Source organism: Hylobates moloch, unplaced genomic scaffold, assembly GCF_009828535.3.
Source record: "Hylobates moloch isolate HMO894 unplaced genomic scaffold, HMol_V3 SCAFFOLD_22, whole genome shotgun sequence".
Taxonomy (NCBI): Eukaryota; Metazoa; Chordata; class Mammalia; order Primates; family Hylobatidae; genus Hylobates; species Hylobates moloch.
Window position 1 is genome coordinate 42,867,285 of NW_026652297.1, and position 64,064 is coordinate 42,931,348.

Below are 64,064 nucleotides of genomic sequence, written 5' to 3' on the forward strand. Positions count from 1 at the left end.
CTGCCCTTAAATCTTGTACAGGCTGGTAGTCACCAGAAGGTTTTAACACTGGCAATAGGGGAGTATTCCATGAGGAGACACATCTGTCTATTATTCCAAATTCAAGGAGCCATTTTAAGTGCTTTGCAATCCCTTGGTTAGCCTCTATGGGAATGGGATACTGACGGATCCACACCAGGCAGGTTCCTCATAGTAGCTCTACTATGACAGGTGCTTGATTTACAGGGGGATTGTCCTCTGCTCAGACTCCTGGTAACTTAAGGAGTAAGTCTGTGAACAGTTTTTCTTTCTCAGCTATGCTGTACTCCTTTCCACACTCCCGGCAACTACTTTCATAGTCTCCACTCCTCTGCATTGGGTACCGTAAGAGTTAGTACCATAGCCTTTTTTTGCCCTAGGCTCAAGGTCATATCTCTGCTCGGTGTGAAGGAGATTTGAGCCTGCATCTTCTGCAGCAAGTCTCTCCTCAACAAGGGCACCAGGCAGTTTGGCAAGTATAAGAACTTGTGTTGGACTTCTTGGTCTCCAATCATACATCTCTTTGATTGGAAAAAAGATGTTTTTTTCTGTGATACCTGTGGCCCCAATAATATTAGCAGTCTTTTGAGAAAGACCCAATTGTTTGAGTCACAACCGAGTGTTCAGCACCTGTGTCTACCATAAAGTCTATTTTTCGGCCCCCTGCTACCATTGAGACCATAGGCTCCTTGGGGCCTAATGAGATGGAGCCCGGTCTGTCTCAGTCTTCAAGGTAGCTGTTGGCTCCTGCCAGTCCAATTAGATCTATGTCAGATCCTACTACACCTTGCCCAGCAGGGGAAGGAGGCCTTGTCCAGCCATTCTGTCCCTGGTTGTTGCCTTTATCCTTTTCTTTCTCTGGACATTCATCTTTCCAATGCCCTCTTTGCTTGCATCTCACACATTGATCTCTCTCTAGTCTAGGCTGACCTTCCTGACCTGTCCTGGTCTCCTCACCTGGCCTAGCTTGTCCTCTACCACGACTGCATCCATGGCCACATCCACGTCCTCTTGCAAATCCAGCCTCTCTTTCAACCAGAGCTGCAGCTAAGAACTCTGCCTTTTCCTTCACTCTATGCTTGGCCTCCTGCTTTACTTCTTCATCTCGATTTACAAACACTTTGGTTGCCACCTAGATAAGCTGGGAAATGTTCATACCTTCAAACCCCTCCAGCTTCTACAACTTTCGCTTAATGTCATTTTGTGCCTGACTCACAAATGCCTCATTAACCATGCACCGATTCCCTGCCACTTCTGGGTCAAAAGGTGTGTAGAGCCAGTAAGCCTCACAAAGCCTCTCATAGAACTCACTGGGGCTTTCATCTGGTTTCTGACAGACCTCTGAAACCTTTCCAGTGTTTGTTGCCTTCTTCCCTTCAGCCTTTATTCCTTGTATTAGAGCCTCTTGGTATCTCAGCAAGTTCAGCAGACCTTGGGCATGATTTGGATCCCAGCCTGGGTCAGTTTCTATTGGCAAAGCCTGCCGAGCACACTGTCTGACATCTTCTGTACCTACTGGGGCATTGCTTTCTAGCCTCTGATGAGCTGCTTGTATTACTCTGCGGTGTTCTTCTGTATTGAACAGTGACAGAAGGAGCTGTTTGCAGTCAGCCCAGGTTGGGTTGTGAGTTAAGAAGATGGACTGCATCAGGTCGATAAGAGCCTGGGGTTTTTCCATATAGGAGAGAGTATGCTGTTCCAATTGAAAATGTCTGTAGTAGAGAAGGGCTGATAAACATAAAGCCATTCTCCTCCTTGAACCTCATTTTGTGCATCTAAATAGATCTGTCACCTAGTTTCTCTGAGGGGCATCTGCATGTCTTGGGCACGTCCTGACCGGAGACGGCCAACCTCATCCTGGAGTTCCTCCTTTGATTTATCAGGCAGTGGCCCTGGCTCTTCCCTACATAGTGAAGTTTGGGGGATACTCTTCTCCAAGTCTGACCCTCCGGAGACAGCTGCTGGAGTGTCTTCCTGCCTAAGTCTTGTCAGAGATGGGTAAATAGGAACATAAGCAGGTGGAGTCTCTAGCTCTTCTGGTGGGGCCTGTAGGACAGGTTTTTCCTGTTTTCCTTGCTGCTGTTTCTCCTGGGCCTGGTTTTTTGGGTTCTTTTCTATGGTTCTTTGTTTTGTACAAGCCACTAGAGTCTAAAATAATGTTCAAAAGAGGCCTGTAGCCATTTTGGATGGGTTTGAATCATGCTCAGCCAGGAGTCTGTGTATGGAAACTGATCAGGGTGCCCAGGCTGTTCTCCGACCCCAGTGACCACCCGAAACACTCAGCCAATTATTTCCCAATCTATGGTTCCCTCGGCCAGCCACCCTAAATTAAAGGAGAGCCAGTCAATTTCACAAAGAGTTCTTAGCCACTGCGGTGTTAACTTCATTCCATAATCACCATAAAAGCCTTTCTTGAAGTTCTTCAATACACATTCTAATTGAGTTGGCTTCGATGCTTTTCCTCCCATTTCTTCCCTCACGGTGCACTTTCACTCTCAGATTCACCAGACTGGGTCCTATTACGGAAGGTTCAGACACTGCTTGGCCAGGTCACAGCCAACTACTGCTGTGAAGCAATGAAGCTAATCCTGTCAGCCTTACACAGTGACCTAGGTCTGGCTCATCCCACGCTTGCCTCGGAGGACACAGTCTGTGCTAAGAGATCTGCACCTCCCAGCCGGGCACGGTGGCTCACGCCTGTAATACCAGCATTTTGGGAGGCCGAGGCAGGCAGATCACGAGGTCAGGAGATTGAGAGACCATCCTGGCTAACATGGAGAAACCCCGTCTCTAATAAAAATACAAAAACAAAATTAGCCAGGCATGGTGGCGGGCGCCTGTAGTCCCAGCTACTTGGGAGGCTGAGGTGGGAGAATGGCGTGAACCCAGGAGGCGGAGCTTGCAGTGAGCCGAGATCGCACCACTGCACTCCAGCCTGGGTGACACAGTGAGACTCCATCTCAAAAAAAAAAAAAGAGAGAGATCTGCACCTCCCCATGTCACTCCCCGCATTGGCCTCTCCCAAGACCGTCTCTTTCACATACTTTCACTCCTCAGCGGATAAAACAAGCTTTTCTCATGTCCCCGGTATGTTCACACGCACCCACACACTCCCAGTTTCTGTCTCCAGATCCAGTGAACCACTTTCACTTGTTAGTGGGGACACGGGGTTCATCCAAATTGGCAAGCCACTCCTGCCACCCCCAGCCACTCTGGGTTGAATAAGTGGTTGTTCCCTGCGAGGTGATCAAACTCCCCTTCCGTCCTTATGGGATGGGCTTTTCCAGGGCCCAGCGTTACCATGGTTCAGTAGTCTGCCTGCACGCTGCTCCTGTGACTGTCCTGCAACTCCTGAGTCGGTTCCGTTTGCGCTGTCAGGGAAAGGCTCCAAGACACGGGAGAGCTGTTCTCCTTCTGGGCTAAGTCTTACCCAGTGGCGCCAAGGGTCTCAAATCTCCTGCATCCTGGGGCTCTAGCCCACAGGCAAAGGATACAGAAATCTGCCATCTCTAATGCTGGACGAGCCCGCAGAAATATTGTGGGACAATCAGAGACAGGAGAGACCAGAGTTCAGGAAAGCCTTTATTAAGGTGATCACCTGGCTCAGTAGGACTAGCATCCAAAAAAGTCTGAGCCCCGGACAAAGAAAGCAGCCATCTTTTAAGCAGTCAGTGGCCGGGAGCTATGTGATGCAGGAAGCGTACTTACAGAAGTGAGAACAAAGGCAGTTGATCAGTCTTTTACATTTATCTATACTACATGTTCTACATTCTTGGGAAACTCTGTTTCTGTAACATATGCTTATCAACCTTGTAACTTTGCAGCTGTGCTAGGGAGGTGAAGCAGGAACTCACTGAGCCTCAAGGAATGTGAAACTGGTGAGTGCAGATAAGGCTTGCTGAACACAGAAGGAAAAACAATCAGTATTCTTCTCTAACTTAGACTACAACTACGTGGGGTGGGGGGGCTACACTACACTTAGCTTTTGAAGGAAAAAGTAAAAATGTCTTGGTGGTCTTTGATTATACTTGTAAAATTCATGAATTCCTTCTTCACTACTGCTGCAAAACCTTGGTGTGGATATCTACTTTTACTGCACCAGGTAATTGGACCCCATTCTGGTTCAATAACAGTTTCTTCGTTTCAGGTTGACAGTAGCCTTCCACCAGCTGCCCCATCTGGTTGGTGTTCAGTTATGGGCCCATATGGGGCTATGGGTCATTCCATTATGGTCACTGAAGCCCCGGCCCCTCAGGTCCAGCAACTCCCTTTGGTACTTCTGGGCCAAGTTTGAGGACATGGAAGTGATTCTGCCTCAGCTGTGCCACACTGGGGCTTGGAAATCCCTGCAAGGCTAAGTTCATATCTGGAGTTACTACTGAAGCAGCTACGTTGTCTCGGGTAAATACCCGGGGTTGGTCATCTCAGGCCAGGAAATTTAGGACATGGGCACACATGAGAAGTTTAGGAGCAGAGGTTTAATAGGCAAAAGAAAGAGAAAGGAAAACAGCTCTCTAGTGAGAGAGAGGGGACTTCTAAGAGGAAAAGACCAGCCGGCAGCAGATGCACCAGATTTTATACTCAGGTTTGAGGAGCTGATGTCTGATTTACGTAGTGCTCACAGATTGGTTTGATCAGGTATGATGTTTACAAAGTGTGGGGGAAGGCTGGCCGCCCCACCCTAACCTTGTTATGCAAATGAGCTTTCCCCTTGGCCAGCACCATCTTGTCTGCTCCTTATTGTACATGTGACTGGCAGAGAAGGGAAGATGGAGCCGCTATCTTGAACATGATTGGCTCAACGGCCAGCACCATCTTTTCTGCTCCTTATTGTACATGTGACTGGCAGAGAAGGGAAGATGGAGCCGCTATCTTGAACATGATTGGCTCAACTGCCAGCACCTATGTCTTCAACTCGATTTTACAGGCTACTGTTTGTTAGAAAGGAAAATAATTTGGGGCTGTTTTTCATTAAAAGAAAAACCTTACCAAGGACTTCCCTACCCTCACTATCTGCCTACGTAATTTCTTCTTGACTCCTATATAATTACAAGGTCATGGCCCATTCCCTTCTCATCTCCCAAGTAGGCTTTTGTGTGGAGGTAAAAGCCTTATCCCAAATATTTCAGTTATGTTCAGAGTTCTTTCTCTTTTTCTAAGGAACATATATAATAAACCATTTCTTTTTCTTTTCCTTTCTTTTCTTTTTAATATAGGATCTTGCTCTTGCTCTGTCACCCAGGCTGGAGTGCATAACCCCCACGTGTCATGGGAGGTGGGAGGTAATTGAATCATGGGGATGGTTACCTCCATGCTGTTCTTGTGATGTGAGTGAGTTCTCACAAGATCTGATGGTTTTATAAGGGGCTTTAACCCACTTTGTACTGCACTTCTTGCTGCTAACATGTGAAGGACATGTTTGCTTCCCCTTCCACCATGATTGTAAGTTTCTCGAGGTTTCCCCAGCCATGCTGAACTGTGAGTCAATTAAACCTCTTTCCTTTATAAATTACCCAGTCTTGGGTATGTCTTTATTAGAAGCATGAGAACAGACTAATACAGTAAATTGGTACTGCCAGTGGGGTGCTGCTATAAACATACTCAGAAATTTGCAAGCGACTTTGTAACGGGGTGACAGGCAAAGGTTGGAACAGTTTGAAGGGCTTAGAAGATTATACAAAAAGTGGGAAAGTCTGGAACTTCCTAGAGACTTGGAGGGCTCAGAAGACAGGAAGATGGGGAAAAGTTTAGAACTTCCTAGAGACTTGTTGAATGGCTTTGATCAAAATGCTGATAGTGATATGGACAATAAAATCCAGGCTGAGGTGGTCTCAGATGGAGATAAGAAACTCATTGGAAACTGGAGCAAAGGTCACTCTTGCTATGCAAAGGGACTGGCAGCATTTTGCCCTTGCCCTAGAGATCTATAGAACTTTGAACTTGAGAGAGATGATTTAGGGTATCTGACAGAGAAAATTTTTTTTTTTTTTTTTTTTTTTGAGACGGAGTCTTGCACTGTTGCCCAGGCTGGAGTACAGTAGCATGATCTCGGCTAACTGCAAGCTCCACCTCTTGGGTTCACGCCATTCTCCTGCCTCAGCCTCCTGAGTAGCTGGGATTACAGGCACCTGCCACCACGCCCAGCTAATTTTTTTGTACTTCTAGTAGAGACGGGGTTTCACCATGTTAGCCAGGATGGTCTCGATCTCCTGACCTCATGATCCACCTGCCTCGGCCTCCCAAAGTGCTGGGATTACAGGCGTGAGCCACCACACCCAGCCTCTGACAGAAGAAATTTCTAAGCAACAAAGCGTTCAAGAGGAAGCAGAGCAGAAAAGTTTGGAAAATTTGCAGCCTGATTATGCAATAGAAAAGAAACTCCGTTTTCTGGGGAGAAATTCAAGCCTGCTACAGAAATTTGCAAAAGTAATAAGAAGCTGAATGTTAATCTCCAAGACAATGTGGAAAATGTCTCCAGGGCATGTCAGAGACCTTCACAACAGCCCCCCCCATCACAGGTCAGGAGGCCTTGGAGGGAAAATGGTTTCCTTCACCAGGTCCAGGGCCCCCCTGCTGTGTGCAGCCTAGGGACTTGGTGCCCTATGTTCCAGCCACTCCAACCATGGCTAAAGGGGGCCAAGGTACAGCTCAGGCCATGGCGTCAGAAGGTGCAAGCCCCAAGCCTTGGCAGCTTCCTCATGGTGTTGAGCATACAGGTGCACAGAAGAATTGAGGTTTGGGAACTTCTGCCTAGATTTCAGAGGCCGTATGGAAATGCCTGGATGTCCAGGCATAAGTGTGCTGCAGGGCAGAGCCCTCATGGAGAAGTTTTGCTAGGGCAGAGCAGAAAGGAAATGTGGGGTTGGAGTTCCCACACAGAGTCCCCACTAGGGCACTGCCTAGTAGAGCTGTGAGAAGAGGGCCACCATCCTCCAGACCCCAGTATGGTAGATCCACTGACAGCTTGCACTGTGTGCCTGGAAAAGTCACAGACACTCAACATCAGCTCACGAAAGCAGCCAGGAGCGGGGCTGTACTCTGTAAAGCCATGGGGCAAAGCTGCCCATGACCTTGGAAACCCACCTCTTGTATCAGCGTTGCTGGGAACAGGTCCCAAGACTGGCCATAAACAAGATCTCTGCTGCACTGTGACATACCTGTGATGGCTATGACGCTCACGCTGGAGGTTGCTGGTTTACCAGAATGAGGGCAAGGAATACCTGGCCCACCCAGGGTGGAAAACCGCTCAAGGTGTTCCCAAACCACAAACAATGGCATGAGCGATCTATGCCTTAAGGACATGTTCCTGCTGCAGATAACGAGCCAGAGCCTGTCCCTTTGTTCCCCATAAAGAATACTTTTAGTTAATCTATAAACTGCAGAACCGATGTTTATCATGGGCTTACTGTCAATAAATAGGTGGGTCAAATTCTGTTCGAGGCACTCAGCTCTGAAGGCTGTTAGCCCCCTGATCCCACTTTGCACTCTATTTCTGTGTCTGTGTCTTTATTCCTTAGTGCCACTGGGTTGGGGTCTCCACAACCGAGCCGGTCTCAGCAAGTGTGACCTGGATGTGATACATGGAGTCAAAGGAGATCATTTTGGAGCTTTAAGATTTGACTGCAGTCTGGATTTGAAACTTGAGCAGGTCCTGTAGCCCCTTTGTTTAGCCAATTTCTCCCATTTGGAATGGGTGTTTTTACCCAATGCCTGTACCCTCCATTGTATCTAGGAAGTAACTATGTTGCTTTTAATTTTACAGGTTCAGAGGCAGAAGGGACTTGACTTGTCTCAGATGACACTTTGGACTTGGACTTAATGCTGGAATGAGCTAAGACTTTGGGGGACTGTTGGGAAGGCATGATTGTGTTTTGAAATGTGAGAACATGAGACTTGGGAGGGGCTGGGGCAAAATGATATGGTTTGGGTATGTCCCCACCCAAATCTCAACTTTCTTTTTTCCAAGATGGAGTCTCACTCTGTCGCCAGGCTGGAGGGCAGTGGCATGATCTCAGCTCACTGACTCCCAGGTTCAAGCGATTCTCCTGCCTCAGCCACACATGTAGCTGGGAATACAGGCATGCACCACCATGCCCAGCTAATTTTTGTATTTTTAGTAGAGACAGAGTTTCACCATGTTGGCCAGGATGGTCTCCATCTCTTGACCTCGTGATCTGCCCCCTTGGCCTCCCAAAGTGCTGGGATTACAGATGTGAGCCACTGTGCCTGGCCTCCAAATCTCATCTTGAACTGTAGTTCCTGTAATCCCCACGTTATGGGAGGGACATGGTGGAAAGTGATTGAATCGTGGGGGTGGTTACCTCCATGCTCTTCTTGCGAACTGAGTAAGTTCTCACGAGATCTGATGGTTTTATAAGGGCTTTCCCACCCTCCCCTTCACTCGGCACTTCTCCTTGCTGCCGCCAAGTGAAGAAGGATGTGTTTGCTTCCCCTTCTGCCATAATTGTAAGTTTCCTGAGGCCTCCCCAGCCATGCTGAACTGTGAATCAGTTAAACGTCTTTCCTTTGTAAACCACTCAGTCTCAGGTATATCTTTCTTAGCAGCATGAGAACACACTAAAACACTCCGTCTCTACAAAAAATAAGAAAAATGAGCCAGGCATGGTGGCACATGCTAGGAGTTCCAGCTACTCAGGAGGCTAAGGCGGGAGGATTGCTTGAGACAAGAAGGTTGAGGATGCAGTGAGCCATGATCTGCACTCCAGCCTGGGTGACAGGGTAAGACCCTGTCTCTTAAAAAACAAACAAACAAACAAAACCAACTGGAAAATACAGAGAAAAGAAAAAACACCATCTTTATCATTCCACTACTCAGGAATCATAATTATGAGCATTCTGAATACTATATTTGAGGATGTGAGAATGGCCTCCACATTTTCACCATGGTAGAATAATTTACCCTCCAGTTGGCAGCTGCATCAAATCAGCTTTCTGGTAAACTGAGTGAATTAAGCAGTTACTGGAGAGAGAGCTCCTAAAAATATGTTTTTCCTGTTTGGCCGTCCTAAACTTCCAACCTGGTGTTCTGGTAGTGATTTTCATTAACCTTATCATAAGAAGGTATCCAGTTTTTGTTTTTGTTTTTTTCCTTTTCTTTTTTTTAAAGCAGAGCTTCACTCTGTTGCACAGGCTGGACCGGAGTGGTGTGATCTCGGCTTACCGCAACCAACTCCACCTCTTGAGTTCAAGCCATTCTCCTGCCTCAGCCTCCTGAGTAGCTGGAACCACAGGCATGTGCCACCATGCCCAGCTATTTTTTGTATTTTTAGTAGAGATGGGGTTTCACCGTGTTGGCCAGGCTGGTCTCAAACTTCTGATCTCAGGTGATCTGCCCGCCTCAGCATCCCAAAGTGCTGGGATTACAGGCATGAGCCACCATGCCTGGCCAGGACCCAGTTTTGATGGATGCTTTTCTTTTTGTTTTTCTTTTTCTTAAGATGGAGTCTTAAGATGCTCTGTCACCAGGCTGGAGTGCAGCGGCGAGATCTCGGCTCACTGCAATCTCTGCCCCCCAGGTTCAAGCAATTGCCCTGCCTCAGCCTCCCAAGTAGCTGGGACAAGAGGCGTGTACCACCATGCCCGGCTAATTTTTTGTATTTTAGTAGAGACGGGGTTTCACCATGTTGCCCAGGATGGTCTCAATCTCCTGACCCCATGATCCACCCGCCTCGGCCTCCCAAAGTGCTGGGATTACAGGTATGAGCCACTGCCCCAGGCTGGATGCTTTGCTTTGAATTCCAGAAGTTAAGAGGTCTCATTCTATTGCAGCCTTGCCTACTTTTATCCACAGGTGAGCTACCTGTGGGGAAGAGGCAAGGAATTCTAAAACCTTGAAACTCAAATACTGCCTTCTGTCTCCTCAGCCTCTCAGCATCCGGCTCTCCCTCCTCATTTGGACTTCTGGGTCCTGAGTTCCTCCTGTCCCTCTGCTCTCTCTGATGCCACGGTTAATCATCTGAACTTTCTCACTCTTATCTTTGATTCCCTTTTATCCTGGCCCTGACTCTTATCTGCCTGGCAAAACCAAAAACTCAGATGCATGTTTCCGTTCATCTTCGCTGTGACTCTTAACGTAGCTTGGTGCAGATGGAGGAAAGTGTGAAGATAGAAATCCATGCCCCAGCAGGTGAGGACCATCCTCCAAGCTCAGCCAGGACTTCCAGTGTCCAGTATTTTCCCTTGGTCTCCTGTTCCCTATAATAACACCAAATGGGCCAGGTGCGGTGGCTCACACCTGTAATCCCAGCACTTTGGGAGGCCAAGACAGGTGGATCACCTGAGGTCAGGAGTTTAAGACCAGCCTGGCCAACATGATGAAACACTGTCTCTATTAAAAATGCAAAAAATTAGCTGGACGTGGTGGTGGCCGCCTGTAATCTCAGCTACTTGGGAGGCTGAGGCAGGAGAATCACTTGAACTTGGGAGGCGGAAATTGCAGTGAGCAGAGATTGCACCACTGCACTCGAGCCTGGGCAACAACAGCAAAACTCCGTCTCAAATAATAATAATAATAATAATAATACCAAATGATATCCTTCTTCTATTCTCCTTCTTTCCTCCAGTCTCAGGCAATGAATGGGATTGCCTCCTCCAGATCAAGACTAACTTTTCCAACTCTGCCAGCTGACTCAATTACTCCCTCACCTTCTTTAGAAAGCTGCTCCATCAACCATCTTCTCTCCTATATGTTCAACCTCTGGCTCCCTACGGATGAATAAAACTTTCATCAGCCTGTCCCCCAATCCTGCACTCCCTTCTCAATTATCATCCAATTGTTTTCTCTCCATCAGAGCCAAACATTTGTTTAGGGACTATTTCAAACATACTTAAAAAGTACAGAGAACCATGTAGTGAACAAAGATTTAACAGACATTGACATTTTGCCATATTTCACCAGGGTTTTCCCGTTTATGGAAAAAAAAACGCAGGCCGGGTACAGTGGCTCACGCCTGTAATCCCAGCACTTTGGGAGGTTAAGGCAGGTGGATCACTTGAGGCCGGGAGTTCAAGACCAGCCTAGCCAACATAGCAAAACCCTATCTCTACTAAAAATACAAAACTTAGCAGAGAGTGGTGGCATGCACCTATATTCCCAGCTACTCAAGAGGCTGAGGCACGCAAATCACTTGAACCCAGGAGGCAGAGGTTGCAGTGAGCCAAGATCACGCAGTGGCACTCCAGCCTGGGCAACAGAGCAAGATTCCGTCTTTTTTTTTGTGTGTGTGAGACGAAGTCTCACTCTGTTGCCCTGGCTGGAGTGCAGTGGCGCGATCTCGGCTCACTGCAAGCTCCGCCTCCCAGGTTCACACCATTCTCCTGCCTCAGCCTCTCCGAGGAGCTGGGACTACAGGCGCCCACCACTACGCCTCGCTATTTTTTTTTTTGTATTTTTAGTAGAGACAGGGTTTCACCTGGTCTCGATCTCCTGACCTCGTGATCCGCCCGCCTCGGCCTCCCAAAGTGCTGGGATTACAAGCGTGAGCCACTGCGCCCGGCCTAAGACTCCATCTTAAAAAAAAAATTAAAAGTAAAGAAAAAAAAAGCCTCAGGAACACAAAACTGGAAATTTGTCTACACAGCTTTTCTACTTCCATCCCTCCATTCATTTCTCAATCCATTATAATGTGGATTCTGCCCCTACCCTGAAACTTCTCTAGCTAAAATTGTTCATGACTTTTAAAATATAAGTGCCAAGCTAGCACAGTGGCATGAACTGGTAGTCCTAGCTACTTGAAAGGCTGAGGGTGGAGGATCCTTTGACCCCAGGAGTTCCAGTATGGCCTGGGTAACAGAGTGAAACCAGGTGACTTAAAAAAAAATGTAGGTGCCACTCAGGGGTTCAATCCCCAGACCACTGGCATTTGAAAGCATGTTACATAAGTGTTTCATATTGCTGGGGTCACCAAATCAATTTAGTATGTCACTAATGGCATGAAAAAAAGACATAATACAAAGTGCAGAATGCTTAATAAGTCTTTTGCTTCAAGTTATAAATCATGTGTATACTGGGTCATTGCAAAATGTATTTATGTGAGTTGTGGCTAAAACATTTGAAAGACATTGTTCTAAATTAATGGTCTTCAAAATTTTGTTTGCATGAATTTATCATTGTAAGTTTAGTTACAAAGGATTTCATGTGGATTGTAAACATTAGCATTGTTAAATAAAACTTTGAAAAATATTTCTATTGTAGTGATTTCTATGTCTGTCATCATCCATTCAAGAAATACATAAGTCAGGCACGGTGGCTCATGCCTGTTATCCCAGCACTTTGGGAGGCCAAGGTGGACATATCTCCCCATCCAGGAGTTTGAGAGTAGCCCGGGGAACATGGAAAAACCCCATCTCTACAAAAAATGGAAAAATTAGCCAGGCATGGTAGTGCACATCTGTAATCCTAACTACTTGGGAGGCTGAGGTGGGAGGGGCACCTGAGCCTGGGGGGGATGAGACTGCAGTGAGCTGTGATCGTGCCACTGCACTCTAGCCTGGCAAGAGCGCAAAACCCTGTCTCAAAAAAAATAAACAAAAAATATGAGCAAGTTTTTTTTTTTTTTCTTTTTTTTGAAGCAGGGTCTCACTCTGTCATTCAGGCTGCAGGGCAGTGGTGCAATTGTAGCTTGACCTCTCTGGGCTTAAGTGATCCTCCCAAATAGCTGGGACTAAAGCCACGACACCTGGCTAATATTTTGTTTTTTGTAGAGATGAGGGTCTTGCTATATTGCCCAGGCTGGTCTCAAATTCCTGGGCTCAAGCAATCTTCCTGCTTCAGCCTCCCAAAGTGCTGGGATTACAGACACGAGCCAGTGTTTGGCCGGGAATATAATTATTAGTATACAACTGATCAAATGTAGTCTATATATTGATAATTAAATATAAAAGTCAAAATTTTATTGAAGCTGTAATTCTTAATGGGACCGAGCATTTATTTTTTCAATTCATATGTTCATGAATAAGTATAATTATTGCTAGAATGAGAGGTTTAGCATCGATTACTTTTTTTTTTTTTTCGAGACTGAGTCTTGCTGTCACCTCGGCCGGAGTGCAGCAGTGCGATCTCGGCTCACTGCAACCTCCACCTCCCAGGTTGAAGCGATTCTCCTGCCTCAGCCTCCCGAGTAGCTGGGACTACAGGCACGTGCCACCACACCCAACTAATCTTTCTTTCTTTTTTTGTGTGTGTTTTTAGTAAAGACAGGGTTTCACCGTGTTAGCCAGATGGTCTCTATCTCCTGACCTTGTGATCCGCCCACCTCGGCCTCCTAAAGTGCTGGGATTACAGGAGTGAGACACCATGCCTGGCCTATTTTTCATTTTTTTTAAGAGACTTTTTCTCACCATGTTGCTTGCATTAATGTTGCCCAGGCTTGCCTCCAACTCTTGGACTCAAGATCCTCTCACTTTACCTGTCCCGAATAGCTGGGACAGGCATGCATCACCACACCCAGCATTTTTCATTTTTATAGATATAAGAGCTGACAACTTTTCTTTACATAAATTAGCATTTTCCCACCCAGGATTTATGAAGCAATGGAACTCAATTCTTTGAACTCCTTCAAAGTTCTATGTCAGGGCCAGGCACAGTGGCTCACGCCTGTAATCCCAACACTTTGGGAGGCCAAGGCGGGTGGATCACCTGAGGTCAGGAGTTCCAGACCAGCCTGGACAGCATGGTAAAACTCCATCTCTACTTAAAATACAAAAAATTAGCTGGGTGTGGTGCCACATGCCTGTAATCCCAGCTATTCAGGAGGCTGAGGCAGGAGAATCTCTTGAACGCTGGAGGTGGAGGTTGCAGTGAGCTGAGACCGTCACATTGCACTCCAGCCTGGGGAACAAGAGCAAAACTCAGTCTCAAAAAAAAAAAAAAAAAAAAAGTTCTATGTCAGATTATGGTGATCTACCACTAACACCTTTTTTTTTTAAGTTTTAATTTTCTGGCCAGGTATGGTGGCTCACGCCTGTAATCCCAGCACTTTAGGGGGCCGAGGTGGGTGGATCACATGAGGTCAGGAGTACGAGACCAGCCTAGCCAACACCGTAAACCCCGTCTCTACTAAAATAAAAAACTAGCCCGGTGTGGTGGCGGGTACCTGTAATCTCAGTACTTTGGGAAGCCGAGGCAGGTGGATCACCTGAGGTTGGGAGTTCCAGGCCAGCCCTGATCAACATGGAAAAACCCCATCTCTACTAAAAACACAAAATTAGCTGGGTATGGTGGCGCATGCCTGTAATCCCAGCTACTCGGGAGGCTGAGGCAGAAGAATCGCTTGAACCCTGGAGGTGGAGGTTGCAGTGAGCCGAGATCGCGCCACTGCACTCCAGCCTGGGCAACAAGAGCAAAACTCTGTCTCCAAAAACAAAAAATTAGCTGAGCGTGGTGGCATGTGCCTGTACTCCCAGCTACTCAGGAGGCTGAGGCAGGAGAATCACTTGAACCCGGAAGGCGGAGGCTTCAGTGAGATGAGATCGTGCCACTCTACTCCAGCCTGGATGACAGAGCAAGACTCTGTCTCAAAAAAAAAAAAAAAGAGAAAAAAATTAAGTATTAATTTTTAATTTTTTAAAGTTTTACTTTTCTAATAATTTTAGATTGACTGAAGAGTCACAGATAGTTCAGAATTCCTCCTATACCCTTAACCTGGCTTTTCCTAATGTTAGCATCTTATAGCCATAACACATTGATCAAAACAAAGGAATTAACATTGTTACGGTACTATTAATTTAACTTCAAATTTTATTTGGATCTACCAGTTTTTCCAGTAATCTCCTTTTCTGTCCCAGGATCCCACATTACGTTTAGTTTCATATCTCCTTGACCTCCTCCAATCTGTTTCTCAGCCCTTTCTTAGTCTTTCAGGGCCCTGATAGTTGTTTTTGTTTTAGAAATAGGGTCTACCTCGGCCGGGCACAGTGGCTCATGCCTGTAATCCCAGCACTTTGGGAGGCCAAGATGGGCAAATCACCTGAAGTCGGGAGTTTGAGACCAGCCTGACCAACATGGAGAAACCCCGTCTGTATTAAAACTATAAAATTAGCTGGGTGTGGTGGCACATGCCTGTAATCCCAGCTACTTGGGAGGCTGAGGCAGGAGAATCGCTTGAACCCAGAGGCGGAGGTTGCAGTCAGCCAAGATCACGCCATTGCACTCCAGCCTGGGCAACAAGAGCAAAACTCTGTCTCAAAAAAAAAAAAAAATGTATAGAGGCAGGGTCTTGCTTTGTTGCCTAGGCTGGTCTTGAACTCCTAGCTTCAAGCAATCTTCCTGCCTCCTGCCTTGGCCTCCCAAAGTGCTGGGATTACAGGCATGAGCCACTGCACCCAGCCAACATATTTTATAGAATGTCTTTCAACTTGGATTCATCTGATGCTTTCCCTTGATTAGACTTGGATTATGGATTTTGGGGAATACCAAAGAGATGAAGTTGCCATCTCATTGCATATCAGGGGGTATATTTATAATTTTTTTTTTTGAGAGGGAGTCTCGCTCTGTCGCCCAGGGTGGAGTGCAGTGGTGCGATCTCGGCTCACTGCAAGCTCCACCTCCTGGGTTCACGCCATTCTCCTGCCTCAGCCTCCCAAGTAGCTGGGACTACAGGCGCCCGCCACCACGCCCGCTTAATTTTTTGTATTTTTAGTAGAGATGGGGTTTTGCCTTGTTAGCCAGGATGGTCTCGATCTCCTGACCTCGTGATCCACCTGCCTCGGCCTCCCAAAGTGCTGGGATTACAGGCATAAGCCACTGCACCTGGCCTATAATTTTTAACTGGTTATATTAACCTGACCACTTGGGTAAGGTGGTGTGTTTGCCCATTTCTGCACTGTAAAAATTACTATTTTCTACCAAGAGGAAGAAGAAAATAAATAAAAAATAAAAATTACTATTTTCTTTCTTTCTTTTTTTTTGAGACAGAGTTTCACTCTTGTTGCCCAGGCTGGAGTGTAATGGTGCGATCGATCTTGGCTCACTGCAACCTCGCCTCCCGGGTTCAAGCGATTCTCCCGCCTCAGCCTCCTGAGTAGCTGGGATTACAGGCATGCACCACCACGCCTGGCTAATTTTGTAGTTTTAGTAGACACGGGGTTTCTCCACGTTGGTCAGCCTGGTCTCGAACTCCCGACCTCAGGTGATCCGCCTGCCTCAGCCTCCCAAAGTGCTGGGAATACAGGCGTGAGCCACCGCGTCTGGCCATATTATTTTCTTTTTCTACATTCTATTATTTAGAAGCAAGTCACTAAGTCCAGCCCACACAATCAAGGGGAGGGGGGTTATTAAAGAATTTGTGTGGAGGCATGATGGCTCACTCCTGTAATCCCAACACGCTGGAAAGCCCAGGCAAGAGGATCGCTTGAGCTCAGGAGTTGGAGACTAGTCTGAGCAACATGATGAGACCCTGTCTCTACTAAAAATAAAGAAAATTAGCTGGGCGTGCCAGGCGCGGTGGCTCACGCCTGTAATCCCAGTACTTTGGGAGGCCGAGGAGGTGGATCACAAGGTCAGGAGATTGAGACCATCCTGGCTAAAAAACGCAAAACCCTGTCTCTACTAAAAATACAAAAAATTAGCTGGGCGCGGTGGCGGGCGCGCTACTCGGGAGGCTGAGGCAGGAGAATGGTGTGAACTCGGGAGGTGGAGCTTGCAGTGAGCGGAGATTGCACCACTGCACTCCAGCCTGGGCAACAAAGCAACACTCCGTCTCAAAAAAACAAAAAAAAAAAACAAAAAAAAACCAGAATATTAGCTGGGCGTGGTGGCTCGTGCCCATAGTCCCTGCTACTCAGGAGGCTAGGGCAGGAGGATTGCTTTACCCGGGGAACTTGAGGTGGCAGTGAGGTATGATGGCGCCACTGCTGCACTCCAGCCTGAGCGACAGTGCGAGACTCTGTCTCAAAAAAAAAAAAAAAAAAAACCACACAGGTGAAACCCCGTCTCTACTAAAGATAAAAAAATTAGCCGGGCGTCATGGCGCGTGCCTGTAGTCGCAGCAACTCGGGAGGTAAGAGAATCGCTTGAACCCGAAACCGCGAGGTGGAGGTTGCAGTGAGCTGAGATCGCGCTACTGCACTTAGCCTGGGCGACAAACCGAGACTCCGTTTCAAAAAAAAAAAGCCGTGCGCAGTGGCTCACACCTGTAATCCCAGCACTTTGGGAGGCCGAGGTGGATAACTTGAGGTCAGGAGATCGACACCAGCCTGGCCAACATGGTGAAACCCCGCCTCTACTAACAAAAATTAGCTGGGCGTGGTGACAGACACCTGTAATCCCAGCTACTCGGGAGGCTGAGGCAGGAGAATCGCTTGAACCTGGGGTGGAGGTTGCAGTTGAGCCGAGATCGCGCCACTGCGCTCCAGCCTGGGCGACAGAGCGAGACTGTGTCTCAAAGAAACAACAACAACAAAACACAAAAATTTGGGACCATATGTTAAAACTGCTACAATACTATGTATTTGGGAGCAGATACTTAGAGCAAGCATCCTGCTTCTTTTTGGAGTACCAACTCCTGATTTCAGTATTTATCACCAATTTTAAAAATGTCACCAGGCAACTCAGTTACGTCTTTCTTCAATTTTCTTGAAAACCAATAATTGAGAACCAATTGGGAAATCAATATCTACGTATTTCCCATGGCGTCCAGTGGCCCAGAGGTTCCTACGCTATCGGTGGACACATCACAGTAAGATTAGACTGAGGATTGGCGAGGGGTGCGCCGTTCTTGTGTAAAGCGGGAGAAGAGTATATCTATCGTTAGGCAACATTTTAGGATATAGGATAAACACTGGTGTCCTGAAAACGTTCCTGGTCGCAGCATTCTTAAGAGGTTTGCATTCTCGAGTTTGGAGACCATGGCTCTGAAAGACTCAACTCACTCCACTGATGCCAGCCACCAGCTACAGTTGATGACTTCGCAAGTTCGTACTTTCAGTCCACACCTCTTCCTTTCGCTGGGCACCAAACTTGTCTACATTCCGAGTGCTCCGGCGAACCCCCGGGCTTCGCTTTCCGCCTCTCACACTAGGAAGCGGCGAGCCGCTTCTAGTGCCCACGCAGCTCCTCGGCTGCCCGGCCTGGGTTCTCCACCCTCGCCCCTGGAATCGGCCTCCCTAGATTCCCTTCCCTCTTAAGGTCATCTGGAAACGGGCTCCAAGGGGCGACCCTGCGCAGAAAACCAAATTCCATCCGGGGCGGGCAGGGAGTGCTAGACTCCAAGGAAGACGTTTCCCACATTCGGTGGTGAGGACTGTTTGGCGGCACGGCCAGCGCTCTCAAGGATCCTCTTCTGCGCGGGAATACGAAAATACGCCGTGTCAGTCCCTGACTCGAAAGGAAGGCCTCCAGAGAGCCCCACTAACCATCTAGCTTCCTCCACCTTCCGCCTGCCAGGCCCGCGGCCACCGCCGGCGCGGGAGCCCGGCCCACCTCTGCCCGCGCGCCTGGCCTTAAAGCGGTCGTTGAGTTAAGCTTCCTCAGACAAGCGGTGGACGCACCGCGGGCTTTTCCTGTTTGAAGGCTATAGCGTCACACAGCAACGCGCGCGAGAGAAGAGAGTATTCTCGCGAGAAGTCCAGGGGTGGCCGTGATGGCGGCGGCAGGAGCAGGACCTGGCCAGGAAGCGGGTGCCGGGCCTGGCCCAGGAGCGGCCGCAAATGCAACAGGGGCAGAAGACGGGGAGATGAGGCCGGTGGCAGCGGGAGCAGCGGCTCCTCCTGGAGAGGGGACCTCTGCTGCTCCGACAGCTGAGCCCAGTTCCGGGGAGGCTGAAGGCGGGTAAGAGGTCCTGCGGCCAGAGGAGGACGCGGGAGGGAGGCCCGCCCCTCGCGAATCCCGCGGCTCCTGGAGCCCTGCCGCCCGCCCCCTGCGAACCCAGGCCCCGCCGCCAATGGCTCGCCCTGCCTCTGCGCTGCTTGGCCCGTCCCCTCTCGAGCATATCTCGGATAACGCCCCTTCCGCACCTTTCACGGGCGGTGGGAGCTGAGGCTCCTGTCGTTATCTCTGATTTTTGCACCCTGGCGGGAAGCTGGTAGCTCACACTTTAACGGGAGGCCTTCACATATTCCAGAAAAGAAACCACTTTGCAGTGCCAGACTGGAAGAAGTAACGGTCACTCTGAAAACAGGGTGGGAGAGCTGCCTCTCTTTGAACCTCTCCCAGGACCAACTAACCCAGGTAGATTGTCTGTAAAGGCCGGTTAGGCTTCCCTGTGCTCCGTGGGTCCGCGACTGTCTGACATGTCCACCTTCTCAGTATCCTGACAGTACCTTGGGCATCCAGTCTGAGATCAGGCTTAGCTGAAAAAGCTGCAGGAGTATGAAGTTCGGCTGTAATTTGATCATCATCTTTGGGAATAGGCATTTTGAGGTTTGTCTTGAGAATTCTTACTTGAGCACTTTCATTATCTTATAGGGAGGCAAACTTGGTCGATGTAAGCGGTGGCTTGGAGACAGAATCATCTAATGGGAAAGATACACTAGTAAGTATTTTTAGTTGTTTGCAAGACAAAATAGGGTTTGTTTTTAATTATTTCTTCTTCTTCTTCTTTTTGCGACGGAGCTCGCTCTGTCGCCCAGGCTGGAATGCAGTGGCGCGATCTCGGCTCACTGCAACCTCCTCCCCCCGGGTTCCAGCGATTCTCCTGCCTCAGCCTCCCGAGTAGCTGGGATTACAGCACCTGCCAACACACCCGGCTACTTTTTTTGTCTTTTTAGTAGAGATGGGGTTTCACCATGTTGGCCAGGCTGGTCTCGAACTCCTAACCTCAGGTGATTCTCCCGCCTCAACCTCCCAGAGTGTTGGGATTACAGGCGTGAGACACCGCGCCCGGCCTTGTTTTTACATTTTTAAGCGAATCAAAAATACATTCAGGCCAGGCACGGTGGCTCATGCCTGTAATCCCAGCACTTTGGGAGGCTGAGACCGCAGGATTACTTGAGACTAGCCTGGGCAACATAGGGAGACCCCCGTCTCTTAAAAAAATAAAGTAAAATACATTCAAGTCAACTGATTTGATTGTCGAATTGCTCTGACACAGGAAGGTGCTGGGGATACGTCAGAGGTGATGGATACTCAGGCGGGCTCCGTGGATGAAGAAAATGGCCGACAGTTGGGTGAGGTAGAGCTGCAATGTGGGATTTGTACAAAATGGTTCACGGCTGACACATTTGGCATAGATACCTCGTGAGTACTTTTCATAGTTTTCATGAGAATTGCTCAGTAAAATAAATCTGAACATGCTCAACAATTAGTTTGTGGGCAAAATAAATGCAAAGTATTTCCTGTGTCTCCTAACCCCTATTCAGCAAGTAGGATGTTGAATCAGGAATTGTTTTAATTCCCTTAGCATGTTATCTGCTTACTGAGGGCACAGCCCTGGTAGACACAAAGGTGGGTATTGCCCTTCCTTTTGAGTTGACAACCTGGTTTGGAGACAAAAAAAAAAAATGCAATTACAAAGTGTTATATAAACAAATTTAGGACTATATAAACCTTGTGTTGGTGTTTTGGATTTTTCAGAAAGGATTAGTGTATATGTGGATAAAGCCTGTTGTCCAAAATTTGAGATGACCCATGCTCTTTATGCCTGAACCATCCTTTTTTTCCTTTCTCATTGCTGCTGACTCACTCCTTTAGGTATATTGTCTACTCTCCTCAGCAAACCTATTTCCAATCATGTACCTCTTCTAGTGAATTAAAATCATATTGTGATTGAGAATGAAAGACTTTTTTCCTTATACTGACTCACTGTCTATTGGAATAATTGTACTGCTCGCTCTCTGTAATGTTCTTTATGGTTTGTATTATACTAATACATTTATAAAAGACTATCTAAAAATAAAGCTGCATTATCCTGAAATTAATCCACCTTGGGTGAGATTGTGAAGAAATACACGTGTGTGTGTGTGTGTGTGTGTGTGTGTGTATAGATATATGTTTTCTTGTTTTTTTCTTGTGACCGGGTCTCGCTCTGCCACCCAGGCTGGAGTGCAATGGCAGGATCACAGCTTGCTGCAGCCTCGAACTTCTGAGCTCAAGGGATCCTCCTGCCTCACCCTTCCAAAGTGTTGGGATTACTGGCATGAGCCACCACACCCAGCTTTCCTTTATAATCTGTTGTATACTTTCTAGTTAAAAGGTTAAAGTGGGTTTTAGAAATGCTGATGTCTCAATTAACATGTGACTTGTGATTTAGGAAAGAGTGTTTTTAAAAAGAAAAATACTGAAGGATCAGGAAGAAATAATTGATCTTGGTAGCAACATCTGCTGGGAACACACACTAGCTAAGCAAGCCTGGTCTCTTAGAGAGGCCTAAGATTAGGGCCACTTTTGCCAGAAAAATTTGTTTGGATAGACAGTTTAGGAAAGGAAATTTACTAGAGAGATAACTGGGAGGAATTCAAGGAAGAATCAAATCACAGTTCAAAGTTTTGGTAGCTTTGGAGACAACAGTTTGTAACTGAATTTGAAAAGTTATATCTAAAGCCCAGTTAGATCCTATCCATGGTATCAAGTTAAAAAAAAAAAAAAAAGGTGGGGGTGCCAGGTGCAGTGACTTACGCCTGTAATCCCAGCACTTTGGGAAGCCAAGGCAGCCTGATCACGAGGTCAGGAGTTCGAAACCAGCCTGACCCACATGGTGAAACCCCATCACCAAAAAAAAAAATACAAAAATTAGTTGGGCACAATGGTGCGCGCCCGTAGTCCCAGCTACTCGGGAGGCAGGAGAATCACTTGAACCCGGGAAGCAGAGGTTGCACCCCAGCCTGGGTGACAGTGAGACTCCGTCTCAAAAAAAAAAAAGGCCAGGCATGGTGGCTCACACCTGTAATCCCAGCACTTTAGGAGGCCGAGACAGGAGAATGACTTGAGCCCAGGAGTTCGAGACTAGCCTAAGCAACGTAGTGAGACCCTGTATCTACGAGAAATAGAAAAAAATTAGCTGGGCATGGTGGTTCACACCTGTAGTACCAGCTACTCAGGAGCTTTAGGTGGGAGGATTGCTTAAGCCCTGCAGGTTGAGGCTGCAGTGAGCCATGATTGTGCTACTGCACTCCAGCCTGGGTAACAGAGTGAGACCTGTCTCAAAAAAGAAAAGAAAAATAAAGCCCAGTTAGGTGGGATGGATTATCTTTTACAACTGAGATAGAGAATGTGAGCTAGCGGGGTATGAAAAAGGCTGCTCTTTACACCTGTTTGTATTTAAATTAAAATAACTACTTACCTACCTATCTTTAGTATAAGGCTTTGTCTTCTGTAAATGAGCTTATCACAATAGTCTGTTTAACAGAGGAGGTTCTATAGAGAAGTGAAGGTAAGGAAACTCAGCTTTAACATTTGTAAGAATGTTTCTTAATTCCATGAGGGTAGCAATAGTTGGTAAATGCTTGTTAGTCTTCTCTGAGGACACCCTAAGCTAGTTTCAGAGTCCAAGATAAACCTTTGTTCTGGTATCTTCTCTTCTAGCTTAAGCCATTTATACTAAAGGTCTTCTGTCCTTCTGTTACTTTGCCCTTTGCAAGACTAAACTCCTGTGCTTTTCCTGTCATCCTGTGCAATCACTACTATGTTTCTCTTCTCAAATGCGTTGGTTCCTCTGTTGCATCCGTCTCTGCCATATTGTCTTTCCCCTCCTGGCCTCTTCCTCTCTTGCCTTCAAATAGGCAAGTCCTCTCTTGATGTCAGGTGATCCACCCACCTTGGCCTCTCAAAATTCTGGGATTACAGGCGTGAGCCACTGTGCCTGGCCTAGTTATTTACATTTTTAATTCATTTTTTCTTACATTCTGCCTGCCCTTTCCAGCCACATTATTGACACCATAGAGATACACCTTAGACTACTTTGTCCTCTTCTATAGCTGGCCTGGCATATTCTTTTTAGGTGCTCAAAAAATAAACAAGATACCAGTGAGAACCTTCTAGATGCTGAATTGTCCAGTATAACGGTTAAGGTCTTATTAACTTTTGTGACAGAAAAATCCAGGTATTTATAAAAAATATGAGCCCTGTTTTGGTTTTGACAGCCTTTTTACATTTTAAGACTATGTTAACATATTAACATTTTAATTTACCTGTCACTGAGGGGAATGGATTCATGTTAACTTCTCATAAAGAAGCGTACAGCCTGCGCAACATGGCGAAACCCTGACTCCATAAAAAAATACAAAAATTAGCTGGGCATAGTGGCTCATGCCTGTAGTCCTAGCTACTTGGGGAGCTGAAGTGGGAGAATCAACCTGAGCCAGGGAACGTCAAGTCTGCAGTGAGCTATGATTATACCAGTGCACTCCAGCCTGAGTGGTAGAGTGAGACCCTGTCTTTAAAAAAAAAAAAAGTGTGTGTGTTCCCAAGTTCACTAATTTGTATAATTTGGCTCTTCTGCAGATCCTGTCTACCTTTCATGACCAACTACAGTTTTCATTGCAATGTCTGCCATCACAGTGGGAATACCTATTTCCTCCGGAAGCAAGCAAGTAAGAACAACCTCTGGAGTATTTGAAGACGATTATCCACTGGAAAAGAAAAGGGATCTGGGCTTAGCAGAATCAGGAGACCTTTGCCTAGTAGCTGGTATAAGTTCAGTTGGGGTTTAGCTCTGAATAATTGCAATTGCCCATTTAAGGTCACATGATGACTCCATTTTGCTGCTTTAATAGTTATTTTCTGGACCACTTATTGAGTATTCCCTTGGTAGTAGAGATGTAGTACTACAGATAACTGTTTCTTCCTTTTTGTTTTTGATAGACTTGAAGGAAATGTGCCTTAGTGCTTTGGCCAACTTGACATGGCAGTCCCGAACACAGGATGAACATCCGAAGACAATGTTCTCCAAAGATAAGGTAGAGGTGGAATTAATGTAATTGGAGTTATACTAAAGAGTTAGGTGGAACTTCTAAATATACTCCCTAACAAGTACTTTCTTGCCAGTTTTTAATGAATATATGACAGTGGATTCAGTGATTACCTTGTTCTTTTTTTTTTTTTTTTTCAAGATGGAGTCTTGCTCTGTTGCCCAGGCTGGAATGCAATGATGCGATCTCAGCTCACTGCACCCTCTGCCTCTGGGTTCCAGAGATTCTCCTGCCTCCGCTTCCCAAGTAGCTGGGATTACAGGCATGCGCCACCACGCCCAGCTAATTTTTTGTATTTTTAGTAGAGACAGGATTTCACCATGTTGGCCAGGCTCATCTCCAACTGACCTCATGATCCACCTGCCTTGGCCTCCCAAAGTGCTGGGATTACAGGTGTGAGCCACCGCACCTGGCCTGTTCTGATTTTTTTGACCAAGGGTCTCCCTCTGTCACCCAGGCTGGAGTGCAGTGGTGTGATCGTGGCTCACTGCAGCCTTGACCTCCTGGGCTAAAGCAATTCACCTTCCTTGGCCTCTCAAAGTGCTGGGATTACAGGTGTGAGCCACTGCACGTGGCATCTTTTTAGTTTATTTTTTCCAAAATTATTTTGGAAATTGTCAAGGTGGAATGTAGTGACACCATCACGGCTCACGGAAGACTTGACCTCCAGGGCTCAGGTGTTCCTCCCACCTCAGCCTCTCAAGTAGCTGGGACTACAGGTGCACACCACCACATGCAGCTAGTTTTTAGGGTTTTTTTAGAGACAGGGTTTTGCCACGTTGCCCAGGCTGGTAGAACTCCTGTACTCAAGTGATCCGTCTGCCTCAGCCTCCCAAGGTGTTGGGATTACAGGTGTGAGCCACTGCACCCGGGCCATTTCTTCTTAGATTTGCCAGTTAACATTTTGCTACATTTGTTTTATCTCCCTATATATCTGTTTTTCCCTTAAGCTGTATGAGACTACATTGTGGGTATACTTTACCCAATATTCTGTTATACAGCCACAATGCCATGATCATAATAAAAAAATTTAACATTGGTGCAGTACCACTAATTTATAGTTCATATTTGTAGTTTCTCAGGATTATTTTTGTGTTAATAATATTCTCCTCCATAGCTACCCAGTCCCTTTATTTATTTATTTAATGAATTAAAAATTTTAAAGTGCTTAGGCAGTTGTTTGGCATGATATTCCTCAATTTGCATTTTTTTTTTTTTTTTTTTTTTTTTGAGACGGAGTCTCGCTCTGTCACCCAGGCTGGAGTGCAGTGGCGCAATCTCGGCTCACTGCAAGCTCTGCCTCCCGGGTTCACGCCATTCTCCTGTCTCAGCCTCTCTGAGTAGCTGGGACTACAGGCGCCCACCACCACGCCCGGCTAATTTTTTTTTTTTTTTATTTTTAGTAGAGACAGGGTTTCACTGTGGTCTCGATCTCCTGACCTCGTGATCCACCCGCCTCGGCCTCCCAAAGTGCTGGGATTACAAGCGTGAGCCATCGTGCCCGGCCCTCAATTTGCATTTGACTTTCTTCATGATTAGGTTCAGGTTAAACTTTTTTTTTTTCCCGCTTTAATAGGGACGGGTCTCACTATGTTGCCCAAGCTGGTCTTACACTCCTGGGCTCAAGCAATCTACCGGCCTTGGCCTCCCAAGGTGCTGAGATTACAGTTGTGAGCCACCGTGCCTGGCCATGTGTTAAACATTTTTGGCAAGAATATTACATAAGTATCATGTGTGTTTTAGACTGTCACATCAAGAGGTATATAAGATATTGGTTTGTTTTATTATTAGTGATCCTAAATTTGACTAGTTGGTTAAGGAGGGAGCATTTTATCTTTGTGCTAAGTAATCCTTAAGCCATACATGGAGATTATGTGAGTACTTTATTCTCCTACTCCTTTTAGCCACCATTGATTATCCACCCCTGAATCAGTTGTTAGAGTAGTGGTTGTAAATCAGAATACATTCTTTGGTTGCAAGTCTTCTGTAAATAACTTTCCCTCATTCATTTTTTTCCCTTTTAAATATCACTGTGGATTATTTTTTAAAAATCAGTGTGTTATAGTCCATTGTTGGAATTTTTTTTTTTTTTTAAATTGAGACAGAGTCTGGCTCTGTCACCCAGGCTAAAATGCAGTGGTGCGATGTCTCAGCTCACTGCAACTTCTGCCTCCTGGGTTCAAGCAATTATCGTGCCTCAGCCTCCTGAGTAGCTGGGGCTACTGGTGCATGCCACCATGCCTGGCTAATTTTTGTATTTTTTGGTAGAGACAGGGTTTCACCATGTTGGCCAGGCTGGTCTCAAACTTCTGACCTCAAGTGATCCGCCCACCTCAGCCTCCCAAAGTGCTGGGATTACAAGCCTGAGCCACCGCGCCCAGCTCTTGTTGGATTTTTTTATTTCTGACCCTCACGTTGTCCCAGATTCAACCATTGTAGCCCTATCGGACTGACTCCTGAAACTCTTTGATACTCCCCCATCCGTTTTTGAACTCTTCCTTACTTTCTGGAACAACAAAATATTCCAGGCTTTCTTTGTACTTTGCCTGGTTCCTTTTAGTAAAGATAGTTGTCATGGAGCTAACTCTGGTGGTGGTACTTTTGAAGATTATCTAAATAGGAGGCCAGAAGATGAAGGTCAAAAGTCGTTTCAGTCATGCAAGCAGGAGTTGGTGAGATCCACAGTCACAGCAATGGGGATGGAAGGGAGTCGTGATTGGAGTGACATTTCTGAAATTTTAAAATTTATTTAGCGAGTGTTTAGGTGTAAAAATTGTGAGAGAAGAGTCAAGGACAACTCTTACTGTGTCTAGCTTATTCTGGGTGATGACTGGTTCTAAGTTATCAGGAGCAAGAATAGAAATCTGAAAAGCAGATTTATGAGGTAAGATACCAAGTTCCATTTTAGTCACAAGAAGTTTGAGGTCCCTTTAGGATGTCCAGATAGAGATGTCTCAGCTGGTAGAAATAGGAGTTCAAGAGAGAATAATTTAGGAGTCATCTTCCAATTGACAACCAAGGGACTGTGACAGAGCTTTTCTCTCCAACTGGAGTGTAAGCCCTACATGGCTAAGGTTTGTTTATACTTGTGGAAATCCCCATAATCTGTATATTGTGTGTATGCAATCAAATATTCAGAGATTAAAAGACAAACATGTAAACCTTGTATAACACCATGGGGGGAAAAGCTAACATGGATTTTTCTCTTGATTCTAGCAAGGTCTTTGAAAAATGCTGTTTTCTTTCTTTGTCAGCATATCTTTGACTGCAGCGGTAATAGTCTTAATTTATTTTAAAAATTAGGATATTATACCATTTATTGATAAATACTGGGAGTGCATGACAACCAGACAGAGACCTGGGAAAATGACTTGGCCAAATAACATTGTTAAAACAATGGTAAGTAGATTAAAATTGATTAGACTTGACATTTAAAAAACCATTGTTTTTTGTAAGAATTAAATAATGTTTTATTGTCTGATTGTGAAATGATAAAATTAGAACAACTTAATGTTAAATCTTTGAGTGTGAGATACAGCTAATTGTGAATTTTAGTAGTTTTCACACACAGAATCAGTGAGATGCATATTGTCTTAGGTGAACATTGCCCGCATACACCTGGTTTTATGTATTGAAACTTTTGTCCACAGTACTTTTCCAAGAATAATTTTGTATTGAAATTAGAGACCATTTCTTTTCTTCTATTAAAAAAAATGTTATAGGCAATAGTGTCCTTAAAATTAAAGAGAGCACCTGGGGAGAAGTCAACAGCAAGCTGTTAACAGTGCTTATCTTTGTGAGATAGAAGGATAGGTGAGGATTATGAAAAACTTGGGCACTCTTTGTGTTTCTCTGTTGTTTGAATTTTTTGATGGTCACTGATTATTTCTTAGAAGGAAAAATGATACTATCTTTTTTGGACACTGCACCTAGGAATTGACTTTTAGAGTTGCTGGTTGATTATTAATTCCATACTTTTAAGTATAAAATGTTCATTAATAGTAAAACACTGCTTCTTTTTAGAGTAAAGAAAGAGATGTATTCTTGGTAAAGGAACACCCAGATCCAGGGAGTAAAGACCCAGAAGAAGATTACCCCAAATTTGGACTTTTGGATCAGGTACATTAATATGTTTTACATTTTCTTTTTGATTTTAAGCCACTCGGGTATAGGTAATCAGGTTCTGTTTACATTTGTATATTTGCCACATAACACACTGCCATTATATGCACATAGCATGGTGGACTCCAAAAAAATAGTGACTGATATGAGAGTACTCACCTTCAACCAAGAGACCAGTGTTTTATAGTGTTTTCGTTGTGGGTCTTCCCCAAAATGTTATGAATTTCTTCAAATCACTTTTTAACTTGTTTCCTCACTTGTAACATGTAAAAATGCTATTTCAAATTACTTCTAATCTTCCTGCCATCTTAAATTTTGCTCTTAAAAACATTCTTTGTTGTGAAAAGAATTTGTTATGAAGAATTTGTGTTGCATATCTAACATAACAGGCAAACGAAAATTGCTGTTTTCTGTTCAACAGCAGGGTTCACATTTGACAAATCAGAATGTCAAATCTTAAAGCTGTGTCTTTACATGTTTGATTTGCCAGCTTTGAAAATGGAAGATTCAGCCGGGTGCAGTGGCTCATGCCTGTAATCCTAGCACTTTTGGAGGCTGAGGCAGGAGGATTGCTTGAGTCCAGGCGTTCAAGACCAGCCTGGACAATATAACAAGACCTGTCTCTCAAAAAAGAAAATGCAAGATTTCACATAGAAATTTAGATTTCTGTCTTGTAAAATGTAAACATCTGACTGCATGGGGCCTGAACTCCCACAGGAGCTGAGTGAATGGGGCTTAGGCACTCTGGTTTGCCCTGTGCCCTCTCCTGCCTCTACCCAAGTTGATTGATTAATTGCCATTTATCGCCATTCTGAAACTATTCTGATCCTTACACTTGGCCTACCTCACACATACTTGCAAGGGTGCTTGCTGGTCCTTAAAACACCCAAGTTTGGGACCCTGCAAGCTTCATTGTTTAGAATTGTCCATTTCAGACTGTGTGTGGTGGCGCACGCCTGTAATCCCAGCACTTTGGGAGGCTGAGGCAAGCAAATCACTTGAGGTCAGGAGTTCGAGACCAACCTGGCCAACACAGTGAAACCCCATCTCTAGTGAAAATAGAAAAATTAGGCCAGGCATGGTGGCTCATGCCTGTAATCCCAGCACTTTGGGAGGCCAAGGCTGGTGGTTCACCTGAGGTCAGGAGTTTTGAGACCAGCATAGCCAACATGGTGAAACCCCGTCTCTACTAAAAAATACAAAAATTTAGCTGGGTGTGGCAGCAGGCGCCTCTAATCCCAGCTACTCGGGAGGCTGAGGCAAGAGAATCGCTTGAACCTGGTAGGCAGAGGTTGCAGTAAGCCAATATCGCGCCACTGCACTCCAGCCTGGGTGACAAGAGTGAAACTCTCTCAAAAAAAAAATAGTAATAATTAGCCAGGCGTGTTGGTGTGCGCCTATAATCCCAGCTACTCGGGAGGGTAAACCAAGAGAATCGCTTGAACCTGGGAGGCAGAAGTTGCAGTAAGCCGAGATCGTGCCACTGCACTACAGACTGGGCAATAGAGTGAGGCCCCATCTCAGAAGAAAAAAAAGAATTGTCAATTTTATTTCCCATTTTGTTAGCATTCTCTTGTTTTATGAGCATCCAGATTGACTGACTTACATAGACTCCTTTTTTAATTGGATATATTTTTGCAGGACCTTAGTAACATTGGTCCTGCTTATGACAACCAAAAACAGAGCAGTGCTGTGTCTACTAGTGGGAATTTAAATGGTAAGTGTTTACATATCTCATTGCTGAAATATTTGAAGCTATTGAATCCAGTTGGGCCTAGAACTGGCCATTCTTTGGGTTGACCCTTAACCTGGATACTTACTAAAATGCCTTTATAGTTCAAACTCAGTTTTTAGGAGCTAGCCAAGGATTTGGCAGATGGTAATAAAGGAGAACTTTTTGTCACTTTACAAGACAGTTTGGTCTTGAGTGAGACAGGTTTAGCATAAAACAAGGAACCATTTCAAGGTCAGATTTGCTGTGTTTATATCTGTATCCTTATAACCAACATTACCTTTAGAAAGATTCAGCTCCTCTCCACTCCTTTTCTGCAATTCAGCTGTTACTTTTAACAGATTTCCTGTGCCCATCTTCTAATTTTTCTTGCCCTGAAACTTCAGCTCATTCACATGATAGCATTTCTATATTAACCATGCATTGCAGCTTGTTCTTCTGTTAACCCATCTAATAGCGGGAAAACCCCTCGTTACTAATGGTTATCTTAATAAGAGTTGGGGTGGCTGAGAGATATTTAGCTGTTCATCTGATATATGGGATCATTAACCTGACTTTTGGAGTATTCGCGTCTTAAATATCTGATCATTTCTACTGTTACTAATATTTTAAGATGGGTTGGAAATAGCTAGTGTGTTACCTTTTTACAACATATTTTCCCCTTTTAATTGTTAAAATTTGACAAATACATGGTGCCACTTCTGTTCTTACAGGTGGAGCCACTTTTGGAGGTGAATTCCTCCACTGTCTTCTTTCAGCCTGTCAGACTTAAGTATTTTGTGGTTTGGAAAATGCTTTTTGCTAAGCTATGGTAGAAGCTAAAAACTACATAATTTGAAGCATTATGAAAATGGTGGCAATAGCACTTAATATGAAACAGTAGTTGAGTTTGATGTTAGTATTTAAGAGCTTGTATGTTGTCATATTCTGCCTAACATGGCCAGCCACCCCACTTATGTACTGTTTGCTCTGTTCTGGATGGATCTGAAACTTCTTAAAATAATCAAAATGCAAATGACAATTAAAAATGTAATTGTGGCGAGGCGAGGTGGCTCACACATGTAATCCCAGCACTTTGGGAGGCCGAGACAGGCAGATCACCTGAGGCCAGGAGTTTGAGACCAGCCTGGCCACCATGGCAAAGCCCCATCTCTACTAAAAATACAAAAAATTAGCCGGGCGTGGTGGCAGGCGCCTGTAATCCCAGCTACTTGGGAGGCTGAGGCAGGAGAATCACTTGAACCCAGGAGGCAGAGGTTGCAGTGAGCCGAGATCGTGCCAGTGCACTCCAGCTTGGGCAACAGAGCAAGACTCTGTCTCAAAAAAACAAAAACAAAAATTTAATTGTTTTTTGATTATGGTTGTTCAAACTAGAGATGATGACATTGCAGCAGTTTAACATTAAACTTTTATGAAAAATAGGAATAACATCTGAGATGTTCACCAAAGGAAATTCTGCATAAAAAGTCTGGTCCTGTATATGCAGAATATGACCCACCTTCAATGTCTGGATCCTTTTTATTGCAGCAGAACTGCTAGTAATTCCCAAGCTTGCCCCAAATTAAGATTTAGTACTCTGCAGTTGTTTATGTAAAGGTGTTTTCCTGCAGTTCAGGGACATTTCCTGGAAGAGGGAAAAATAAAACTAATTGAGAGGAATTTGAACTGGACAAAAATTTCAAAGTACCTATTTCAGAAATACACAAGGTAATCTTCCTTGTGGCTTTAGTATGTAGCTAAATTTTTTGTATAAAATATGTAAATTGTCTATTCCTATTAATTGCTTTTAGTTCTACAAGCCAGATTAATCTAACCTGAATTTTAGTGCATTGGCACAATCTTAATAAATGTTGTATTTGACGAATGGGTATGGAACTAAAAATTGCCTAGCAAATCGAAAGCCTTCTTTCTTATTTGTGTCATGTGCAACCACGATGGAGATCTAGCAGTACTGGAGAGAAACACCTTTTTAGTACTTCTGTTTCCGTTTTCCATGCTGGATGTATTTTGTCTTGTTGGATATTCAGGTTCAATGCTTTAGCAGATACTGTGCTTTTATGATGTTTATGGACTATATTGTGTAGTTCAAGCAAGTGAACATCGACTTACAGTGAGGATATTCTCTTTATGGGTGTTTGTATTAATTTGGATGAAAAAAAATGTACCCATACAGTTGTTTTCATTCTTTTTAGCTGTGGGTGTTTGTGATCTGAATGAGTGAAAATGCATTTGTGTCATGCCCTGAGAAAGTATACTAATAGTTGCAGTTTATTAGGAACAAAGGTTGAAACTGTAACTCAACCATCATAGTGCTGGATTCATTTGAGCTTATTGCCAGAACCCGGTGTTCCCGGGCTATGAGATGCTCAGTAGATTCTTTCAAAACTAGGGTGAAATCCAATATGCCTTTGGAAGGAAATCCTCCTGTGGTGTTACACAAATGCACATTGGGTGTGTTGGTCCCTATGGAATTTCAGTGTCCACATGGTGCTTCCCTTGTGGCTCATTGAAAGTGATCTGCCTTTCTTCAAAGGGGGAATTGCAGCAGGAAGCAGTGGAAAAGGACGAGGAGCCAAGCGCAAACAGCAGGATGGAGGGACCACAGGGACCACCAAGAAGGCCCGGAGGTGCGGAGAGTGCCCACCCCACCCCACTTCACTATTTAAGTATTATTTGGTGCTGGGAAAGTCCAGCAGAGGGAGGAGAGTTCAAGGGTTGGAGGTTAAAAAGCCTGTCCATTTTTTCCAAACCTTGAGCACTTTGAGGGACAAAATAACCCCAGGTTGGAGGCTGGGCGCAGTGGCTCATGGGTGTAATCCCAGCACTTTGCGAGGTCAAGGAGGGTGGATCACTTGAGGCCAGGAGTTCAAGGCCAGCCTGGCCAACATGGCGAAACCCCATCTCCACTAAAAATACAAAATTAGGCAGGTGTAGTGGTGACCGCCTGTAATCCCAGCTACTTGGGAGGCTGAGGCAGGAGAATCGCTTGAACCTGGGAGGTGGGTGGCAGTGAGCCAAGATCATGCTACTGCACTCCATCCTGGGCAACAGTGAGACTGCGTCTGGAAAGCAAAACAAAAAAATAATAACCCCAGGCTGGGCGCGGTGGGTCATGCCTGTAATCCCAACACTTTGGGAGGCTGAGACAGGTGGATCACCTGAGGTCAGGAGTTTGAGACCAGCCTGGACAATGTGGTGAAACCCCATCTCTACTGAAACAAAAAACAAAAAAATTAGCTGGGCCTGGGGGCACGTGCCTATAATCCCAGCTACTCGGGAGGCTGAGGTGGGAGAATTGCTTGAACCCAGGAGGCAGAGGTTGTAGTGAGCTGAGATCGCACTATTGCACTCCAGCCTGGGCCACAAGAACGAAACTCTGTCTCAAAAAAAACGAAACAAACCCAAGTTTAAGTATCGTGTTTTATACATTTGTTAGTACAAAATTTATTGTGGTAACAAGGATAGTGTCTCCTGGTGATAAGCCTGGGGAACCTAGGGAGTGAAGTTCTGTTAAGAAGATTTGAGAAAGGATAGGTGGGGAGGGAGTGAAACCAGTGTTGAATGTTAGCTCCTTAACTTTCTGCTTCTCCCTTCTCATGCCTTTTCCCTTCCCTTTGTCTAATGCTGAGGTGATGAAATCCAGGTTGCTTATTTATTTATATATTTTTGTGAGACAGAGTTCTGCTCTGTCACCCATGCTGGAGTGCAGTGATGGAATCTCGGCTCACTGCACAAGTTATTTACTTAGATTAGCAAGATAGCAAGTGCTTATGTCTCTGAGCTTCTGTTCATTACTTTATAATAATCAGTATACTGAAGAATATCACCCTAATCTCCCCCATTCCTCTTCTCCCTCCCCCCCAATAATGTACCAGCTCAGTTTCATAGACATCAATTCATGTTTAAAGACCCCTGGGAGGATACCCACAATCTACAAGTAATTTAACGAACACTACCTTGTTCAATAAAGCTAATCCTTTTCACTTCCTTGTTTTGCCTGAAGAGGGCAGAGTTACCTATTTGAGTAATGAGAAGTATTTGCTGTGAAGTTGCATGTATTCTAGCTGAAATAAACCAGAGGCCTTTCTTACACAGTTGAATGCATTTGAGCTAGAGGGGGTTTTAGTTTCTTGATTTTATTTTTTCCTTTCTGCAGTGACCCTTTGTTTTCTGCTCAGCGCCTTCCCCCTCATGGCTACCCCTTGGAACACCCGTTTAACAAAGATGGCTATCGGTATATTCTAGCTGAGCCTGATCCCCACGCCCCTGACCCTGAGAAGCTGGAACTTGACTGCTGGGCAGGAAAACCTATTCCTGGAGACCTCTACAGAGCCTGCTTGTATGAACGGGTTTTGTTAGCCCTACATGATCGAGGTATGTAAAGTATTGGAGATCATATGGATGCAGGGTTACTTTGAACTGCCGTCATTAGCCTGTCAGTCTAGAATTAGGTGTACATCTCAGTCTGTTGCCACTGCCTCACCCCCATCTCTGACTAGATTCATCCAGAATGTGCAAGAAATTCTGTTCCTTCCTATAAGCTCCAGCCATTTTATATATATATATAACAGCCACCCAGGCTGTAGTGCAGTGGTGCAATCATGGCTCACTGCAGCCTGAGCCTTCCCTGTTAAAATCAGCCTACAAAGCCTCGAAATTCTTTCCCACCTTTTGCCATTTTTTCTTTCTGTGGAAGTCATGGGGTTCTCCCCTGATTATTTAGATTGCTCCCTTATCTCACCTAATGGCCTGGTAATAAAGTAAGATTCAAACCATACGCAGAGGTAGAGAGATGAATTACAGTGAATACCTGTCTTAGTCCCTTTGTGTTGCTACAAAGGAGGACCTGAGGCTGGGTAATTTGTAAAGAAAAGAGGTTTATTTGGCTAAAAGAAGCATGGCACCAGCGCCTGCTTCTGGTGAGGATCCCAGGCATGTCCACTCATGGCAGAAGGCAAAGCGGAGCAGGCATTAGATGCAAGAGAGGAAGCAAGACAGGGAGGGAGGTGCCAGGCTTTTTTTAACAACCAGCTCCTCAGAAACGAATAGAGTGAAAACTCACATCCCCACATTCCGCATTAATCTGCTCTTGAGGGATCTGCCCTCATGACCCAAACACCTCCCACCAGACCCCACCTCCAACACTGGGATCAAATTTCAACCTGCACTTAGGAGGATCAAATACCCAAACTATAGCGATACCTTGTACACTTTTCACCCAGATTTTAACAGTTCAAGATTTTGCCACGTTTGCTTTATCTGTTTCTTTGTCTCTCTTTTTCTGAATTAAAAAAATATGTCTATCACCCTATGTACACTAAAAACTATGCATCTCTTTAAAAACGTGGCTATTGGGGCCGGGCGCAGTGGCTCACGCCTGTAATCCCAGCACTTTGGGAGGCTGAGGCGGGTGGATCACCTGAGGTCGAGTTCAAGACCAGCCTGACCAACGTGGAGAAACCCCTTCTCTAGTAAAAATACAAAATTGCAGGCCTGGTGGCTCATGCCTGTAATCCCAGCTACTCGGGAGGCTAAGGCAGGAGAATCTCTTCAACCTGGGAGGCGGAGGTTGCAGTGAGCCGAGATCGCGCCATTGCACTCCAGCTTGGGCGACAAGAGTGAAACGCCATCTCAAAAAAAAAAAAAAAAAATGCGGATATTTTCTTTTATAACCGAAATAATTCCTTGCTATCATCCAAATTCAGTTCATAATCAGATTTCCTTGATGGTCTTAAATACTGGTTCATCTCCTGAGATATTTATTAATTACAAAAGGAAAATTGTCATTTAGCAGTGGAGAAACCTGGCAGGCATCATCTTAATCAAGTGACCAGAGTGAACATCACTATTTTGATAGCATATGTGATGCACTGAGGGGCACAACATTACCTCATTGGAGTTCCTGAGTAAAAATAACAATAACCTTGACCTTAAAATGAGGAAACGCCAGGCCGGGCACAGTGGCTCACACCTGTAATCCCAGCACTTTGGGAGGCCAAAGTGGGTAGATAACCGGAGGTCAGGAGTTTGATACCAGCCTGGTCAACATGGTGAAACCCCATCCCTACAGAAATACAAAAATTAGCCAGGCATGATGGCAGGCACCTGTAATCCCCGCCACTTGGGAGGCTGAGGTGGGAGAATCACTTGAACCTGGGAGCCAGAGGTTGCAGTGAGCCGAGATTGTACCATCGCACTCCAGCCTGGATGACAGAGCAAGACTCTATCTCCAAAAAAAAAAAAAGAGAGAACACCAGACAAATGTAACTGAGGGACATTCTGCAAACTGAAATGACCAATATTCTTCAAAGCGTCAAGCTTATGAAAGGTTAAGGAACTGTTTGAGATTGGAAGAGACTAAGGAGACATGACAACTAAATGAAATGTGGAATCTAGGATTAGAACCTGGACCAGAAAAAGGGATTTTACTTGGATAATTGGCTTAATTTTAAGAAGGTCCATGGATTATTTAATAGTATTATTGTTAATTTTCTGGTTTTGATGATTATGTTATGATTACACATGATGTGAACATTTGAGAAAACTGAGTGAAGCACACACTAGGACACTACTATTTTTTGAAAGTTTGAAATTGTTTTAAAACAGTTAAGGCGGGGTGCAGTGGCTCATTCCTGTAATCCCAGAACTTTTGGAGGCCAAGGAGAGTGGATTGCTTGAGTCTAGGAGTTTGAGAACAGCCTGGGCAACTTGGCCAAACCCTGTCTCTACAAAAAATTAGCTGGGTGTGGTAGCACTTGTAGTACCAACTACTTGGGAGCTGAGGCAGGAGGATTGTTTGAGCCCAGGAAGTCAAAGCTGTAGTGAGTCAGGATGACAACACTGCATTCCAGCCTGAGCAACAGCATGAGACCTTATCTCAAGGGAAAAAAATGAAAACAAAAACTAGTCAAGAGGCTAGCCACAATGGCTCATACCTGTAATCCTGTAATCCACTTGGGCCAACACAAGAAGATCGCCTGAGGCCATGAGTTCCAGGCTGTGGTGAGCTGTGGTTGTGCGACTGAGTAAGAGCAAGACCCTGGCTCTAAAAAAAAAAAGGACGGGTGTGGTGGCCCACACCTGTAATTCCAACACTTTGTTCCAACACTTTGGAAGGCCAAGATGGGCAGATCCCTTGAGCCCAGGAATTCAAGACCAGCCTGAGCAACATGGCAAAACACTATCTCTACAAAAAAAACAAAATACAGAAATTAGCTGGGCATGGTGGCACATGCCTATAGTCCCAGCTGCTTGGGAGGCTGAGGTGGGAGGATTGCTTGAGCCCGGGAGGCAGAGGTTGCAGTGAGACGAGATCACACCAGTGCACTCCAGCCCAGGTAATAGACTGAGACTCTGTCTCAAAAAAAAAAAAAAAGTTAAATCTTTTAAATGAAAATTTATTCAAATTAAGTTCCAAACTCATCACCATTGGTTTGTTATATTTGAGGGAATATGCAATATAATTAATATCAATCAGATGTCTTAAAGATAATCACATGTAGGCTGGGCTCAGTGACTCCGCCTGTAATTCCAGCACTTTGGGAGGTCAGTGCAGGTGGATCGCCTGAGGTCAGGAATTCGAGACCAGCCTGACCAGTATGGTGAAACCCCATCTCTACTAAAAATACGAAAATTAGCTGGGCATGGTGGTGGGCGCCTGTAATCCCAGCTACTCAGGCTAAGGCAGGAGGATCACTTGAACCTGGAAGGTGGAGGTTGCAGTGAGCCAAGATCGTGCCACTGCACTTCATCCTGGGCTACAGAACGAGACTCGGTCTCAAAAAAAAAAAAAAAAAGAAAAAAAAAGCCAAGTGCAGTGGCTCATGCCTGTAATCCCAACACTTTCGGAGGCCAAGGTGGGCAGCTCACGAGGTCAGGAGTTCGAGACCAGCCTGACCAACATGGTGAAACCCTGTCTCTACTGTAAAGTACAAAAATGAACTGGGCGTGGTGGCACGCGCCTGTAATCCCAGCTACTCGGGAGGCTGAGGCAGGAAAATTGCTTGAACCCAGGAGGTGGAGGTTGCAGTGAGCTGAGATTGCACCACTGCCCTCCAGCCTGGGCGACAGAGCGAGACTCCATCTCAAAAAAAAGATAATCACATGTAATAAAAACTAGGTAACCTAACAACTTTCTCTTTTTTGTTCCTTTCTCATTCCTTGCCAGTATCTTATGCTGAGATTTTTAAACTCCTCAACTAATATTTTAAACACCTGACCTGATATTTGTGATTTTTAAATTTTGTTTTATTGGACTAATGTTTTTGTGGCAATTGTCCCCAAGAACCTCAAATAAGTTGCAGGCCTTGTTTTAATCTCTGTCACCACAGCTCCGCAGTTAAAGATCTCAGATGACCGGCTGACTGTGGTTGGAGAGAAGGGCTACTCTATGGTGAGGGCCTCTCACGGAGTACGGAAAGGTGCCTGGTATTTTGAAATCACCGTGGATGAGATGCCACCAGATACCGCTGCCAGACTGGGTTGGTCCCAGCCCCTGGGTAAGCTGGGGCCTTAATATGGACATCACAGCAGATAGAGAGGATAGACCATCTGGCCAAGGGCTAAGGCGTCAAGGCTGTTGGGTTTACCAGATTGTGAGCATAGAATTCAGTTCCTGAGGGTTGAGCTGGTTTGCTATTCCCGGGATATTTTTGTAATTCTTTGCTTGTGAGAAAGTTTTTAAGCAATTTTACAAAATTGACCAAAAAACATAAAAAGAAATAGGATCTTTTTCCTTCAACAAACTAGATTTGACTTGCAATCTTCTGACTTCCTGTGTATGTTTTTATTGGGACAGGTAACCTTCAAGCTCCTTTAGGTTATGATAAATTTAGCTATTCTTGGCGGAGCAAAAAGGGAACCAAGTTCCACCAGTCCATTGGCAAACACTACTCTTCTGGCTATGGACAGGGAGACGTCCTGGGATTTTATATTAATCTTCCTGAAGACACAGAGACAGCCAAGTCATTGCCAGATACATACAAAGATAAGGTGAGTTTGTCCTCTCCCGGCAGATTCCTGGCTTTGAAGACCTGTGGCAACCAGTGCTTATCACTGTGGCTTGCGTGATCTCTTAGGAGCTGACCTACGGCTCATGTTTTTTCCTAACCTGTTATGACATTTTCAGAATAACAGTAACAATCAGTGCACAAATAGCCATCCATTCATTCTTCTACCCATCTATCATTCGTCTTTTTTTAGTGCACTACAGAGAAAATGACACACATCAGGACACTTTCCCACTAAGTACTTCAGGATACATAAGTTAGAATTCAACCTGTTTAATTCATTCTTTTGATACAAAATTTATATAAAATGAAGTACACAAATTTTAAGTGTACATTCACTGAGTTTTTTGAGTTTGACCTAAACTATTGAAATGTAGGATCCACTAGGCATGATGGTTCATGCCTATAATCCCAACAATTTGGAAAGCCAAGCTGGGAGGACCACTTGAGCCCACGAGTTCAAGACCAGCCTGGGTAACATCACGAGACCCCATCTGTACAAAAGACTAAAAAAGTTAGTAGTGCACAGCAGTGGGTGCCTATATATAGTCCTAGCTACTTGAAAAGCTGAGATGGGAGAATCATTCAGCCCAGGAGTTCAAGGTTATAGTGAGCGGTGATCACACCACTGCACTCCCCAAAAAAAGAGATGTGGACACTTACCATCACCTCAGGAAGTTTCCTCATGCCTCACCCCCACATAGAGGCAACCACTGTTCTAACTTTCTTTCCCACCATACTTTTTTACCTCTTCTTGAACTTAAATGGGCTCATGCAGTCTGTAGTCTTTTATATCTGGCTTTTGAGACTCATCCATTTTGCTGCATATATCTGTGCACCCTTTTCAGTGCAGGGTAGTACTCCATTGCATGAATGTGCCCCAGTGTGTTTATGCATTTTCCTACTGAGAGACACTTGGGCCGTCTCAGGTTTGGGGCTACTATGAACAAGATGCTATGAATATTCTTGTACAAGTCTTTTTGGATCATTGGATAGTTACATATTTAGCTTTATAAGAAATTTGCCAAACTCTTTTCCCACCATGTATGAGGGTTTTAGTTGCTGACATTTGTGATTGTCTGTCAACTTAATTTTAGCCATTTTTGATGGGTGTATAGTAGTATCTCATTGTGAGTTAAATTAGCATGTCTTTGATGACATACTGGGCATTTTTCATGTGCTTTTTGGCCACTCATATGTTTTTTGTGAAGTTTCTCTTCAAATATTTTGCCTGTTAAAACAGGGTTTTTTGTTTTTTTTTTTTCCATGTTGCCCAGGCTGGTCTTGAACTACTGGGCTCAAGCAGTCCACCTGCCTCAGCCTCCCAAAGTGCTAGAATTATAGGCATGAGTCACTGCACTTAATAGTGTCTTCTGAGGAACCAGAGTTTTAGTTTTTATGAAATCTAATTTATCAAATTTTTCTTTTATACTTATTTCTTTCCATGAATTAAAAAAAAAACCTTTGGCTACTCCCAGTCGTGAAGATACTCTCCCATGTTTTCCTTTGAAAACATGGTTTTAGCTTTTACACATAGGTGTCTGATTTACCTTGGATTAATTTTTTTTTTTCTTTAGATGGAGTCTCGCTCTGTTGCCCAGGCTGGAGTGCAATGGTGCAATCTTGGCTCACTGCAACCTCCATCTCATGGGTTCAAGCAATTCTCCAGCTTTAGCTTCCCGATTAGCTGGGATTACAGGCACCCGCCACCACACCCAGCTAATTTTTGTATTTTTAGTGGAGACAGGGTTTCACCATGTTGGTCAGGCTGGTCTTGAACTTCCGCCTTGGCCTCCCAAAGTGCTGGGATTACAGGCATGAGCCACTGTGCCCGACCAGATTTTTATATATAGTATGGAAATTAATTTTTTTCCATATGATTACACAATTATCCCAGCACCATATGCTAACTCTTTCCTTTCTCCACTGGATTTCTTTGATGCCTTTATTGAAAATCAGATGTTTGTGTTAAGGAAAGGTTTACTTTAGAGCTCTGTATTTCAGTGATCTATTTCTTGTCCTTTATGCCCGTATCACAGTGTCTTGGTTATCATAGCTTTAGAGTAAGTCTTTAAATTTGATAGTGGAAATACTCTGAGTTTATTCTGATAATAAGCAGCCTACGGTCTCATTTTTATTGATTATATCACACTAGTGACTCTTACTGTACCATCCTGCCTCCTGGAACTCTTTAAATGTATACCACACTAATGCCTGGTTTTACAGAACACAGAGGTCTGCACTTAAAGGATTCTGTAGGAGTTTTTTCAATGATTCATTTACATTACAAAAAAAAATTTTTTTTCTTTAATTAAAAAAAAAATTTTTTTTTTTGACCAGGCACTGTGGCTCCACGCTTGGGAGGCCAAGGCAGGCAAATCACTTGAGGCCAGGAGCTCGAGGCCAGCCTGGGCAACATGGCAAAACCCTGTCTCTACAAAAAAATACAAAAATTAGTTGTGTGTGATGGCACATTCCTGTAATCTGAGCTACTCAAGAGGTTGAGGCACGAGAATCGCTTGAGCCTGGAGGGCAGAGGTTGCAGTGAGCCAAGATCATGCCAGTGAACTCCAGCCTGGGCGACAGAGAGCAAGACTGTCTCAAAAATAAATAAATAAATAAATAAATAATTTTCAGTGACATGTCCACACGACAGAATACTACGGATCTATTCAAAAGCCACATATATACTGATGATAAAATGGTCTCTAATGTAGTTGCCAAGTTAAAAACTCAAGATGCAAGACAAAGCTTATAATATGTTACCATTTGTATGGCTTTTGGGGCTTTTTTTTTTTTTTTTCTGTATGTTTATCTGGTGTTTTATTTTGAAACAGAGTCTCGTTCTGTCACCCAGGCTGGAGTGCAGTGGTATGCAGTCTTGCACACTGCAGCTTCCGCCTCCTAGGTTCAAGCAATTCTCCTGCTTCAGCCTCCTGAGTAGCCGGGATTACAGGCATGCACCACCACGCCCAGGTAATTTTTATATTTTTAGTAGAGACGGGGTTGTGCCATGTTGGCCAGGGTGGTCTCAAATTCCTGGCCTCGTGATCTGCCTGCCTCAGCCTCCCAAAATGCTGGGATTACAAACTTGAGCCACTGCTCTCGGCCACATGTGTGTGTTTTAATTTTGAAGACAATATATGCCTAGATTCTCTGGAAGTATACCAGGACATTGGAACAGTGATTACTTTTTGCAGGGGAAACTGGGTATAAGGGACATAGAAAGAGAGACTCTCATTTTATATGCTTGTGTATCTTGGGAATTCTTCTTTTCTAACCATGTTTAATACAAATATATGTTAAGAAATTGAAATTTTTTAAATTAAAGTCATATATTTCTCTGGAAGTGAATAGTTAAATAGACTCTTAAGAACCAGTAAGAAAGAGGTGACCCAGAGACCACCTGTGGGAAAAGATGGGAAACTAGGATGGGGAAGAAGGTGACCTTCAAAATATTTTCATAGAATAAGGGATTGTAGACTTGGTGCGGTGGCTCATGCCTGTAATCCCAGCACTTTGGGAGGCTGAGGCAAGCAGATCACCTGAGGTCAGGAGTTCGAGACCAGCCTGGCCAACATGGCGAAATCCCGTCTTTACTAAAAATACAAAAAGTAACCGGGTGTGGTGGCGCATGCCTGTAATCCCAGCTGCCTGGGAGGCTGAGACAGGAGAATCGCTTGAACCTGGCAGGCCGAGGTTGCAGTGAGCCAAGATCACACCACTGCACTCCAGCCTGGGTGACAGAGTGAGACTGTCTCAGAAAAAAAAAAAAAAAAAAGAATAGGCTGGGTGCGGTGGCTCACGCCTGTGATCCCAGCACTTTGGGAGGCCAAGGCGGGTGGATCACCTGAGGTCAGGAGTTTGAGACCAGCCTGGCCAACATAGTGAAACCCTGTCTCTACTAAAAATACAAAAAATTAGCCGGGTGTGGTGTAATCCCAGCTACTCGAGAGCCTGAGGCAGGAGAATTGCTTGAACCCAGGAGGCGGAGGTTGCAGTGACAAGAGGTCACACCATTGCACTCCAGCCTGGGCAACAAGAGCGAAACTCCGTCTCAAAAAAAAAAAAAAAGAATAAGAGATTATAGACTCAATAAACTTGTCATTTCTTTCAGTGATATTATTGGAAAAGATGTGTGAATTTAGCCACTTTTATGGGTATTTTTATTATGGTAAGTGTGTATGTATTATGTATTTTCTCACGTTTCTTACTAAAGGACTACTGAAAATGTTTTAATAAACATGTGCCATCTGGTATTTTTAAAGAAGTGTATAATAGTTCAAAATCTAGCAAAACTCAGCTGCAAAGATTTTTAATATCTGTTGTAGAGCTCAAAGGGTTAACACTATTTGTGTGCAGATGCGTTTTTTTCATGGCGATGGAGCTGATGCTTTATTGTGCCTTTTTTTCTTTCTTGGTTTTCAAGGCTTTGATAAAATTCAAGAGTTATTTGTATTTTGAGGAAAAAGACTTTGTGGATAAAGCAGAGAAGAGCCTGAAGCAGACTCCCCATAGTGAGGTGAGTCATGGCCGTAAGAACATTAGAATCATAAGGCCTTGAGGATTAGGACCCATTCCTTCATTATAAAAGTGAGGAACACGAGGCCCAAAGGGGAATGAAGGGGCGTCTGGTAGCCCCACTGGCCAGCGGCAAGCTCGCCCTCTGCTTATTGTGTTTTGCTCTTTATGTAGTACCGTGCTGCTGCTGCTGTTAGAGACATGATCCTGTTCTTTCAGGATCACTCTGTAGAGAAAAGTGTATAAAAATAGTGGCCTGATGGGAAATCTACAAGAGACTGAGGAAGCAAGTCCAGTGTCTTTATTCTTTATCAGAGGAGGTATCAAGTCTAAAGGGAGGGAACCTGGAGTGGGAGAGTAGACCTTGTGGTGTGGCCCAGGGGTACTAGGCGCTGTAACGTCTCACTCAGTGTCCTTCAGAACCTTCTCTGCCTCCGCTTCCGGGGTTGCTGGAAACATGTCTGCCCAAGGTCATAGCACAGCCAGAGAAAGGCTGGCACATCTGGGCCAGCCACAAGGGCCAAAAATAAAAAGGGAAGTGGGATGGAGAGGAAGAAAGTTAAGCTGGAAACATTTTTTTCATAAAAATGCTAATGCTGTGAAGCCACCCAGGACACCAATAGAAGGAGATGTAGGTGAAATAAAGAAACTAGAGTTTCCGCTGTTTTTAGGAAAGAAATACTAAAGAGAAACAATTATTAGATCTAAAGATGCAATAACCAGAAAGCCCCCTCTTGCTGGGAAGAGAAGGCAGCCTTTTCTGAAGAACTGAAGCAGTCAAGAGAGAATATTCAGTATCATTCTGGAAGAGAAAGGAGGAACATGGGGATTCAGAGATGTGACGTAAGAGTCTTAGAGAACTTCAAAGTGAAAAAGCAGAGTGACAACTGACTCAAGGGAAAGGAATTGATAAATAAGCACGCTTAAACAGGTGTGGTCCCAAGGAGTCCATGGAAGGCCAGCTTACTTTAAAAAAAAAAAAAAATTTGTAGAGATGGGGTCTCACTATGTTGCCCAAGCTAGTGTTCAACTCCTGGCCTCACGTAATCCTGTCTCCTCGGCCTCCCAGCTTACTTTTATAAATACAATGCAATGAATAATAAAATATAGAACTGTTTGGTATATGTAGCACAGGAATTCAGAAAACAAAACCCAGGAGTTTGAGACCAGCCTGGGCAATACAGTGAGATCCTGTCTCTATAAAAAAATTTTAAAAATTAGCTGGATATGGTGGTGTATGCCTGTAGTCCCAGCTACTTGGGAGGCTGATGTGGGAGGATCACTTGAGCCAAGGAGGTTGAGGCTGCAGTGAGCCAAGATCACACTACTGCACTCCAGCCTGGGTCACAGAGTGAGACCCTGTCTCAAAAAAGAAATAAAGAAGCCTAAATAGTGCATATTAACATGCTTTGAAAAATCGAAAGTATTATAAAAATTGAAGACGTTGTTATTACACAAGTTATGTACTGTTCTTGGGTGAGTGATTAGCAGTCTGGCAGCAGCACTTCTAACATATTTTCCTAGAGAGTTCTTTTTTTGTTTGTTCTTTTTTACAGTTCTGAAGTAAAATCATGGTTTTTGTTTCAGATAATATTTTATAAAAATGGTGTCAATCAAGGTGTGGCTTACAAAGATATTTTTGAGGGGGTTTACTTTCCAGCCATCTCACTGTACAAGAGCTGCACGGTACGTACATGTTTCCATCCCATGAGCGAAACTTGAAGGAAGCAGATGAATGGGTTGCGATGACAAAGTTACTGAGTGCTGGAAAGAAATCCAAGCAGCCTGAGTGGCATGCGCGTGTGTTGCTACCATTAGTTTAGTCCAAAAACAGTTTGGGCATCTTAGGGAGTATTTGCTGGATAGAAAAAGGTCCTGCAGTTCGTGTGTGCCATACTTTTCCCCTGAGCACGTGGTGTGGTGTTACCGTTCAGTAGGAAGGATATAAATACACATACACAAATCCTCCTGGGATGTCATGATAACTCACCATTATTAGTCATTGTTGCTTACATTGATTTTTTTTTTGTTTTTTTTGAGACAGTGTCTCACTCTGTTGCATAGGCTCACCAGAGCCTTGACCTCCTGGCCACAAGTGATCTTCCCGCCTCAGCCTCCTGAGTAGCTGGGGTGTGCTAATTTTTTGGTTTTTGTTTTTGTAGAGGCAGGATCTCACTACATTGCCCTGGCTGGTCTCAAAGTCATGGGCTCAAGCAGTTCTCCCAGCTCAGCCTCCCAAAGTGCTGGGATTACAGAGAGGCATGAGGTACCACATCTGGCAAGTTGTTTTTTTTTTTAAATATGATCCAAACATGAAGAAGGGTACTATCATTAGGGCCTGTTGGTTTTAAAAATATATAGGTAGGTAGGTAGATAGATAGGTAGACAGATACAAACATATAGAAAAGTTGGGGCCAGGTGCACTGGCTCACGCTTGTAACCCCAGCACTTTGGGAGGCCAAGGTGGGTGGATCACTTGAGGTCAGGGGTTCGAGACCAGCCTGGCCAACATGGCGAAACCCCATCTCTACTGAAGATACAAGAATTAGCTGGGCGTGGTGGCACATGCCTGTAATTCCAGCTACTCAGGAGGCTGAGGCAGGAGAATCACTTGAACCCAGGAGGCGGAGGTTGCAGTGAGCTGAGGTCATGCCACTACTCCAGCCTGGGTGACAAAACGAGACTCTGTGTCAAAAAAAAAAAAAAAAAAAGAAAAGAAAAGTTAGGCCAGTCGCGGTGGCTCATGCCTGTAATCCCAGCACTTTGGGAGGGTGAAGCAGGCAGAGGTCAGGAGTTCAAGACCAGCCTGGCCAATGTGATGAGACCTCGTTGCTACTAAAAATATAAAAATTAGCCAGATGTGGTGGCCACGCGCCTGTAATCCCAGCTACGGGGGAGGCTGAGGCAGGAGAATCGCTTGAACCCGGGAGATGGAGGCTGCAGTGAGCCAAGATTACACCACTGCCCTCCAGCCTGGGCAATAGAGTGAGACTCCATCTCAAAAAAAAAAAAAAAAATGGGGAGGGGGTGCTGGGCACAGTGGCTCACGCCTGTAATCCCAGCACTTTGGTGGGAGGCCGAGAGATCGAGACCATCCTGGCCAATGTGGTGAAACCCCATCTCTACTAAAAATACAAAAATTAGCCAGGCATTGGCCGGGCGCGGCGGCTCACACCTGTAATCCCAGCACTTTGGGAGGCCGAGGCGGGCGGATCATGAGGTCAGGAGATCGAGACCATCCTGGCTAACACGGTGAAACCCCGTCTCTCTAAAAATACAGAAAAAAAAAAGCCGGGCATGGTGGCAGGCGCCTGTAGTCCCAGCTACTCTGGAGGCCGAGGCAGGAGAATGGCATGAACTCGGGAGGTGGAGCTTGCAGTGAGCCGAAATCGTGCCACTGCACTCCAACCTGGGCAACAGAGCAAGACTCTGTCTCAGAAAAAAAAATAAGATTAGCCAGGCGTGGTGGCACGCGCCGGTCGTCCCAGCTACTCGGGAGGCTGAGGCAGGAGAATTGCTTGAACCCGGGAGGTGGAGGTTGCAGTGAGCCAAGATCATGCCACTGCACTCCAGCCTGGTGACAGAGCAAGACTCTGTCTCAAAAAAGAAAGAAAAAGAAAAGTTAATGCATGAAGATTTCCATGTACTTTTAGTCTGTCTGTAGGCACCATTGAAGCAGGTAAAAAAAAAAAGGGAAATCTTTAAACAGTGTAAACCAAAACTATCGGAGACAGATCTCAATCAATTTAGAAGTTTATTTTGCCAAAGTTAAGGACCTGCCTGTAAGAAAAAAACAGAATCACAGAAACAGTCTGTGGTCTGTGCCTTTCTCCAAGGATGAGTTTGAGGGCTTAAAAATTTTTAAAAGAAAAAGGGCTGGATGGTGGCTCACGGCGGTAATCCCAACGCTTTGGAAGGCCAATATAAGAGAATCAGTTGAGCCCAGGACCTCGAGACCAGCCTGGGCAACATAGCAAAACCCCTTTTCTACAAAAAATTTGCCAGGCATGGTGGTACATGCCTGCAGTCCCAGCTACTTGGGAAGCTGAGGTGGGAGGATCCCCTGAGTCCAGGAGGTCAAGGGTGTAGTGAGCCATGATTGCATTGTTGCGCTGCAGACTGGACAACAGTCAGAGCCTGTCTAAAAAAAAAAAAAGTAAAATAAAGGGGAAATGTGGGTTGGAGGGGAAAGTAGGAGAGTATGGTCATCCATGTGTTGCAAGAGAAAAGGAGCAGATAAGGGAAAGTCAATTATTTATTCATCTCGTGCCCGGTAAATCGGCACTTCACATAAGGTAAGGTGAACATAAAGTAGCTGCCTGTGGGGATATTTAACCTTTTATCTGTAGGTGTCTGCTTAGCAACAAAAGGAAAGGCAGTTTCTTGCATGACTCAGCTTTCAGCTTAATTTTTTCCTTTTGACAGAGCAAATTGGGATCCTGAATTTTTATTTTTCTTTGACAACAGAAATCAACACAGATCGGTTTTAGTTACCTAATTCTTGATGGACATCAGGATGTTGACCACTTTTAGTAATATTTAATATATATCTCATTTGTTCCATTTATCCCCCGAGTATTGTAGCCACGTTTAAAGTGAAAATTTCCTGTGTCAAATTAACTTTTCCAATTTTTTTTGTCCATTTTTTCCATGTCTGCTTGAATTGAATTCGCTCCAGGTTTCCATTAACTTTGGACCATGCTTCAAGTATCCTCCGAAAGATCTCACTTACCGCCCTGTGAGTAACATTACAAATGGCTGCATGTGTCCTCAGCATTGCCATGGCTGCTGTAGTCACCGTGTTCTGTTTCTCATTCCTCCTGCAGATGAGTGACATGGGCTGGGGTGCCGTGGTAGAGCACACCCTGGCTGACGTCTTGTATCACGTGGAGACAGAAGTGGATGGGAGGCGCAGTCCCCCGTGGGAACCCTGACCAGGTCCCTCTTTTCTGTCAAGGACTTTCTGGGAATAATACTGGGGGTTTTGTTTTTGTTTTTGAACTGTCTCAAATGTTCTCCCAAAGATGCTAAAAACACAGCCTCTCCTTTTAGCAAGTTAAAAGGCTGGGTAGGACTGTGGGAGACTGCCTGCCTTTCACTATTTTCTCCCCACTTCCAGTGACTGCTCTTATTTTGTGTACCATAAGCCAACAACCGCTGACTCCAGGATTGCATAAGCCCCCTGTGAAATCGGTGCTGTACTGCATACCCTGCCAGCTGTGACTTGTTATCCTACTATATTTTCTAAGGAGTGAATAATATTGTCCGAGTAACTAACTTATTTAAAAGACATTTCCTTCTGTGGGCATTGACTCCATCCCACTTGTTTTCCAAGGAAATGGTAGCCTGTTTCTGAGAACACCTGAAATCAATGGCTATACATTCCAAACCAATCTAAACACTATTTCCTTTTGGTGTGGGTTTGGTTTTGTTCATTTCGAAATACACTTTTGAACACTGGATTCCTAAAACTACTAGATCTCTAGAAGTGTAATTGTGAAAGAAACTTGCTTGCAGCTTTAACAAAACGAGAAACTTCCCAAATAAAACTTGTTTTGAAGTTGGTGTGACACTTTGCTTCCCTTCAGGTTGGGTGCCTCTTGGTGACAGTGTTCAGAAATGTAAGCAGCATGAGGAAGGGAGCTGGCACTGGGAGGAAGAGCCGGGTTTCTGACTTGTGTTTTGGCCGCTTTCCTATTGCTCCCATTCTTGCCAATCAGCCACCCCCTTTCCTGTGAAAATCTGCCACCTTCAGGAGATGAACAAGAGTTTCAAAGGGCTAATGGTCTCCCTCCTGGTCTTCCCTTGGAACGTGGATGTTGATATATGTGCAGGTGGTTTCCTGTCTTGCTTATCTTCCTTTGCCCTGAGCTGATGGCTAAAGGGCAGTTTTCCGACTATTAAAGACTGAAATGTAAGAATGAGCTTTCTAGGCCGGGCCCGGTGGCTCACGCCTGTAATCCCAGCACTTTGGGAGGCCAAGGCAGGCGGATCACGAGGTCAGGGGTTTGAGACCAGCCTGACCAACATGGTGAAACCCCATCTCTACTAAAAATACAAAAATGAGCTGGGCGTGGTGGCGGGCACCTGTAATCCCAGCTACTCAGGAGGCTGCGGCAGGAGAATTGCTTGAACCCGGGCGGCGGAGGTTGCAGTGAGCTGAGATCGTGCCACTGCACGCCAGCCTGGGCGACAGAGCAAGACTCTGTCTCAAAAAAAAGAATGTGCCTTCTAGGCACCGTGGCTCACGCCTATAATCCCAGCATTTTGAGACATCAAGGCAGAAAGATTGCTCAAGACCAGGAGTTCAAGACCAGCCTGGGCAACATAGCAAGATCCCTTCTCAAAAAATTAGCCAGACGTGATGACACATGCCAGTAGTCCCAGCTACTCTGGAGGCTTAGGTGGGAGGATCCCTTGGGCCCAGGAGTTCGAGGCTGCAGTGAGCCATGTTTGCACCACAGCACTCCAGCTTGGGCGACAGAGCAAGACCCTGTGTCCAAAAAAAAAAAACAACAAAAAAACCCTTCCTTTTGGATTCCTATATAGTTTCCTTATCTTCCTTTTTCTCTTTTTTTTTTTTTTTTTTTGGAGATGGAGTCTCACTCTGTCACTCAGGCTGGAGTGCAGTGGCGCAGTCTCGGCTCACCGCAACCTCCACCTCCCAGGTTCAAGCAATTCTCCTGCCTCAGCCTCCTGAGTAGGTGGGACTACAGGCACGTGCCACCACACCTGGTTAATTTTTTTTTTTTGTATTTTTAGTAGAGACGGGGTTTCATTGTGTTAGCCAGGATGATCTCAATCTCCTGACCTCATGATCTGCCCACCTCGGCCTCCCAAAGTGCTGGGATTACAGGCATGAGCCACCACACCCGGCCTGTCTTCCTTTTTTCAATACATCAGTCTTACGGCAAAGACAGCCCTCCCAGGATTGCCCAAAGTCTCTCCTGCATTTACCGCTCTACCTCGGTTAATAGGTAGAGTGGCTCACCACGTGGAGGGTGACATGCTGCTGCAGAATCACCATGTTATGCCTGTGGCTCTTCTGAATATCTTGTCATTTTCCTGTTTAAGAGAGTTCCCACACGTCAAGACAATATTGATATTTTAACATAGTAGCATTGACTGATATATTTGTCTCCTGATGAATCACCCAGACACTTTGATTTGGCCACTCCATATCTCTGAACAGGAAAGCCTGTACAGGTCAAGTGTGATTGGAGGCTGAGGCTCAGCCCTAGACACCTATTAATACATGAGCTGGTCTTCAAGGGCAGACCTGGTTATAAAGCTTCTAGGTCATCGGAGCTTGAGGAACTCCAAGAAAATGAGGGTGGTGTTATTTAGAGGAAGCTGAATGTTAACTCTTTGTAATATAAATTACCACATATAAGTTGTATACCCACTCTCCATCTAAATTATAAAATTAGCTTTTTGTATATATTTTATTTTCACAAATCAAAGGTTACAGATAATGATGTTCTTCTCAAACTTCAAAAGTATGTGTGTTTTAATACAGTTCATTTGAAGGGCTCAGAGAATATCTACTCTTCACAGAGTCCTATATAAAATAGTTTCTGTAATCAGATCAACAGTGACAACTTGTTTTATTCCAGTGTAAAATTAAACAAGTGGGAAAATATCTCCACAGAAACCAGAAAGACACAATTACATAGTTTGAAGGAGGCAATTAGAATCCAGCAAACCAGTGGGTTTGTTAAAAACCTATTTCTTGACTGTCAGCCTGTTCTCTTGAAACTAGAATATATGTTGCTTTAAGGTATCTTTAAACAAGTAACTATTTTCTCTTAGCTGGTAGTGGATCATAATTCCATTTTAGAAATACTTCTCTACAACTATCCTTTCTCAACTCTGAGGCTCCTAGATAAACAATTTTATCCATGCCAAAAATAAACTAAGAAACAATCTGAATAAATTATAATAAATACCTTTACTAGTTGTAAAATTTTATTACCTCAGTAAATACCAGTGTTCCCACTAATGCTATTTTTTAATTTTTTAATTTAGTTTGTCATAATTTGGTTTCATCAACTCCTTTGTTTTTTCCTTCTTTTTTTTTTTGAGATGAGGTCTCACTATCTCGCCCAGACTCGTTTCAAATTGCCCTCCAGCAATTCTCCCACCTCAGCCTTCAGAGTAGCTGGCATTGTGGGTAGGCACCACTGTGCCCAGCTCCTGTTTTATAATAAGCCAGAGCTCTATCTCCAAATGGTGCAAATCATCAATGCTATTTAAACAAGAATGGAAAAGCTTCAGGTGGTAATGGTGATTTTTTCATCCTCTCTACCCGCCTCCCATCCCAATGTGTGTGTATATGTGTGTATAATTTTTTTTTTTTTTTAAGACAGCCTCGCTCTGTCACCCAGGCTGGAGTACAGTGGCTCGATCTTGGCTCACTGCAACCTCCGCCTCCTGGGTTCAGGCGATTCTCCTGCCTCAGCCTCCCAAGTAGCTGGGATTACAGGCATGCGCCACCACACCCAGCTCGTTTTGTATTTTTAGTAGAGACGGGGTTTCTCCATGTTAGTCAGGCTGGTCTCCCGCCCTCAGGTGATCGCCTGCCTTGGCCTCCCAAAGTGCTGAGATTACAGGCGGGAGCCACCTCACATAAATTCTCTTGACTCCTGGGAAAGGGAATTTGCTCTCACCATATTTCTTTCAGCCACTTCTCCCAGAATACTAAACTTTTAGCCTGTTTAAGCAGAGAAGTTGCCAGCCCCAAACAAAGTTGACAGCTGTGTAATTATCTTACTACTAATTGGCATCATAAATAACAGAAATGTTAACTAATATTGTTTATTCTCATATTTGGCACTGCTTTTCCTTTTAATTAGGTAAATAAACAGTTATAATCTTCATCTTCCAGGGACCATTAATCAGCTATTGCTTATAGAATTCTTTAAGAACTCATTTAGGTTATGCTTAGGAAATTAAATTTTTATGAAAGATCCTGGTAAGAGTCTAAGTTATTGAATTACATAATTTCCCAGTAGTTCCTTTCCTTTTAATGAGCCTGATTAATTTAGTTTGACTAATTAAAAGCTTTGTCCAGAACTCCTCTAGTGTGAAGTTGTAATCTACTAGCATAGATTTTTTTTTTTTTTTTTTTTGAGACGGAGTCTCACTCTCATCCACGTTGGAGTGCAGTGGCACAATCTCCGCCCATTACAACCTCCGCCTCCTGGGTTCAAGGGATTCCCCTGCCTCAGCCTCCCAAGTAGCTACAACTACAGGTGTGCGCCACCACACCCAGCTAATTTTTTGTATTTTAGTAGAGACGGGGTTTCACCGTGTTGGCCAGGATGGTCTTGATCTCCTGACCTTGTGATCCGCCCGCCTCAGCCTCCCAAAATGCTGGGATTACAGGCGTGAACCACCGCGCCCAGCTGCATAGATTTTTTTTAACAGTACAATATTAAAACACAGACTGATGTTTTGTGTGAATTATGATTCTTTATTCTGACTGGTGCCTATGGAAGCAATAGGGAAACCTGTCTACTAATGAGTTTTGTCTTTTTCCATAGAGAAAGCTTGGACTATATTTCTGGAAGGCACTCACTGTGGAGCGCTGCTTGTTCTGTGGTGTTGCTGTGCAGCGACTGGGAGGAGCGGAGGGCTGCAGGAGACCCTCTGAGATTCTGCTTTGTGCACATGCACTGCCAGCGCACAGCATTCTTGAGCCCATAAAGCAAGACTTCTCAGGCCCTGTGGTTAGCATCCCCCACACCCATATCAGCCACTAGTATTTTAGAGATGGTTTTAGGTGGGTACATAAGGACCCAGAAGAAAAGTTTTACAATTATTTTAGGGGCCTTAACCTTCATGTCATAGCTAATCAGTGAATGAAGTTACCTTTTAATCCAAGAGCCTCATCCCTGTTTTCTTGGTACCAAAAACTTTCACCAATCTGAATCCTAGTGTCATACTCTAAACACGAACCCCACCCATCCCACTGTCGACAGATGGAGATTTTAGACTTGCAGGCTTCCAGCAGGGATTCTCCTGATGAGCGTGCATACCAGTGCAGCTGGGCACAGTTGGAAACAGCAGGCTGGTCTTCAACACCTGGCTTCAGAGGCAAGGCTGGACTCCAGGCGCTTGCGCAGGTGGTTGGCAAAATCCACCTGGGTCTGGGACAGGACCTGGTTGATGATACTCTTGGGCAGCCACCCCTGCAGTAGGAGGTAGGAGAATTTGGCCATCTTGTGGGTTTTGGCCCACTCTTGACACTCTGCACCCTATCACAAACAGGCTGCCAGGGGCTTGGTCTTCGAGCTCTGTTAATAGGTGCGGCCTTGGAGTTGCCCGGTCAAGGGCAGGAGGACTGCATTGCTGCTCTGCTGTCATGACTTTCAGAAGCACAAGACTGGCCAACAAGATGTTTCAGCCTGGTGTTCCCAGCTATGTGACCCTGAACAAGTTATATTGCCTTTTTCACCCTTCAGATCTCTGGACCTAAGTTTCCTTCTTTCTAAAATGATAACTACATATAAGAGCTGAAGTTTGCTGTGAGACAGAAGAGGGCCAGGTGCAGTGGCTCACGCCTGTAATCCCAGCACTTTGGGAGGCAGGCAGATCATGAGGTCAGGAGTTTGAGACCAGCCTGTCCAACATAGTGAAACCCCGTCTCTACTAAAAATACAAAAATTAGCCAGGTGTGGTGGCACACGCCTGTAGTTCCAGCTACTCGGGAGGCTGAGGCGGAAGAACCGCTTGAATCCGGGAGGCGGAGGTTGCAGTGAGCTGAGACCATGTCATTGCACTCCAGCCTGAGTGACAGAATGAGACTCAGTCTCAAAAAAAAAAAAAAAAAAAAAAAAAAGACAGAAGAGGGAGCCACCACAGGCTTTGGAGATGGTAGAGTAGCAATTAGGCCATCACTCAAGGCCCTTCCCTGTCTTACAGCCTGTGAGTCTATCAGGATAGAAGAGGATTCTTTCTGCAGTATGGGGGAATGGGAAGAGCCTGTTTTTCTCACTACCGCCTGCCCCCCGGGTCCCCCTCCCATGCCCTTCACCTTGAGGTCGATGCTGAGTAGCCACGTAAGTTTGGTCTTAGAGGGACTTCCAGCCAACGGGTGAAGCACCATGCAAGTGGGACCGTGCTCCGCCCTGGCAAATGGAGAAGTCAAGTCAGGAGGACAGTTGCGAGTTCTCTCTAGCACTGGCTGCTTACACCAGTACCGCAGATATGCGTTTCTACGGTACCGTGTCTTTTCCAAGTCTCATCAGGGAAGTGCCCTTTGCAAAGGGTAATTATTTGGCAGTTGGCACAGTTACCAGCTCATCAGAATAAAGGCTGCTTGTAGCTGGAGCAGCCCCTGAGGCCTCTTGTGCCCTTTAGTTGCTGGATTACTTGGATGTCAGGGGAAGGATTCAGGCTGGTGGCTGGGCTGGGGCCTTGGGAAATTCAGGAGGCCATGGTGTACTGAGTGGTATGGATTATTTCAATATTTTAGTCTACATTACAGCTGTGTCTGAGCGTACCAGCTGAACCTCAGCCCTGTCCCATGCTTCAGAAAATTATTAAGGTTCTTAAACTTTCTGGGAGGGTCATGACAAGCTGTCTGGCTGTCCAAGTAGGGCCTATCTTGTCTTTGTCCCTCTTTTTACCAAAAGTAAAAAAGCCATGGGTGCACCAAGGGTTGGTTTCTTGGAGCTGGGGATGCAGTCTACATGCTTGGGTGCACACCTGCAGGCCTGTGTTAGAAGAGGGGGGTTTGGAGCCTGCTGCCCGTATTACCTGATGACACCTTTCTGCTCAGGCATGTTCCCGAAGTCTGTGGCCATGCCAGCCAGCACACAGGTGGAGCCTCGGCGCTTGGCACAGCGCACGCTCACAAAGTCACGGGGCCCCACCAGGTTTCCTGCTGCCTCTGCAGCCAGCTCGTGAGTAATGAATGTATCTTTTCCGATCTTCTGCAGGACCTACCAGGCCATGGGGAACCAGAATCACGACTCAGCCTATGTTGGGCCAAGCACCCCCCACAGCTAGGGGTCCTCTCTTTGATACAGCATTCACACTGGGCTCTCCTGGGCCCCTGCCACCCGCACCTGGACTTTGCTCACCTTGATCTCCTTGACGTTGGGGTTCCACTCCCCCATTGCTTCCATGCGCTCCACGAGCTCTTCGTAGAGCCTCTCCATGGGCTGGTCCACCACGACCTCCAGCCGGAACACCTTGCCCACATCTGGGACCACTTTACTCATCACTTTGTCCCCATTGTCCTGTCAGAGAAAGGAGCCCCCAGAAGGTGGTTAGACAAAAATATTCTTGGCCGGGCACGGTGGTTCACGCCTATAATCCCAGCACTTTGGGAGGCCAAGGTGGGTGGATCACGAGGTCAGGAGTTCGAGACCAGCCTGGCCAAGATGGTGAAACACTGTCTCTACTAAAACTACAAAATTAGCCAGGCATGGCCGGGCGCGGTGGCTCACGCTTGTAATCTCAGCACTTTGGGAGGCCGAGGCGGGCGGATCACGAGGTCAGGAGATCGAGACCACGGTGAAACCCCGTCTCTACTAAAAATACAAAAAATTAGCCGGACGTGGTGGCGGGCGCCTGTAGTCCCAGCTACTCAGAGAGGCTGAGGCAGGAGAATGGCGTGAACCCGGGAGGCGGAGCTTGCAGTGAGCCGAGATTAGAATCGCTTGAACCTGCGCAGCAGAGGTTGCAGTGAGCAGAGATCGCGCCACTGCACTCCAGCCTGGGCGACAGAGTGAGACTCTGTCTCAAAAAATATAGCCTAGGTCTCATAGGCAATACAAGGCAAGGTGGGGAGGGGAACGGCAAAGGAACTCCAAGCTGAGCACAAGGAAGCCTGGAACTGTCCTAAGATAGAGTCGGTAATCATTGTTGCCATGGCCTTGTGCATCTGCTGACAACTGGTGGAAGTTACCTGCTGCCACTGGACCCTTTTTAAGATTTTGTTTGTTTGTTTTTTTGAGACAGAGTCTCACTCTGTTGTCCAGGCTGGAGTGCAGTGCACAATCATGGGTCATTGCAGCCTCAACCTCCTAGGCTCAAGAAATCCTCCTGCCTCAGCCTCCCAAGTAGCTGAGACTACAGGCATGCACCATTACACCTAGCTAATTTTTAAATTTTTTGTAGAGATGAGATCACCCTGTGTTGCCCAGGCTGGTCTCAAACTCCTAGGCTCAAGCAATTCTCCCGTCTCGGCCTCCAGGCGTGAGCCACTGCACCCAGCCCCACTGGACCCTTTGTCTTGGTGGCGAATGATGGTGGTATGGGTAGGTCCAACTGAAAAGACTCTTACTTTAGAAGCTCAGAGATCCCAAGAGAGAAACTTGGGAGTGGGAAAAGTGGTTTACACCAGCTTAAGTGGATACATAGAATGTTGAATGGGATCTTCAAGATTTGTTTTAGTTCAATACCTCATTCCACACCAGAAAAATGTGGGGACAGAGAAGGTCAGTGATTGGCCCAGGGACCCTTAACTAAGAGCAGTGCCGACCTAAGTCCCAGTTGACTCCCAAACTAGTAGTCTGTTAACTCTGTTACTCTGAGAACTTAGGGAAGGAGGGGTTCTACCTGAACTTTGTGTAGTGGGCAGCATGTCAGCTTTTGCTGAAGGTAAAGCCACCAAAATCTCCATAACAGAGCCACCAGCCTTTACCGTGAACCTGATTACTGTCCCCAGTGATGGGTCAGTGCTCAAGCGCAGAGAACCCCAGAAGGCCGTGGGCCACTCTGTGTTCTAGTCCAGGCCTGTTGTACGGTGAGCCCACATCATCCCTGCAAGCCCAGCCACAGGTGGGCTGACAGCACAGACAGTGCACTTTGGCGTCGTTGGGATATCTGACCCAGGGCGATGAGGCACTTGGAGTCCCCCTTGCATGGTCTCTGCCAAGTGGGTGCACAATGCAATCGTATTCTGTAGCTAAGGACACAGGAATAGTGTTTCTCAAACAGGACTCTCCAGGATGTCTTTTATGGGGGAAGAGCATTTCTGAGGATATATTATCGAGAAAGGAGAGTTCTCAAGATAAAACCACTTGCTACCCAGTGACTGCTGCATGAGACAGGAATTCTGGGAAGAACAGTAACTCCAGCTGGCCTTGAGGATGGCAGTGGAGCATGGAGGAACCACAGGCTTCTGCCCCATGCTTACCTGCTGACTCTCCTTCTTCCAGCCCTCCTGGTTGCTAAGGATGCCCAAGGCCTTCTGCATGGCCTCCTCCCCCTGCTGGAGATAGGCCAGCTCCTGGTCACTGTAGAGAGTCTCTTCCAGCCGAGAACCTGGATACACAGCCAAGGAGAGACAGAGCTTCCTTCATCTCCCAGCCTCCACCAGCTCTCATCCCTGGAGCTCTGGGTCTGCTCATTGCTCTGAAGAGCTCGGACTAAAGCCATAGGGGCCAGCCTGCTGGTCGAGTTAGACACAGCCGCCACAGGTGACCGGAGAGGGATCTGGCCTTGAGGAACTCTAGGCCGGGAACGTCCTCTCAAAATGAAGGAAGGGCAGGAGGGGAGCCAAAGCCACATGCACCACATCACCCTCCAGGGAACCTCCTGCCAGCAGCACCAGGAGCCCAGAAGCCTCAGCACTTACCGAGCAGAGAGCTCCGCCGCCGAACCTGGTTAATCCACGTGCTAGGGGTGGGGCCCCCCAGGGCCCTCCGGTTCAGCTCCTGGCCAATGGCCATCACAGCCTGTTGCCTCAGCCCTGCAGAAGGGAATAACCCTTGTCTAGGAGCTGGAAAGCCCCTTAGAGATGGACCATTCCACCCCCTCATCTTGTCTCAAATGAGTAAGTTGGCTTGGAGAGGGAAGTGACTTGCTCAGGCGCACACAGGATTCTAGCAGGGACCTGAACTAGAGCCAGGCCCCCAACTCCCACTGCAGTGCTCCGGAGTCCAGAAATCTGCCTTCCATCTGGGGTGGTCAGGCCTGGCCCTGCCTGGAGATGGGCTATACCAGAGCCTGCTGGAGTTTCTGTCCCTAAAAAGGGAAAAAGCTGTGTTCAAGCAACCAGAAAAATCCTACTTCATAAGGAGAAGACAACTCCTGGGGCCTGTGTGCTTGCATGAGTCTGTGTGTCTGCGTGAGTCTGTGTGCTTGCATGAGTCTGTGTGTCTGCATGAGTCTGTGTGCTTGCATGAGTCTGTGTGTCTGCGTGAGTCTGTGTGCTTGCATGAGGTCTGTGTGCTTGCATGAATCTGTGCTTCCATGAGTCTGTGTGCTTGCATGCATAAGCTACTCTGTGTGCCCCTGGATTCTGGGCCAGGGAAGTCCTGTCCATCTAGTGAGGACAACACCAACACTGCCAGCTGCAGATCTAAGCATGGCTTCTCACTCTAAAGGTAGCTAATTCAATCCAGTGTAATTGGAAAGATCATGTCTAGATTGACTTGTGTACTCTTCAGTGGCAGCAGGGGATTGATTCAAATGACCTTGGATGCTAATCAGCTCTACAAAAGTGGCCTCTTGTAGCTGGTTTCTGCCCCTTCCTGGCTGTTCAATGATAACCAGTCTTCCCAGCCCCACCGTCTTCTCTCTTTACCTTGCCCTCCTGTCTTACTCCCTTATCTTTCTTCTCCTCCATCTTTTTTTGCCTGTGGGAGTCAAGTCTAATATTTACTCTGCCACTGTGGGCAAGACTTTCCTGTGCACCCCTGCTACAAGCCTTGTCCAGCTCTGAAGGAAGGCAAAGTCCGGAATAGTTCAAGAAAGATGGCCAGGTATGGTGGTGCACGCTTGTGGTCCCAGCCACTCAGGATGCTGAGGCAGGAGAATTGCTTGAACCTGGGAGGTAGAGGCTGCAGTGAGCCAAGATAGCGCCACTGCACTCCAGCCTAGGCGACAGAGCGAGACTGCCTCAAAAATAAAATAGGCCGAGCACCATGGCTCATGCCTATAATCCCAGCAGTTTGGGAGGCGGATCACCTGAGGTCAGGAGTTCAAGACCAGCCTGGTCAACGTGGCGAAACTCTCTCTCTACTAAAAATACAAAAACTAGCCAGGCGTGGCATGCATCTGTAATCCCAGCTACCCAGGAGGCGGAGGTTGCAGTGAGCCGAGATCATGCCACTGCACTCCAGGCTGGGCAACAAAGTGAGACTCCGTCTCAAAATAAATAAAGTAAGCCAGGTGTAGATGCTCACACCTGTAATCCCAGCACTTTGGGAGGCCAAGGTGGGAGAATCCCTTGAGCCCAGGAGGTCAAGACCAGCGTGACCAATATAGCAAGACTTTGTCTCTAAAATAAATAAATAAATAAATAAATAAATAAATAAATAAATAAATAAATAAATAAAACTAGCTGGTTGTGGTGGTGCACGCCTGTAGTCCCAGCTACTCAAGAGGTTGAGGTGGGAGGATGGCTTGAGCCCATGAGTTTGAGGCTGCAGTGAGCTATGATTGTTCTACTGTACTCCAGCCTCCGTGACAGAGACCTTGATTCAAACAAAAAAAAGAAAAGGCGGAAGAAAAAAAAGAACGAATGAAGGGAAAGGGGAAGGAAGAAAGGAAAGGAAGGAGGGAAGGAAGAAAGAAAAAGAATAAAAATGAAAGAAAAGGAGAAAAAAAAGATTGGAGTCCTAGAGGGGAGACCAGAAATTATAGAATCTGGAAGGGATACATCTTAGTAACCAGCCCACTTCTTCCGAGGGGAAAACTGAGATTCAAGAAGGGAAGAAACTTGCCCAGGTTCACCCAGTAAGAGGCACAATTAGGATCAGAATTGGGTGGCCTAAGCCTCATCCGCTGAGAGCTGGCCAACCCCTCATTGCCTCCTTCCCGCAGCGCTCACCCTTCATATTGCGCATGTGTCTGTAGGAGCTCCCGGCGCACAGCTTGAATGTCGCTAGCAGCATTGTTTCCTGGCAAATGTGGCAGTGGTGGGGTCGCTGCCGCCGCTGTTGCTGCCGCTGCTGCTGCCTCTTCTCTCAAGGGTGGTTCTTCGTCCTTCCTGAGCCCCTCAAGCTTTGCCTCTGAGTCCCGCAGCTGCAGCCTGGACTCGGTGTTCTGCGTCTTAAATGTCCCCCGCTGAAGGCTGTGCATCATCATCAGGAGATAAAAACGCCATCACTCACTGTGCAAAGGAAGGGGTCAAGGATAGAGCGATTGCCTCACACTGCTGCTTTGGCCGTTTGTGGGGAGCGTGGGGCGGGGGAGGGTGCAGGGGAGAGTGGGGAGGACAGGGCCAGGCTGGAGGGATGGAGGGGAGAGAAGCAGGGGCAGCTTAGATGAAGGCACACAGTGGTTTTCAAGAGTTTAAAGTGCAGATTTCTAGCCCTTGTCTTCAGAAACTCTAGGCTCAGCTGATCTGGAATTGAGGCTCAGAAACCTGTGTTAAAAAAATAAAAAAAGAAAAAAAGAAAAGAAAAGAATAAAAAAAGAAAAAAACTTCCCTTGGCCAGGCGCGGTGGCTTACGCCTGTAACCCCAGCACTTTGGGAGGCCGAGGTGGGCGGATCACTTGAGGTTAGGCATTCAAGACCAGCATGGCCAACATGGTGAAAGCTCCTCTCTACTAAAAATACAAAAAATTAGCCAGACGAGGTGGCAGGCACCTGTAATCCCAGCTACTCTGGAGGCTGAGGCACGAGAATCACTTGAACCCAGGAGGCAGAGGTTGCAGTAAGCCAAGATCGTGCCACTGCACTCCATCCTGGGTGACAGAGTGAGACTCCGTCATAAATAAATAAATAAATAAATAAATAAATAGAATAAATAAATAAATACCCAGTGGTTGCATTGCAGGTGTTGTGTGGACTACACACTACACTTTGAGAAACACCGTCTCGGGAGAGTGAGCCAGGGTGTTTACCAGGCAGTAGAGACCGTACGGCTGCTCTTCTTCTGGGTGAGGACCCTGAAGTCCACAGAGTGGAACTGACTTGTTCAAGGTCAAACAGCTGGCCAGTGGCAGGTCCAGGACAACAACCCAAGCCTCTGGCCTTCAAGCCATCTGTACACAGTTCTTCCTGCGGTCCCCAGGATGCTTGGTATATTCAACTGTCAATTTATTTACTCATCCATTTATAGAAACCACCTTTCCCAAAGTCCTTTTCTGAGTGAGGGTTCCTCTCAGGGGTCTGTGCTGGAGCAAGGATGACCTCTCGTGGCTGAGTGGGGCGGGGGCAGGGGGGGTGTGGGGCAGCCCTATCAGTATACGGCAGAGAGAAGACGAGGGCCTGGGCCACGCCCACACCCTTCCTCACACTTTCCCTCCAGTAGCTTTGTCTGGGTGAGCTGGGCTGGGGGTCTTGGTATGTGCAGAAAGCTTGAAAAGACAGGGCATGGGCTGGGCACGGTGGCTCATGCCTGTAATCCCAGCACTTTGGGAGGCTGAGGTGGGCAGATCACAAGGTCAGGAGTTTGAGACCAGCCTGACCAACATGGTGAAACCCCGTCTCTATTGAAAATACAAAAATTAGCCAGGAGTGGTAGCGTATGCCTATAATCCCAGCTACTCAGGAGACTGAGGCAGGATAATCACTTGAACCCGGGAGGCAGAGGTTGCAGTAAGCCAAGATCACGCCACTGCACTCCAGCCTGGGTGACAGGGCAAGACTCTGTCTCAAAACAAAAACAAAAACAAAAACAAAACAAAAATTAGCCAGGCGTGGTGGCAGGCACCTGTAATCCCAGCTACTCAGGAGGCTGAGGCAGGAGAATTGCTTGAACTTGGGAGGTGGAGGTTGCAGTGAGCTGAGATCACACCATTGCATTCCAGCCTGGATGACAGAGCGAGACTCCGTCGCAAAAAAAAAAAAAAGGGAAAAAAGAAAAGACAGGGCGTTGGGGTGTTCACCCTAGTCTTTGCACTTTAGGGGCCCTGTCAGGCTGAGCAAGGCCCCACGAGGCCTCTGCATTTCCCACTCACCCTCACCCAGGCGCAGCACGTGCTGGGCTCTGACGGAATCTCTTCCCTTTACAGTGACCTTGAGGCTGCTTTTAAGCCAGATTCACTGGGCAAGAATATTGGGAGTGGAAAAACTCGTACTGGAACTGCCCCTGGCCCAGGCCCTGCTCCCTGTGTGGGGAGTTCTGTGTCCTGCCACCACCTCACACAGGCAGAGGGGAGCCCTAAAAATGGGGAGCAGTGCCGGGGCCCCATGCACTCCCGCTGTCTCCCTGACTCCAGACAGGGTGAAAGGGACAGGATCTGCTCAGAGCCAGGCCTGGCACTTGGAGCCCATATGGAACAGGGGAGTCATCCCCCTGGCCCCCGATTTCCACCCCAGTGATGCAGTCGGGGAATCCTGTGAGCAGAGGCTGCCCAGAGGCACTCGGCCCCTTCCTCAAAATCTTCTCCTCCGGGAAACCTTCCTAGACCATCCCGGTCTTCTGGAATCCTGGCTCCTCCCACCACACCCTTACTGTCAGTATCACTTGAGGGGCTTAGTTCTGGTCCTGATTTGTTGAATGGTTTGTGTGTGTTTGCTTGTCTCTTCTGTGGAATTATCTCCCCAAGGCAGGTGCTGGGTCCACTTTCCCCCTTAAACGCTGTCCCCACCCTCAGCACTCACCTCCAGCAGAGACACAGGGGACTCTTTCTCCTTCTCTATTAAAACTTTTTTTTTTTTAATTTTTAAAAATAGAGATGGGGTCTTGCTATGTTACCCAGGCTGGTCTTGAACTCCTGGGGTCAAGCCATCCTCCTGCCTTGGCCTCCCAAAGTGAGCCACTGTGCCTGGTGTGCTTCTCCTCTATTGAGTGACCAACTGGGAAAGCAGCTAGGGGTGCAGGTATATCTTTAGACTCAGTAAACCTGCCCAAAGGCATTGTTTCCAGCCCTCAGAGAGTCCCCAAGGAAGATAGCAGGGCCTCTCCCCTGTCGCCAGCCTGTGCCTAGGCCCTCTACCTTTCAGAGAGGAGGTGCAGTGGATGAGCTGGGCAGGTGGGGTGCCAGCTCCCCCGGCTCCTCCCTCTGATCTGCTGGGGCATGTGCCCCTCCTGCACATGCGTGCCTGCAGGCCTGCCTCAGCGAGGTTGGGGGAGGGGGGAGGCGTTTATTATGGGACAGGCCATGCAGATGATGATCAAGGCCCTGCTGCTGCCTTCCTGTGGAGAATTATGGCCATTCTGAAAGGGGTGGAGGTGGTGTGGGAGACGGAGGATAGAGCCTGTGGCTGTGGCTGATGTCAGAGGCTGCCATTGACTCCCGGGGGGGCGGTTGGGAGGTGGTGCTCGGTGACCTCTGCAAAGGCCAAGGCTCTCTTCCTCATCCTTTGCAGGCAGAATGACTCATTAACTCTCTCCATCCCTCTGAGCAGTAAAGTGGCGAGAGAGGTCTGGGAATTTCCTCTGGTTCTGGACCATCTGTATCTGGCTCTGCTTTTTGATGAGGGCAGAGCTTCCAAGAAAGGAGGCCAGATGACCATGGCAGGCCATGGGGGAGGAGAGCCAGGAGGCCAGCTCAGCTGGTGTGGATGTGCCGTGCTGGAGAGGAAGGCCCCCAGGCCAGGCGAGAGAGCCAGGGCTTTGGAGCAGAAAAGGGGATTCCTTCCTTCCTTCCTTCCTTCCTTCCTTCCTTCCTTCCTTCCTTCCTTCCTTCCTTCCGTCCTTCCTTCCCTCCCTCCCTTCCTCCCTTCCTTCTTTCCTTCCTCCCTCCCTCCCTCTCTCCATTCATTCAACAGTCCTTTCCTGAATGTCTCTATGTGGCTCTAAAGTTAGGACGATTGCCGGGCGCGGTGGCTCACGCCTGTAATCCCAGCACTTTGGGAGGCCGAGGAGGGCGGATCACGAGGTCAGGAGACTGAGACCATCCTGGCTAACACGGTGAAACCCTGTCTCTACTAAAAATACAAAAAA

General features: G+C 46.1%; 2 protein-coding genes across 4 annotated transcripts; one reads left to right on the plus strand and one right to left on the minus strand.

Moving 5' to 3' along the window:
* The first annotated feature begins 18,546 nt into the window (after positions 1-18,546).
* On the plus strand, positions 18,547-48,828 carry ASH2L (ASH2 like, histone lysine methyltransferase complex subunit). 3 transcript variants are annotated; one of them, XM_032144192.2, is made up of 17 exons: positions 18,547-18,805; positions 19,442-19,508; positions 20,067-20,212; positions 23,414-23,502; positions 23,774-23,868; positions 27,184-27,279; positions 27,904-27,999; positions 29,644-29,719; positions 30,448-30,465; positions 32,268-32,361; positions 33,891-34,108; positions 38,065-38,232; positions 38,532-38,725; positions 43,172-43,264; positions 44,851-44,949; positions 47,942-48,001; positions 48,090-48,828. In XM_032144192.2, the coding sequence occupies exons 1-17, from the start codon at positions 18,618-18,620 to the stop codon at positions 48,195-48,197; spliced, it is 1,905 nt and encodes a 634-aa protein (XP_032000083.1). In that variant the 5' UTR covers positions 18,547-18,617; the 3' UTR covers positions 48,198-48,828. The 3 variants fall into 3 exon arrangements, with proteins under 3 accessions (XP_032000083.1, XP_032000084.1, XP_032000085.1); XM_032144194.2 differs by lacking the exon at positions 18,547-18,805 and adding an exon at positions 18,915-19,204; XM_032144193.2 differs by lacking the exon at positions 30,448-30,465 and having other exon boundaries at positions 18,550-18,805.
* Positions 48,829-50,853: 2,025 nt separating this feature from the next.
* STAR (steroidogenic acute regulatory protein) lies at positions 50,854-60,525 on the minus strand. Its single transcript, XM_032144197.2, has 7 exons — positions 60,056-60,525; positions 57,857-57,970; positions 57,416-57,543; positions 55,353-55,511; positions 55,027-55,211; positions 54,302-54,395; positions 50,854-53,456 (listed from the first exon to the last, which is right to left on the minus strand). Exons 1-7 carry the CDS (start codon positions 60,117-60,119, stop codon positions 53,343-53,345), a joined length of 858 nt encoding a protein of 285 aa, XP_032000088.1. The 5' UTR covers positions 60,120-60,525; the 3' UTR covers positions 50,854-53,342.
* Positions 60,526-64,064: the final 3,539 nt, after the last annotated feature.

What these genes read in the sequence shown, in the direction of transcription:
- ASH2L (XM_032144192.2), top strand. Translation starts at nt 18,618, where the DNA reads ATGGCGGCGGCAGGAGCAGGACCTGGCCAGGAAGCGGGTGCCGGGCCT. An exon ending in AATTTGGACTTTTGGATCAG is followed by an intron (nt 28,000 to 29,643) that starts GTACATTAATAT and finishes ATATTTTTGCAG; the next exon opens with GACCTTAGTAACATTGGTCC. An exon ending in ACCACCAAGAAGGCCCGGAG is followed by an intron (nt 32,362 to 33,890) that starts GTGCGGAGAGTG and finishes TCCTTTCTGCAG; the next exon opens with TGACCCTTTGTTTTCTGCTC.
- STAR (XM_032144197.2), bottom strand. Translation starts at nt 60,119, where the DNA reads ATGCTGCTAGCGACATTCAAGCTGTGCGCCGGGAGCTCCTACAGACAC. An exon ending in GCGGCGGAGCTCTCTGCTCG is followed by an intron (nt 57,544 to 57,856) that starts GTAAGTGCTGAG and finishes CTGTGTATCCAG; the next exon opens with GTTCTCGGCTGGAAGAGACT. An exon ending in TACTCAGCATCGACCTCAAG is followed by an intron (nt 53,457 to 54,301) that starts GTGAAGGGCATG and finishes CTCCTACTGCAG; the next exon opens with GGGTGGCTGCCCAAGAGTAT.